At 46.0% G+C, this 71,144-nt stretch overlaps 1 protein-coding gene across 3 annotated transcripts; it reads left to right on the top strand.

Annotated features, from left to right (window-relative positions):
• The first annotated feature begins 9,514 nt into the window (after nucleotides 1-9,514).
• On the top strand, nucleotides 9,515-32,172 carry Znf217 (zinc finger protein 217). 3 transcript variants are annotated; one of them, XM_077799767.1, is made up of 6 exons: nucleotides 9,515-9,643; nucleotides 20,571-22,346; nucleotides 26,145-26,261; nucleotides 26,922-28,466; nucleotides 29,954-30,087; nucleotides 31,861-31,946. In XM_077799767.1, exons 2-5 carry the CDS (start codon nucleotides 20,948-20,950, stop codon nucleotides 30,061-30,063), a joined length of 3,171 nt encoding a protein of 1,056 aa, XP_077655893.1. In that variant the 5' UTR covers nucleotides 9,515-9,643; nucleotides 20,571-20,947; the 3' UTR covers nucleotides 30,064-30,087; nucleotides 31,861-31,946. The 3 variants fall into 3 exon arrangements, with proteins under 3 accessions (XP_077655893.1, XP_026246755.2, XP_077655894.1); XM_026390970.2 differs by lacking the exon at nucleotides 9,515-9,643 and adding an exon at nucleotides 9,929-9,962; XM_077799768.1 differs by lacking the exons at nucleotides 9,515-9,643; nucleotides 29,954-30,087 and having other exon boundaries at nucleotides 20,915-22,346; nucleotides 31,861-32,172.
• Nucleotides 32,173-71,144: the final 38,972 nt, after the last annotated feature.

Here is a 71,144-nt window from a genome sequence, read left to right on the forward strand (position 1 = left end):
AATGGGTGGGACAGCAACTACTTGATTTTTTGCCTATATGTGGTGTGTGATGGGTTTAGGGAGAGTGAAAGCCAGGGTGGGGCAGGCATCCAGGGGTAGGAGTGAGTACACAAAAATTTGGTTTATCAAAAATTTTATTTCCAAGCTCGGCATGGTGGCCCAGCAGCTCAGGAGGCTGAGAAAGGAGGATCACAAGTTTAAAGCCAGCCTCAGCTAAAGCAAGGTGCTAAGCAACTCAGTGAGACCCTGTCTCTAAATAAAATACAAAATAGGGCTGGGGATGTGGCTCAGTGGTTGAGTGCCCCTGAGTTCAATCCCTGGTACCCCCCCCCCCCAAAAAAAAAAAAAAAGAAAGAAAATTATTTCTAATGTTTTTTACCCTCTCCCAAAATTTAACACATTAGTTATATGTTTAAAATATTTGGGCTGGGGATATACCTCAGTTGGTAGAGTGCTTGCCTTGCATGTAAAGGCCCTGGGTTCAATCCCCAGCACCACAAAGGAAAAAGAAAAGTAAAATATTTATTAATTTTAATTGACAAGTAATAATGTGTATATTGATGGGGTACAGTGTGGCTTTAAAAGCTACACATTGTGGAATGATTGTATCAAGCTAATGAACATATCCATCACCTCATATACTTTTTATTTTGGTACTGAGGATTAATCCCAGGGTGCTCTGCCACTGAGCTACATTATTTTTTTTTTTTATTTTGAGACAGAGTCTCACTAAATTTCCAAGGCTGGCCTCAAACTTGCAATTCTTCTGCCTCAGCTTCCTGAGTCACTGGGATTACAGGTATGCACCACGCTGCCTGGCATTCCCCAACTTTTATTCAAGCATTTGTGTAGACTTTTCTTATGATCTCTGTGGTTTTTTTTTTTGATCTATTTATGTTTATACATTCATACATAGTACACACTTATATATTTCCTTTAAAAATGTATTATTGTGGGGCTGGGATTGTGGCTCAGCAGTAGAGCGCTTGCCTAACACATGCGAGGCCCTGGGTTGTTCAATCCTTGGCACCACATAAAAATAAATAAATAAATGAAGGTATTGTGTCCAACTACAACTAAAAAATAAATATTAAAAATATGTAGGGCTGGGGATGTGGCTCAGCGGTAGCGCGCTCGCCTGGCATGCGTGCGGCCCGGGTTCGATCCTCAGCACCACATACCAACAAGCATGTTGTGTCCGCCGAGAACTAAAAAATAAATATTAAAAATTCTCTCTCTCTCTCTCTCTCTCTCTCTCACGCTAAAAAAAAAAAAATATGTATTGTATGTTTCTAAGCAAAAATGGCATACCTTTTTGCAAATTGATTTTTTTTTTTAAAGCTCTTGTCGTGGTCCTCTATTCACATGAGAACATATGCCACAATTTCATTGCTTCTGACTAGTGTCCCTGTTTGAATATTTGGATGTGCATAGTTAACACTGCCATTTTTTTTTTTTTGAGCAACATGTGGGTTGTTTCTAATTTTTCACTAATATAAACAAGGCAGCAATTAACATCCTTGTGTATGCTTCTTTGTGCATATGAGTGATTATTTACCCAAGGGTAGATACTGTCATCTACTTGCTTGTTTTTTAATTTGATCAATGTCTGTTTCTCCTGTTCAAATATAAACTCCACGAGGGTAGGAATCGATTTGTTTTTGTGCTTCACTCCATAATTACCACCTAGCCAAGTCGCTTGGGAGAAAGGAGTGGTGGTCAATACATAGTTACTGAGTGAATCAGGCTGAGGGGTTGGCTGGGGCCATAATGTGGTTTTGCATCCTGGCATCCTGAGAGTAAACTAGGACTTGTTTTGGTAAAATGGGAGATTTTCACACAGGGCAGTAGCAGGATGGTTTAATAGTGGGTTTGGGGAAAAAATATTATAAGCTAGGAAGAAGGGAGGAGGAGAACATGTGATGAGATCATTACCCAGGTCAGGAACAGGATGCCTGGTCAGAAAGGAAGGTGCCTGGGAGAGACTGTGATGATAGGATCTTGTTGTTGGGATCTTGATGATGGGATCTGTAGAATTTACTAAGTAGCTTTGAGGGGCAAGGTGAAGAAGGCATGGGGGGCAGGAGTGATACTAGTCTAGAATATTTTAATTTTACATTATTGCCTTAGCTCTGAGAAAAGTACTCTGCTAACTGCTGTTGGAACCTAAGTTTGCATGACCTTTCTTACTACTTCAGAAGAGATTTACAGTCTACTGGGGAAGAGGGAGGTGGAAGGTGTACCCAGAACTCTAGGGTGTGGCTGAAAAGTGGGAGGAGACCCGCCTAGGGCAATCCAGTGCCCAATTGCTGGTCCTTGAGGGGGGAGGGGGAGGAGGGAAGATTTTTAATTTTAATTTTTAAATTTATATATTGTGTGTGTGTGTGTCTGTGTGTTGCTAGGGATTGAACCCAGCTTTGTGCATGCAAGGTAAGCACTCTACCAACTAAGGTATATCCCTAGCCCCAAGGACAATTTATTTATCTATCTATCTATCTGTCTATTTATTTATTTATTTATAGGGACCTGGGGTTGAACTCAGGGGCCCTCCACCACTGAGCCACATCCCCAGCCCTATTTTGTATTTTATTTAGATACAGGGTCTCACTGAGTTGTTCAGTGCCTTGCTTTTGCTGAGGCTGGTTTTGAACTTGCAATCCTCCTGTCTCAGCCTCCCAAGCCACTGGGATTATAGGCATGTGCCACCACACCCAGCTGGGTTTTTAAAATTTTAATTAGTTTATTTATTTTTGACGTGCCCGGGATTAAACCCAGGGCTTTGTGCATGTGAGGCAAGCACTCAACCAACTGAGCTGTATCCCCAGCCCTGGATTATTTATTTATTTATTTATTTTGGTACCAGGATTTGAACTCAGGGGCACTCCACCACTGAGCCACATCCTCAGCCCTATTTTGTATTTTATTTACAGACAGGGTCTCACTGAGTTGCTTAGTGCCTTGCTGTTGCTGAGGCTGGCTTTGAACTCTCTATCTTCCTGTCTCAGCCTTCCAAGCCACTGGAATTACAAGCATGTGCCACCACACCCAGCTAGATTTTTTGCTTTTTAAAAAAAATTTTTGTGGTATGAAGACACAAATGGTGTCACTCTACTTTGTGTACAACCAGAGATATGAAAAATTGAGCTTTATATGTGCAATATGAATTGTAGTGCATTCTGCTGTCATATATAACAAATTAGAATAAATTTTAAAAAATTTGTTTTGTGGTACTTTGGGTTAAACCCAGAACCTCCTATATACTAAAAAAGTGTTCTACCACTGAGCTACAGCCCAAGTTCAGGATGTTTTAACTTTGCCTCAGAGCCAGAGGGGGCTGACTGGCGAATATTCAGGAAATAGGATGCCAAGAAACTTGCATCAGTGTAGATTTTTAGAATTGAGGAAATTTAGGTTAGTGACAGAACTGGAGTTTGACCTGGGGTTTCAAATGACCCGCTGGTTTCAGTGTAGTCTGGAAGGTAGGAGACAAAGTGTACGCTGTGTGACCTTAGGCATGCTAATTAACCCTCCTGAACCTCAGTTCCTCTTTTCAAATAAAAGGTGATTATAACTAAAAGGAAGAGGATTGAGGGTTGATGAAATGGCACATAGTCCAGTGCTGGGCATGCCCATGGGGAACAGCTCTGATTCTGTGACCATTCACCTGGCCAGGGGGAGGAAGACGTCAGCTTGAAGTAAAAGGAATCCACCTTCTTGAAGCTTGTCTTGTCCTTGTTGAACCAGAACAGGCTCTTTCCTGTGGAGGAAGAAATATTTGAAGTTCAATGGTTCTCTTGCTCAGCCTCTGCCCCACCCCCCTCCACCCCCGTGCTGGGGATGCACCCAGGGCTTCAGCCTGCTGGGCGACTGCTCTACCACTGAGCCAAACCTAGACCTGAGTCTTTCAGTTTTACTTCCCTCTCCTTTATGCAGCTTCCCTGGGCTCCTGGAACATAATCCCAAGTCTTAATAGGGGCCACTAGATCTTGCCAGCCACATTATCTGGAATTTTGTTTCTATTGTACCAGACTTTTGGGGATTTTACAAAGGCTGTGACACAATCAGACTTGAATTTTGACAAGACAGTGTGACTGCCCAGAGATGTGATTATGTGCATCTCTGCTGGGAGGGTGACTCTGGAACCCAGGGACCTGGGCCAAGACCTGGAGTCAGCCATGGAAATAAGCTTTGGGAGTTGCGGGGAGAATTCTGGGTGAGAAATATTATAAATGCAGGGGCCCTCCATGTAGAGATGGCATTATGGGCACCCAGAGAAGATGAAGAAGAGAGGTGCCAGCATTGGGACCTGGGCCCTTCAGGGTTTGGAAGTCAAGGAGAGGAGGGATACCAGCACAGAGTGTCAGGAGTAGTCAGGAGGGCCTGGTGGCCGAGTGCAAGAGAGCACAGGGTCTGGACTCTAGCAGGCGCTGGAGATGTGGCACATGAGATGGAGAGTTGACCACCTCCTGTCCTGCCTCAACTGAAGTTCCGTCCCCAGTGCCTGGCCAGGTCTTTACAAAGTCCTTGTTCCTCTGTCCTTGCCCTGTCCTGCCCCAGGGGTCCCTGATGTGTGCAGTTCCTTCCCAAGCTTGGTGTTCTTCTTGGGGCCCTTTTTCCTTTTCTCTTCCCTGGGAATGGAACACTCCTCTCTATCTTAGTATGATTTGCCATCTGACTTCCTGGGGGGTCTCAGCTTTCCAGGGAGCCCCAATCAAATAAGCGGATGTCTGACTCTCTCCAGTCACCAGGCCCCTTGGGGTACAAATATAACCATGTGTGTTATCTGTCTCCCCTGAGGGACAAAGGCCTACTTGTTTTGCTTACTGTTCTGCCTCCCATACCTACAACAGTGCCACACTCCCCAAAACCTGGGCATTCAGGCTCTGCACAGCCTGTCTCAGGTCCTTCTCCAGAGCCCTGTTGAAGGACGGATATTTGTTATTTCTATAGTGGAAATATTTGTATTTTCATTATCTTTTTTGTCATGTTCCCCACCCGTTTTTAGAGATAAAGAAACTGAAACCTAAGAGATTAAATTATACTCTAGGATTCTGCTTCTCTCAAGAAGTGGAACCTGTGTATTAGAGCCCAGGTGATTGGACAGAAGATGGTCCTAATCAGGCCATCATGTCAGGAGCTTGGGGAACAGAAAGGGCAGCAGCTGATTTCCTGGAGAGAAGGAGAAGGGGAGCTGGGGAAAAGGCAGGACAAGGCTGGAGGCCCTGCTCAGAGGAGTGGCAGTGGCTCAAGTTTAGAACATTAAGTGAGAGGCTTGCTAAGACAAGAGCCTGGGGGTGCTAGGCCCAGCCAGATCCACAGGGCTGGTGAGGCATGCTGTGGAGTCTGTTCTTTTCCCCAAGGCAATAGGAAGCCATTAAGCAGGGTGGTGACATGATCTGATATCCACTGTAAAAGATCTCCAATGTTAGAGATGGAAAAGACATTAAGGCAAACCTAGGAAGGAATAAACTGGGAGAAATCTGCGCACACTCCTTATTGTGGGTGTGGGTTGAGGTGCCTTGGACTAGGCTGGTCTAGAGAAGAAGGTAAGGGGGCAAAGTTTACAGTAAGGGAAAGGCTGGAGATGTGTGTATGTGGGGAGGAAATTTCATCTGACTTCAGGGTTTTGGTTTGAGTGGGTGGATGGGAAATGGTTCTGATTATTGGGATGATGGGATTATTGGGTAACAGGATTTCAAATGTTCCTTATTTTCCTCTTCTCCGCCTTCCTTCATCCTGAAGCTCCGCCCCCAGAATCCCTGATGAGTATTAGAAGCTTTGGAGAGGTGTTTGTACACGTGTAATCATTAAGGAAGTTTACATGAACATTTTAAGTGAAGTCAACCTTGGAAAACAATGTCAGGAAGATGTAGGTTGTGTTTGCAGGGGGGGATAAAGGGACAGTTTGAATCCAACTGACTTCTTTACCTTCTCGTGATTGACTTATTCAATCAGGTCTCCATTATATCTAAATCTTTATTTAAATTGGCTTTCTGCTTGGCCCCTCCCTTTCTGGTTTCCTTGTAAAAACCAGCAATCACACATCTCTTCCAGTATTGCTCCCAGCCAGGTGGACTGGCCAGCTCCTAGGGTTTCCAGGTTCCAGGCACTGCCTTCCCCCACCTAAAGGTAATTTCTGCTATCTATTTTTTATCATATGTTATGGTGATATTTTATAGGAGGTTTAAAATTGTGAGGACTTGCGTGGGGTTGAGAAACTTAATAGAAAAAAAGTGTGGCATTCCCTCGGGTTGTTATTCCTACTTCATTTAGTGCATTCAGTCTTGTTAAAAGGGCTGTCCCTGTTTCCTTCTCAAATGTCCTTTGTAGTTTGCAAATGCTGGCAGGTCTGCCCAACTTCTTCATTCTCTTTTCCTGCCGCCTCCTCACTGCAGTTTTTCAGGTTTTCCTGCTCTGAACACTGAATTCTTTTACTTCGATTATCTATGTTGGCTCAATTTCAGCTCCAGGGATTTACTCACAGTTTCCAAAAAAAAAAAAAAAAAAGAAAAAAAAATTCTTTTTTTTTTTTAAATAAAGTTCCACAGTGAAATACTTATGAAAGATCATATTAATTTCTGTTCTTCTAATTAAGGCTAAATCTCAAAAGATGATTCCAATAACTATTAAAATCAGCAAATCAGAAGTTTTTTTTTTTTTTTTTTTTGGTTGTTGTTACGAGACCCGAGAATGCTGGGGCCAGCAGGATCTGGATAGAAAAATCAGATGTTAGCCAAACCTAGAGGCCTGATAGTGCTCGGATCAAATCAGAGATAATGTGACTTTATAGGCGCATATTGGGAAATAAGACTTAAGGAGGGCCTGCGTGGGTGATTGGGGAAAACGAGGTGAAGCTGATGGTTGTCGCATTAAGAGGTGCCGAGTGGGGCTTTGCTTCTTGGCCCTCCTGGGGGCAGCTTGTCCCGAGCAGTGGGCTCACAAGGGGGCACAGCTCTGCGGGTCCCCCTCTTTGTTTTCGCACCTGACTCGTTGGGAGCCGGTCTGGCCCCCAGTGAAGGCGAGGCTGGAGCACGCGTGGGCGGAGCCAGGGCTCCGAGACCAACGTTCCATTTTTAGTTTTCACTCCATACGATAAAGCGAGTTCTTAGCTCTTATTACGAAACTGAATGTTCCTGGTGTTCTCCTGTTACTTTTGGAGTTTCCATTTTTAATGAACTACACACGCTTTCCATATAAATCGGAGGCGTGTGAGCCTCTACATGCGGAGGGAGGAAGCCCTCACCGCGAATTCACATCCTCGCTCCGCGGCCTTTTGAAAACAGTATGTATTTGCAACCCAGCAGTCAGTCACTGGCAGAGTTTTGCAACGATTTCCCAGTTTTGTTGGCTGGTCTCCAGGAGTTAAGGCTCTTTGTAATTCTTTACTCAAACATCAGGATCACATACAGAACTCTTAGCAGATAGATCAGTTAACACAATATTCTCTTTCAGTTTTAAAAGCTACAACATAATAAGATTTTTTTTTTTTTTTTTTTGGTGGTAGGAGGAAGGGGAGGAGAAAGTAACTACCCTATGATGCCATAATGCTCGACAAAGTCGTGGCTTTGTGAGGGCATAGGGGAAAAAAAGCACCACCTTTTTTTTTTTCTTTTGCTCCAAAAATAATTCAGTAGCAACTAGGTTTGTGAGCCGGAGTCCCATTGTTCTTAGTGAAACGATTATTTGTCAAAATATTTGATTGTTTCCCTATGCCTACTGAAAAGTTGAGACTTTTCTTTTTGCTCCATTTTGACACTGGGTTTTTTAACTATCCGCGCTATTGTGTTTACAGCATTCAAGGTTTCAGAGTTCAAAGGTTACCCATTAACATGTAGAGTGAGGCTACACTACGGTTAGACTCAACCTGGTGCCACTTGTTCATAGTTTCTTTGTTTTGGAGCAGGGCTCACAAGTCATTTGTTTTGATAAAGTGAAGTTTCTTGCTCATGAAGAGTGTGTTTTTGAAGTATGTTTTGGAGTGTGAATATTCATAAGGTATTAACAAACATTTTAAGGAAAGGTATTCATCTTTTGTGAGAAAAGGAACTTAGTACTGAAAATGATCAATATCCATGTACTGCCGTGAAAAAAACAAAACAAAAAACAGTGCTGGCCTAAGGATCTACTTCTGGCACTGCTAATTAATTAAGTGTGAGTAAGTAATTGATTCACTTCCTTTCTAAAAAAGACTAACCAGACCATATGTGGGGCTAGTAGTTATATATAAAACGATAGCAAAACATTAGGCTGGTCTAGCTCTTCCTCTTTGCTAAGCTGGCTTCTCAAATTCCTTTTCCTATTTATTAAGGATTGCGTTGCTCACCAGTTCCGGATTTTTTTTTTTTTTTTTGTAGTGCTTTGGTTTTTTTTTTTTTTTTTCCTTCTGATATAGGAGATATATTTTAAGTGCTTTTCTTGATGTGTTTTTAAGGTTTTCCATTTTGGATACACTGAAGGCCAGTTTTTAAAAAAACAACTTGGCTATTTTGTTTGTAGCGACTTGCATAGATCCATTTCACATTTGCATTAATTTGCATTTTGGAGCAGAAAAATTAGTCGATGTGATTGTTTTATCCATGGTTCCTCCTTGGGGCTTGGTTGAGATAGGGGGATATCTCAGACCTTTGGAATCATAACCTTTTCCTGCCTTTTCTTTCTTTCATCCTTTCTTCTTGTAAGCAAGGAAGAAAACAGTTGGGAAATGATTTAAATAAGTTGGTGCAGAAAAGAGGAGGAATGGCTAGTTTGTGTTTGTTTTTGTCCCCACTTTTAGTCTAGTTTCATCCACAGGATTTCTATCAAACCTAATAGCTTCTTGGAATTTAGGCCAAATTTAGAAATCTGAAATAAGGGCAACGCAAGCCCAGCTTCTTAGGAAAAAAAAAAAGATCACAATTAGCTTTATGAAGATTCTAATTTAAAGAAAAATAATTAATCATCTTATCTCATTTTCCTTCCTCATACTTGAAGGGTATTTGAAAAAGTGCTTTCTGTACATAAGTATCTTCCAACGTACCCCAAACCATTGTATAGGGTTTTTGTAATTCTGGATGACCCAAGAGTTCGGCTACCAGCCCCTCCCCTCGCTTGGGCACACCTTGCAAGGGAGGGGGGGGAGGCTGCGAGGCGAGGGTAGGTTGTGCGCCTGCGCACTACCATCCCGGCCCCCTCCCCGAGTACCTGTCACTGGAACCGCCGGGGCGCGGGCCGGCCACGTTAGGCCGGATGGCGGGAGGAGGAGGCGGGGGCGGCAGCAAGGCGCGCGCGTGCTCCAGAGACTCTGGGCAAGAACAGCGTGTGCGCGTGCTCGTCCGCGCGCCCGCGCCCAGAGGCGGGGTCCGCGACGGTGGGCGGGGCAGGGGCGCGCTTGCGCAGATCACGTGGACCGCGGGGCGGGGAGGGGGCGTGGCCGGGCGGCCGGTGGAGGCCGGAGGCGGGGCGTCCCGAGCGGCGGGGCCGGGGGAGGGCGCAACAGCTGCTCCGAGCACTTTCTGACCCAACAGTCCCCCAGCGCCGGACGCGCCGCGCCCGGCGGCTCTAGGGACCCCCGCGCCTGCACTGTCCCCGCGCGGACGAGTAGGGGGCGCCCGCGCCTTTGCCCCCGTGCGCACCCCGCCCCGCTCACCTTAGCCCCGCGCCCGAGGTGAGCCCGGCCCCCAAATCCTCCGGCGGGGGCGGTGGCGGTGGGGGTGGGGAGCGCTCTTTTTCGGGGGAGGGTCTTCCCGGCGCCAGGCTGAGGCGTCCGAGGGGATGGCTTCGCCCCTCAGCCCCGGGCCCCCGTCTCTTTTGGGGGGCCGGGTGCGGGCGCGGGACCGGGAGGTGTCCGCACAAAAGGCCGAGCGAACTCGCGTTGCCTGCTCCTCCCCGCCCTCCGCCCGCTCCTCCCCATTCAAACCTCGCCGGCTCGCGGTGTCAGAGCAGCCGGCCGCCGTGAGCGAGGGAGGGCCGAGCCCCGGCCGCAGGTAAAGGGCGCCCCGGCCCCGGCCCGGCCCCGCTCTTAGGGGCGCCCCTCCCTGGGCGGGCGGCGCGCTCCCGCGCCCGGCCGCCGCGCTCCTCCGAGTGCCCTCCAGGGCCGGGCGGGGGTCCCGGTTTTCGCGGCCGGGGCGGGGGCCGCGGCTGCGAGGGCCGCAGTGGGGCTCTACGAAAAGTTGGTGCCCGCGGGCAGGTCTCCCGCTCGCCGCCCGGGCCACGGGGCGCGCGGAGGGGCGGGCGCGGGGTCCCCGCGGTGGCCGGGGGGCCCGGCAAGTTGGAAACAGCCAAAACAATGCGTCCTAACAAGCGTCCCCCGCAGACAATGGCCGGGCCGTCCACACCGGCCGGCGGGGGGCGCGTCCACGGGGGCCGCGGGGGGCGGGCCTCGCCGCGGACCCCAGCCCTCGCCCGCTCAGTCCCCCTCGGGGCGCCCCGAGTCTGTCCCGGGAGCCCCGGGTCGCCTGCCCATCCCCGAGCCCGCGGCGCACAGGGCTGCGTTTCCAGGATGTGTGTGATAAGGTGGTTTGGCTTTTTTCCTTTTAAAGATTTTTCCAAAAACTTCTGGTGCCCCATAAACTCTTAAAGAACGTCTTTGCAACTCTGGATTCCAGTGGGGGAACCTAGAGCCAGCGGGAGGCAGAGCCGGGAACTCTAAAGGGCTGGGGGGACTGAAGTGGTAGCCTGAGAGTGTTTCTTCTCTTTAAAGGGAAGTTTCTGCGGCGGGCGCTGGGTGGTGGGACGCGGGGTTTCCGATGCAGAGCTCTCTGCACTCTTTTGGCCCCAAACACGAGCGCACGCGACGGGGAGCGGGGCGCCGCTGGGCCGGGGCTACAGCCGGGCTGCCTGGGCGGTCCGCCCGAGGGCGCAGGCGGCGCCGGTCCCGGACCCACACTTTAGGATTGGGGCAGGGCCACCGAGGACGGGAAGCCGCATTCTTGGGCGGGTGGGGTGGGTGGGGGTGGGGAGAGCCGGCTTTCCTCAAGGTTCGGTTACAGGAGCCTGGGAAGCCACCGTGGCCCCTCCTGGGACCCCAGTGGCCTGTCCTCACTGGAGCCGCAGAAACCCTCCCCCTCGTTTCTCCCCAGGAAAAGGGTAGTCGTTTCCAGGGTTAGGGTTTCACTGTTTTGTTCTTGAGCCTCAATTTATCTTTCCGAATCAGCCTATGGGGCTTGAAGCCTTGGACATTCCTAAACACGGATTAAATAAGTGGCGGTTGCCGAGGTCCGGGGGCCTATTCAGGGTCGTGTTATTGACCACCGTGTGTACTAGCCACAGCGTAGCTGGTTTCCTAGTTTGGTAGATGGTTTGGAACCATTAAGCTGTATGTTTCAAGAAGCCTAGGTCTGATTTAGTTCAGGTTGATTCAATTATGTCTTCATCGCTTTTGAGTTGGTTGAATGACTTGACATGAGATTAAGCCCAACAAAAGAAGAGGCAGGGTAACAACAGCTGCCATCCAGGCCTGGCGACTTAGGTAGGGGTCTCGGGGGCCTTCCACCTTCTCTTTGTATGTCTCAGGAAGTACATTAGGGTTCTTATTTTACTGTACTTTCCTCCTGAAGTGGATGGACTTCTTTGATAAGACTTAAAATGCTAAATTTTGTAATACTTTGAGGCTGAGTAATAGATCTAGAGTTTCTAAAAAAGGCTTTATGTGTCTGTAGTGACAAGTGCAGCGTAATAACCTAATTGCTTTTCGTCTGAAAAATACAAGTCAAACCACTAGTTTGTGCTTGCTTAGTTAATGTGCTAAGAACTTTTAAGGTGTGTCCTTAGTGGTAGATGACTTTTTTCCTTCTGAGAAGTCATGTTTATTTTAGATACTGTTTTGTTCAGTGTTCTGGAGACTGTAGTAGTATTTTGGGTCTTTTTTTTTTTTTAAATCATGTTTTAGTTGAAGTCACCCCTTCCCCCTCCCCATTTCTGCCAGTTTTAATCGGTTATGTAAGTGGTAAATTCAAGTGGCAATGACTTACTTAAAAATTCAGTTGTCAGTAGTTATAAGATTTATAATTTATTTGGATTGTAGAATAGGGTTAATAATCTGGTGGTTTGGAATTTTACTTGATGTGGGGAGGAAGGCCAGTCCTTTCGAATTGTACGTTTATTTGCATACGGGAGGAGGAAGTGGAGGGAAAGATTATGACTTATTGGTGAAGGACACATACTTTTTTTTTAGTGTCTACAGCTTCTTTTAATCCTTTTATCTTCAGGACACCTTCCTACCACTTTGCAGTTTGACCTTTGCTGTAAATAACAAGTGAGATGGAAGTTGAGCAGTTGTCCTGGGTTCAAATTATTCCCTTTCACTTCTTACTTAAAAAAGGAAGTAAGACACCACTCAGAAAAAATCTGTAGAAACAAATTCCTCCCCTCACCCTTAAGAATCTATTTTGATAATAGCACAATCCCCCCCCCCAGGTGGTAGGGAGGAGGGGGAGTGAAAGTTCTGACTTTGGCTGCCTGTCTTTAAGGTGGGGAGATTTGCATTGTCTTTGTAATCCTCCATTTTTGGCAGTGAAACTTGAGGGAGGAAGGGAGCCCCTAATCCCCTTCCAGTGGACTTGTTTTAGAGGAAATCTGAAAATAAGACTTAATCATCAAGTCACTTTACAAACTGATGAAATAATTAAGGAATACGTGGTCTGGCCATGACTAAGTCTGCCTCCTTATTGTAGATAAATGCTAATCACTTTTTTTTTTTTTTTTAACAACACTTATTATGAAATGGTATGTTTTTGCCACAGCAGGGTTGCCATTTCCCAACCCTGGAGCACTCTTAATTCTGAGATGCTTGATTAGAGCCTTGGGGGTCCCAGAAGATGTGATGTTTTTCCACTTTATCAAATTGCATTCTTTTCTCACAGTTGCCACAAACATGATATTGGTTGATAAGAACTTTTTGAGTAGTTTTAATGACCCTTGACTGCCTAAAACATACTGCTTTAAAATAGGATCTACTTTTATTTGACACTCTTCTGAAAATAAATGGGGCTTTTTTTTTTTTTTAATTTCAAAAGCTTTGTTTCCATTTGCTAAAAAAAAAAAAAATCATCTTGTATGGTTGTGCCTCGTGTGCCAGTGTGGCCTGTGTTGCGGGTTTCGAGGTTGCTGGGTATGATTTGTTAAGTGGTTCTTTCCTCACTTCCCATTTCAGTTTAATCCCTCGGCAGTGTGTTTAATAAATGAATTGAAAAGGCAAAGCTGAAGTGCTTTGCTGGGGCTCTACCTTCGAGCCTTACAATTATAAGTAGGAATGAGAAACATGTAGGTGGAGGGTATGCTGATAAATTAAAATAAATGTAGTGACTTTAAGTTAAATCATTACAATTGGAATATATAGAATAGTTCTCAAATTACTGGAGTATTAAAGAATAAAAACCTGGAAGGTATGTACAGAACAGCTACCAAAATTGAAGAAATTCCAGTCATTCATTGAATATTTAAATTTTATTGGGAAGTGCTTAGTTACAGCTTGTAAATTAAGCTTGTGACAATAGAGGAGTCTTCATTCTCGAGCCCCTTATCTCCAGATTTTGGGGGGAGGGGAGCTAACTGGTTTAAATGCACATGGGAGAAAGAACATATTACACAAAGACAGCAGGAAATTTCTTAAATAGGGGTGGGAAGCCTGATTATTGAATGTTACTTAATGGCCCCATTTTGGGGGCAGGAATAAATACTTTTAGAAATGGGCCTTTTCAGAGTAAGGTGATCTGGATTATTGTTCTCCAGGCGGTGATATAGTTTGGACAAATTTGCAGTGGTATGTGGGGCAAAGGTTTTTGAGTTTAGACCAGGAGGGCAGATAGCAATCTGACTTTAAGGAAGTAGAAGAACCAGGGACCATTCTTTCCTAAAATCTTCAGCTCATGCCGAGCACACTCAGTTCTACACATCTCTTCTCCAAGTAAAGAGGGGGAAGCCCCTGTTAGCCAGCTGCCACCACAGATCACCCTTTTATATTTAACAGTGGAGTGCTCCTTTTTAAAGGACTTACATTTGAACATTTGTTGACCCGACTGTTCTAACATCCCCATTACTTCCTGCCCAGGGTATCAACATAACCGAGTTACTGGAAATTTGGGGCCAGTTTGGTAATTTTATGATAAAGTTGAGAAATAAAATTACTAAACCTGAAAAGACAGCTGAGTAAGTTGTCTGAGAGAATGAATTTAATTCCCTGGCTTTTGTTCTTAAGCCTGACCAGTTGTTTTTGACCCACACTATCCCAAAGTCAGGCTGGTTCCTAATGGGCTTGAGTAGTGTTCTTGTGTTGGTGTTCATTACTTTGTAGTCTGCCAACTTTTCAAATTGAAGATGTAGTTAAATGGATGGTAATTTTAGATTCCAGATGGGTTTTGTCCTTGAACCAATTAGGAGTATTTTTTTTTAACCTTTCTACTTGTACTAAATCAGGATAACTTAAAAATACCATTATACCAGAAATGTTTTTTTCCTCTTTTTTGGGGGGTGGTAATTTATAACATTTTTCTTCAGTTTCATGTATTTATCTTTTGAATAGTGATTAGGTTATTGAAAGGAGACTGGGTTTTTTTTTTTTTTTTTTTTTTTGCCTTAGATTGGAAGGCAAACAGGTAACTTACAAGAACCAGATATGATTTTAATAGTCAACAGAAGATGGGGGGATATTCAGACATTGCTAAAGAAGGCTCTCAGGACCCTGGCATTGCCTCTGCTTCTATTGATCCTGAAGTTAGTTCAGTTGGGTTTAATTTGGATGTGATGGTTGGCCTTGTGGGAAGAGTGGTCTTGTGTATGATGCAGTGTGACAGGTATCATACTTTGTGACATACAGTTACTTATGTGTGTAGGTATGTATGTGTGTTTTCTTTGTAGAGTTTTAACAGGCAAAGATAGGACAGTTTATTTTTTAAATTGCTGATATTTCCCCCACCCCCTCCCCTGGGGTGTGGTTAGACCTGCCAGATCTTTTCAACATATTTAGGGTCATACTAGTTAAGTACAAGTAATAGAAGAAATTCACTGATATCTTTGCTTAATTCAAAATTAAAAAAAAATTAATTTCCCTTATGGCTTTTTCAGATCAAGGTGGAGTTTTTGAAAGCCAGTTTATAGATCACAGTATCTACTACTATTGATAATTTGAAACTAAAACTAATACATGGTGCTTTAAGTTATTAAGATCCTTTTAGCAGACTTTACCTGATTTGGGCTGAATCAAGCCATTTCTAGTTATGATCAAATATATATATATATATATATATATATATATATATATATATATATATAGACACACACACATATTTGGCATTTTTTCTTATCCTGTTTAGGCCTGAGTATTTGTATGTAATTTTGAAACAATGAGATAGTGTCCCAGGTTCTGCCTTTGATCATTCTTTTGCCTATGATGGTTTGGGTTGTAATGCTGAATTTAAACTTTGGATATTTTAATCTCTCTTAACTCAAGCCTTTTTCCACAAAAAAAAAAAAAAATGTGGGCTGACTGTTTAGCTTGTGGATGTGACCTTGGTGATTTCCTTGATACTGTTGAAGGATTTAAATTTCCAGGTGTTGGTTGCTATTGTAGACAACACTATGTAGTTTTCTTCATTTGTAGGATTAAGAAAAATAATATGTGTAAAACATAAAGGAAAAACTTAAAGAAAAGCTTCCAAGTTCCTAACCAGAGTTTGGAGTTACATTTATAGTTTTGAGGACGGAGATGATGGGTCAGAGAGTAGACTTTAAGTTGACTGATTCAATAACCATTTATTTGGACACTTTTCTAACTTGGGGAAAAAGTAGATTTGTATGAATACTGCAAATTACTTGACTATAGGTAGAATTTTTATGTGTTTTTGACAATTTTTGAGGATTTGCAATACCTCACTGCTATGTCCTGTGGTGGCTAACTAACTGCCCCTTGTCCAGGATGTGGGCTAAGCTGTTTAGAGGAGCAGTGAGGGGCTTGTCTCAAGGCATCTCCAGCCACAGACATTGCCAGGAAGACGGCAGATGCCCCTGATTGAACACACATTGTGGTGCTTTTGATTGAGAAATGTGTAATGTTTGCTAATTTTAAGATCTACAGGTAGTTAGACACAAATAACTATCTAATTAGTTACTTGAACAGATTTATTTCAGGCAGCTATAGTTAGGTGGTTCTGAGTTTCAAAGATTATGTTGTGGTACATTAAAAAAAAAGTTCCTACTTAAGTGATCACAGTGTGAGTTGAACCTTCCTTTTCCTTCAGACACTACCTCTGTACTGAATAGCCACTTGCCTTAGGTGCCTTAGGGAACAGATTATTTGCACAAGATGCAAAGGTGCACCCCTGTAGTTAGAGCAACCCAGGAGGCTGAGGCAGGAGGATCCCAAATTCAAGGCCAGTCTCAGCAATTTAGTGAGACCTATCAAAAAATGAGAATGGCTGGGGATGCAGCTCAGTGGTGAAGCATCCCAGTAAATCACCAGTAAATCACCCCCTCCACCTTTTTTTCTTTCTTTCTTTCTTTCTTTTTTTTTTGCAAAAGTCTCTTCTTTTTAATAAGTTCGGTGTGTTGAGAATGTGTACTTCGCTGCCCACTAGAAGTATGTGGGTGGTGGTGTTGAATCAGGGTTAGAATGTCCTCTTTCTCCCTCCATTTGTTCTGAAAGACAGTTTGTCAGCAGCACTGCGCACTGTTGTTACACACTAATTACAATGATTAATTTTCTGTTGGGTAAGTTTTGATGTTATTTAACTCTTTGTTATCACAACCACTTTAAAGATTTTGGTTTTAAGTAATGGACACCTGGTTTGGATTATTTGGTGCTTTAGTGTTGAAGAATTCTGTGGTATCTCCGAGCCAGGGCCTTTGCTTGCAGAGGTTTCCGTGGCATGCCCAGTGGATTTGTTTTGGTGGGTTGCGTGAGAAGAGGGTATAAATTCAAGCGAGGCATTTTTGGGTTTTTTTTGGTGGGGTTGGAACAGAACCCAGGGTTTCATGCAGGCTAAACAAGGGCTCTAGCACTGAAGTACACCTCTGCCCCCAAACTGCTGCAGTTTTCTTTGTGCTGGTCAACCTTATGTGTGATCAAAAATGATTCCTGCTTTCAGTTATTCCAGTCTTGAGACTGCAGAGGTGTAATTAGACAGCAGTCTTAGGTAGCCATGTGGAAGTTTGGATAACCATTCACATTATTATTAATTTCATTTTTTGGTACTGGGGATTGAACCCAGGGTGCTTGAGCACTCCTCCAGTCCTTTTTATTTTTCATTTTGAAACAGGGCCTCATTAAGTTGCTGAGGCTGGCTCGAACTTGGGATCCTCCTTCCTCTGTCTCCCAAGTCACTAGGGTTACAAGCTTGAGCCACCAGGCCTGGCCACTCATGCTAATTTTAATAGATAGATGGTTGTGGTTGATGGATGTGGCCAGAGGTGTGCACCTCGCTTCTTTGCTGTCTGGTTGTGCAGGTGTGTTTTGAGGGACCAACTCTGTGTTGGCACCAGGGCATCGGGAACAAGCCAGCAGGGCTTTGCTATCTTAGGGTCTTACTTTAAGAAGCAGGCCAACAGGATGTTTTTAATTATTTTTGTCTTTTTTAATCTTAAAATTGTGTATGTATTTATATATATATATATATATTTGTCCAAACAGGATGATTTTATAGTACTGGAGATTGAATCCAGTGACACTCCACTACTGAACTGCATTCGAAGCCTTTTAATTTTCATTTCTTTTTTTTGGGTTGGGGGGAAGGCACTGGGAATGGAACCCAAGGGTGCTTTACCACTGAACTACATCCCCAGCTCTTCTTATTATTTATTTAATTTTATGTGGTGCTGAGGGTTGAACCCAATGCCTCACATGTGCCAGGCAGGTGGTCTACCATTGAGCTACAGCCCCAGATCCAGCCCTTCTTGTTTTTTATGTGAGATGGGGTCTTGCTAAGTTGCCCAGGCTGACCTCACATTTGGAATCCTCCTGTCTCAGCCTTCTCAGTAGTTGTGATTAAAGACATGTCACCAGATCCAACTCCTGACAGGATGGTTTTAGATACGGCGGAAAGGTTTGGAGGGTGTAGTCTTTACTGAGGAGCAGGGGCTGTGCTGGAAAAAGGCGGGAGCAAGCCTCGATGGTGACTTCCTTCAAGGTCCTCTGGTGCCAGGAGAGCTGCGCACAGTTTGTGGCCATCAGAACCTGCCCTGGAAGCTTCGTCTGGGACCCGCCCACGTCTCCATCTCTCCTCCTAGTGAGACTGGAGCTCTTTCCTTCCACCCTTTCCAGCTCTGCCTCCTTTTCAGGCCTTCACTCTCCTGAAGTGTCATGAAGGTCCTGTCCTACAGAGCTGTGCTGACCTCCGTAGGCCCCAGACATTTGAAAATTTCACAGATAAAAATGGTGCCGAACCTCCTTTCCAAGATGTTATTTACAGTAATTGAGTTGTGCTGGTACCCTGGATGGAAAAAGGGATATACCCACATCAAATTTCTCATCTAGTAGTTGATTGTAAGGATGGGATCTTTTTTGGAAAGGGTATTATAGATAGGCGGAATTCTCCTAAATTTTTAAATTTAAAGGGATTGGCAAAAGAACCCAAACTTAAAAAAAATTATTTTTGGGATACTGAGGGTCAAATCCAGGGCCTGGTGCTTGCTCTGTAGGTGCCACTGAGCTGCACCCCAAGCCCAGCCAAAGTTCCTTTAAAGAATAGTTGATGGGGCTGGGGATGTGGCTCAAGCGGTAGAGCGCTCGCCTGGCACGCATGCGATCCTCAGCACCACATACAAACAAAGATGTTGTGTCCGCCGAGAACTAAAAAATAATAAATATTAAAAAATTCTCTCTCTCACTCTCTCTCTCTCTCCTCTCTCACTCTCTCTTTAAAAAAGAATAGTTGATGTCTGACACGGGATGACTTTGATTTTGCCAAGTAAGGACACTAGTAGTAATAAAACACTCCACTACTTGCTTGGCACTTTCATTTTTTGAAAAGGGGTATTTTAGCCCTTAAGAGGAGGAAAGACCTCAAATAAGTGACAATGTATTCAAATTGAAATCACTCCTGTGGCTTTCTGTAGAACTTGATGCATTGTGTATTTCTCCTCTAGTTTTTGGCTGGTCATCTCTTTCTTAGAATCTGCAGCTCAGTTCTTCAGTTAAAATACTACTTGGACCTTGGCCTTCAATGAATTCTGTGGAGTAAGTTGTCAGCCCCACAGTGGAACATCACAACCTCTGGAGTCACAGAGCCATGGGGTATTCTTCTGTGAGCCACTCTCTCCCCGAACCATAGACCTTGGGAGCTCTAAGAGCCGTCCTGCCTTAAGCCAGGCCAGAACTCAGGAGCCTGCCGTGTTCTCTTAGGTCACACAGGAAGGTAACCAGCCTCCATTGTGATTGCAACAAAGAACAGAAAGAAATTAAGATAAAACACTGGTATTCTTTCTCCACCCTCATCTCTGGTCTGGAGTCCTCTGTAGGAAAGAAGCTGTAATTGATTCAAAACCAAAGATAAGGGGTTGAGTGTGAAGAGGAGGAAGAGACCTGGGCAGCTGAGGGAGGTGGTGTGTTTTTGTTTTGTATTGACTGTGGTGGGAGCAGTTTGTGTGTCTTTGTTTTCTTGGTAGGAATAATCAGCTGAAGTTTTAAAGTAAAAGGGACTATTTAGAAACAAGTCCTCTGGGTGCCCTAAGAGTGGAGAGTACTGGCTTTAGAGACTAATTCTCTTCCAAGAGTGAAAATTAGCCTCCACATCAGAGTCTGCACAGCTTTAAAAAAAGTAATCCTTTTCCACCTGGCCAACCTGTAATGAGCAAGAGGGGTTAGAAACCGGGAGGGTCTATTTTCTGATGGCAGAGTCAGCGTGTTGGAGTGGGCTTTAGAGAGATGTGCAGGTGCAGCAGGCAGGCGGCTTTGTGCCTTGCTTGTTGTTTGGATTGGGAAGCCTGCCTGGTGCTCCTTGAGGGCACAGAGTGGTGAGAGCAACCTGAGATGCCGACAGCGGGATGGGGGCTAGAATATCCAGTGAACCCCAGTTCATCAAAGAACTGTTGCCAAGAAGAGCGAGCGTTCTGAGGTGTTCTGTCTCTGCAGTGAGGACCAGAGGAATTGTTTCTGTTTCGTATGCTTATGTTTTTGATCTGTGTCACCTTGGAGCCTTCCTTTAAGCGTATCGTGTTCTTGCTGGTAATTTGGTTGTGTAAGGCAGTTTTGGGGATTGGCTTTTAAGATTTTTACCTGAAGTGGTTCAATTTTGTCATCTGATTTTTCATGACCTCGTAATAGTTTTCAGATTTGTGGAAGTTGTGTCTAGGGTACCTGTGTGCGTCTTAGTAGTGACATTTAAGATAGATTCAGCTGAATTTAACAATTTCGGCCCTAAAACATGACCTTTTAGATCGAGATGAGTGAAGCACCGTGCCTTTCAGAGCTCTTGGCCGTGTGACATATACAAGTGTGCTGGCTGGGGAAGCACTGGGGGCAGCTTAACTAGCATGTTGAACAGGATGCGGGAGTGAGTTTAAGGGAGGCAGTTGCATTAGGTCCCATCTCTGCCTTGTGGAGGAACTGTGTCGTCCGCCTGTCCTTCAAGTGCAGCTAATGGCCTCTGTTTACTTCTCTTTAGGTTTTGGAAATCCCTTGTCTCCATATTGCTGGCATCAACTTCTTGCTCAGTGGCAGGGCTCACTCAATGGAGACCAGGAGGACTAACGCTTGGTGCTGATTTGTGTCTGGATCACGGCATCAGGCAATCTGTGCCTTGTTTGTGCAAAGAGCCAGTGACACTCTGTCACTGCACTTCCTACAAACTTCTGAAGATAAGAAGGTGGAGGAGTATACAATTTGCTTTGAACTTTACAGTACATATTTGCTCTAGTTTTGAAGCCCAGAGCTGCTGGAGGTGTGAGGGACAAGTCTTGAAAGTGGCCTTATTCCAACTCCAGAAATTCCCCAGCTGAACTTTGAGTCTTCTGTGTACACAGTCCTAGCACATCAGGGAACATGCCAACTCAATCCCTACTAGTGTACATGGATGGACCAGAAGTCATCAGCAGTGCTCTTGGCACCCAGGGGGAGGTGGGTGATGCCTTGTCAATTAAAGGGACCACCGCTGTACCTTTCAGAGCTTCACAAGAAAAAAATATCATCCAGATAGAAGGATTTATGCCCTTGGATTGCATGTTTTGCAGTCAGACCTTCACACACGCAGAAGACCTTAACAAACACGTCTTAATGCAGCACCGGCCTACCCTCTGTGAGCCAGCAGTTTTGCGTGTGGAAGCTGAGTATCTCAGTCCTTTGGATAAAAGTCAGGTGCGAACAGAACCACCAAAGGACACGAGCTGCAAAGAAAATGAAGAATTCAGCTGTGAAGTATGTGGACAGACATTTAGAGTTGCTTTTGATGTTGAGATCCACATGAAGAAACACAAGGACTCTTTCACTTACGGGTGCAACATGTGTGGGAGAAGATTCAAGGAGCCGTGGTTCCTTAAAAATCACATGCGGACGCACAATGGCAAGTCGGGTGCCAGGAACAAACTGCAGCAAGGCCTGGAGAGTCCTGTCACCATCAATGAAGTTGTCCAGGTACACGTGGCCGGGAGCATCTCATCTCCTTACAAGATCTGTATGGTTTGTGGCTTCCTATTTCCAAATAAAGAAAATCTAATTGAGCACAGTAAGGTACACACCAAAGATACTGCTTCCGGTACCAGCAGTACACAGACCGACTCTCAGCAAGAGGGAATGCAGGAGGGAATGACGTCTCCGCGGGAGGAGTTTCTGCAGTTCTTGAACTTAATGCCCAGATCTCACCCTGAGTCTGGGAGCAGGCCCATGAGGTGCATACCTCAGCTGGATCCCTTCACCACCTACCAGGCGTGGCAGCTGGCCACCAAAGGGAAGGTTGCCATCGCCCAGGAAGAAGTGAAGGAGTCCGGGCAGGAGGGAAGCACCGACAATGACGACTCGTGTTCTGAAAAAGAAGAACTTGGAGAAATTTGGAGTGGGAGTAAATCGGAAGGTTCTGGAAAGTCTAAAACAAGTAAGAACAGTTGCACAGGGCTCTCACAAGACAAAGAGAAGCCCAGACACACCAATGGTGAGGTGCCCTCCGCGGACACGGACCCAAAGGTGTGTGGCAACAAAGAGAAGCCCACACACTGCTCTGAGTGTGGCCGGGCCTTCAGGACCTACCACCAGCTGGTCCTGCACTCGCGCGTGCACAAGCGGGACAGGAGGGCGGACGCTGAGTCGCCCACCATTGCCGTGGATGGAAGGCAGCCTGGGACGTGCTCCCCAGACCTCACCACTGCTCTGGATGATGGTGGGGCCGTGGACCGAGAAGGTGGCTCTGAAGATGGGTCTGAGGACGGGCTCCCTGAAGGGCTGCATTTGGGTAAGCTGCTCCGTGTGTCCTGGAGAACACTGGCTGGGAGGGCTCCGAGCGGGGTTCCTCTTCCAGGCCTTGTTGGTGCCCTCCCTCTCATTTTTGTAATAACAGAGTCGAGTGAAAGGCCTGCTAGGGTTTCTCCTTGCTCTGTAAATTCTGTCCACAGGGGACACCCGTTTTCTTCTACCTTGTGCCTCAGGCTCAACGGTGGCTCTTGGTGGGGGTGATCTTGCCCCCAGTCAGTTGACATCTGGCAGTGTCTGGAGATTTTTCTGATTGTCTAAGCTGATTGTCACAGTGTGTGCTGGCACCCTGTGGGTGGAGCCTAGGGATGTTGCTGGACATCCTGCAGCACACAGGATGGCCCTACACTAGAGTGACTTGGCCTGGAACGTCATCACCCAGTTTGGGAGCCCTAGCCATCACTGGGGTTTTCTGACATTCCTACTTTGTTGGTAAACCAACTGTATCTGTCACCTCCCAGTTCTGTTGTCGCTACTCCAGTGCATGTCTAGTGGTCACAATGCCCTGGGACGCCTGTCAGCCAGAGCCAGGAGGCGACTGCTGGGAGAGGCATTGGTACTTCTGATGACCCTCTCCTGTGCATAGGGAGGCTAGGGTCTGTGAATAGGTCCCTCAGGAACTCAGGTGGCTTGTCTGCAAAGTCAGGGACAGGGAGTGTGAACACCTGAAAGGGAGGTGTGTGTGCAATGTGAAGGTGTGTGGAGTGTGTGTGTATATACTATGCATGTTATATCTATCTATAGATAGAAACATAAGTGTTTTTAAAATTAGGCATTGGGGATGGAATCCAGGGTACTCTACCACTGAGCTACATTCCCAGCCCTTTTTATTTTGAGACAGGGTCTTGCTGAGTTGCCATGGCTGGCCTCAAACTTGTGATCCTGTCTCAGCCTCCCAAGTGGCTGGATTTATAGGCGGGTGGCGCTGTGCCTGGCTCACACCAAAGAGAATTTTAAGAAATCTCACTGTTGAGTAAACTCAGCGTGTCAGTGGCATTTATAGAAGCAGAAACCAGCGCCAAGGCCTAGCTTATATCTTGTTTCCTATCCTAGTGGGTGGCATCTATGGCGCAAGAAGTCCACCCATGTCCGGTCTTGCATCCCATCCTCATGTCACCTGGAGTTTCAGATCTTCTTAAATTTTGGGAGGACAGGTTACTGAAGATTGAACCCTGGGGGTGCTCTGCCATTGAGCTACATCCCTAGACCTTTGTATTTTTTATTTTGAGACAGAGTCTGGCTAATTGGCTGAGGCTGGCCTTGAATTTTCAAACCTCCTGACTCAGCCTCCTGAGTCACTGGGAATACAGGCGTGTGTCACCTGGCCTGGCTTAATATTTGTTTGAGTAAAGGATTCTGCTGCTTAAAACATTTGTAAAACATCCGATGTGTAGGATGTGTAATCGACAAGTGAATAAGGAGAAACGACATCATTTCAAACCAGTGGTCTTGGTTAGAACAGATGCCTTCTTCTCCTTTCCATGAAATTGTATTCTCAAAGGCACAGTGCGGTAGACTCTTCCCCATTTTAATTTTTTTTTTTTTAGTTGTCAATGGACCTTTTTCTAATTAACTTATTTATATGCGGTACTGAGGATTAGACCCAAGGCCTCACACATGCCAGGCAAGCACTCTACCACTGAGCCACAACTCCAATTCCCCTGCCACCCATTTTTAATCCAGTGCCCACTTCTCTCTCTGGTTAAGTGATAAATCAACCCAATTGATTTATTGAGTTTCCTATTGGCTATATAATCTACAGAGGCTCCTGGGACACAGGGAGCCCAGCACACACCATATTATAATCTTCAGTTCTAGACATCTAGAGAAAATCGGACGGTCCCTTCATGACATCATAGAAAAGGTTTTGACCATAGGCTTCTCATCAGCTGAGTGATCTCTCCTGGTGTCAGTGCTGGGAGATGCCCTGTGCCCTGGGAGAAAAAAGGGAAGGGCCAGTCACTAGTAGGTAGAGTGGAAAAACTGGACTAGGTCCTCCAGGTGGAGACAGGACCCAGCCACAGGTGGCAGCGCCATAGCTTGGCTTGAGTGTGTTGTGCCACTGCGTGGTTTATGGCCTATTGTTGTTGCTTAACTTTTCTTTTTTCCCATTACCCTGTTTGCAGAGTTGGTTCCTCTACCCTTGTCTTCAGCTCCCATGGGTTATTGCAATAGCCCTCTGTTTAAAAAGTTTACTCTGCTTTAAACAGCAGCACTGTGAAGGCAGAAGAAGCCAGGCAAAAGTGGGAACTTCACATCCTTTGTTCTAAAATAAAGACCTTTATGATGCAACATACCATAAGTCCTATTGCAGAGCTGGAAGTAGGAAATATACAGGTTCAAACCCAGCTAGAAACTCAGCTAGTTGGATGTGGTTGTAAGAAAAAGCTGGTGTTCCATATTTAGGGAATAGATTTTCCTAAATTGATGTGATTATGTGGCTTTCTAGTCCAGGCTGATCTTACTGTACTATCAACCTGACTTTCTTTAGGTTTAGTTTTAAGAAAGCAAAGTCAGTGATTAATTTTTAAAAGTCTTCCTGGTGCCTCTTTTCAGGCCAGGGGTTGTCTCTGTCTTGTAGGTGGAGACACTGTCTTAGATGGGACTCCAGGTGTAGGGTAGTGGAGGTTGTATTGTCCTGCCTTCTTACATGAAGACTCACCAGGGTCTGTGAGTCTGAATTAGTTGGCTATAAGCAATCTTGAATGCAAAATGGAGGAGGACACTGAATTAGAAATAGCAGTTTCAGATGGCAAATGGCCAGTTTAGTTACTGCTGTTTTTTACTTTTTAAAAAAATTTTTTTTATTTGGGCTGAGTTTGGAACCCAGTGCCTCATGCATGTTAGGGAAACTCAGCCACTGAGCTCTGCCTCCAGCCCTAATTATGCCAAATTTTAAGACATGACCGAAATTTGAGTCATTAATATTGTAATGTGTGTAATATGATCTGCCACAGGGAGTATTTATTTAGAATTAAAATATTCAGGTGGAGGATGTTTTAACTCTTGCACATCCAGCTGTCTGGAGGGAGGGCATCCTGTACTTAGAATCCCTGAGGATTCATGTGCATAGGATACACTGATTGTAAAGACTGAAGTTCAAAAGATAGCACCTTGTCATTTGGGATCAGATTTTGACTTGTTTAGATACAGTCTGCCCATGTGAATTCTTGTGGTCAATATACCCGGCTTTCTAAAACTTCTGCTAAATTTTGACAGACTTTCTCAGGAGTTTGCCCAATACCAAGCTTTCTTTGCTGGTGAAGATTAGGTTGTGCTTGCTGCCATCTAGTGGTAATTTGTTTAATCTTAAACACTTTTCTTTCTGTGGTTGGGAGAATTGATGATTTACATTGACTCATCCTCCTAAGTTCTAAAGAAGGTGGTCACCCCTGCCAGGGGGTACAGGCACCGGGAGTGCCAGCCAGGTCCTATGCCTTCCCTGTGGAGGGAGTGGAATGCCACCTGTGCAGCCGAGTGCATTAGGCTTAACTTTGTGATTAAGGCAGAGAACCGAATCTTGTACTCTGCTGTCCCCCAATCAAAGCAGTGCACTCTGCTATCCCCCAAAACAAAGCAGACGCCACAAAGCTTCAGAACCTCAAATAACTCCACAGCAGCATTTGGTGTGTTTTTAGCCTTTTCGTTTCTATTCCTGAACTAATAGAAAAATTCTTTCATGCCTTTCAAAAATGTTTATATCAAATATATTCAAGTCAACATGCCTGATCCATGTGCTTCAGCTGTCTTCTTACATGAATATTTTTGTTTCTGCTTTAAGATAAAAATGATGATGGAGGAAAAGTAAAGCATCTTGCATCCTCGAGAGAGTGTAGTTATTGTGGAAAGTTTTTCCGTTCAAATTATTACCTCAATATTCATCTCAGAACGCATACAGGTAAAGGACTTTGTTTTCTAACGCATGTATTAGTTAAAAGAATTGTGGTGCACTTCTGTTTTTGTGTTAGAACCTTGGAATAGTTTTGGGAATAAATGTGCAGCGTGCCGATGCAGCTGTCATTTTTATTCTTTTACTATCATGGTAACTTGAACAGTTGTCCCTCTTTTGAAGTTGGTTTATTTAGTTTACTACTACTGAATCCTGTCTTATTTAAAACTCATTTTAAATGCCCCAATTTTCTATTTTAAAGACGTTTTTAAGATTTAGAACAAAATGAGCAACCGTTCCGTAGTCTGAGGTTTGGGAAGCCTTGATAACAGTGGCTTGAGGAGGCAGTGTGGACTTGAATCTCACCCACTTGCCTGCTGAGCAGTCTTCCTGTGCCCCTCTTCTTGGCTGGAAGAGGGTGCTGATCATAATCATATCCGTAGGGCTATGGTGAAGATAAGAGCAAGCTTTCAACTAGGTGGTAAAGATATGCGTTTACTTTTTAGTTTCCACCGTAGTGTAAGGGTGGTAAAACAGGTCCTGAGAAATCCCAGCTAAGATTAGTAGGTTCATCAGGGAAAGAACTCACCACTGGTTTGAATAGATTCTTCCAGTCTCTAAAGTTAAATTTGGACATTTCTCATAACTTATGGTGGCTTCTCTTTTTAGGTGAAAAACCATACAAATGTGAATTCTGTGACTATGCTGCAGCCCAGAAGACATCTCTGAGGTATCACTTGGAGAGACACCACAAGGATAAGCAGGTGGAGGTTGCCGTGGAAGCCAAGAGTGAGGGTAAAAGTCAGGAGACCCAAGATATACAATTAGCCGCTGACGGTTCACAGACCAAAAATTTGAAGAGATTGTTTGATGGTGCCAAAGATGCTAAAGGTAGCCCACCTGCAAAGCAACTTAAGGAGACGCCTGTCTTTCAGAACGTTCTGGGCAGCATTGTCCTCTCACCAGCACAAAAAGATACTCAGGATTTCAATAAAAATGCAGCTGATGACGGCGCTGATCGAGTGAGCAGAAATCCTGCCCCTGCTCACATGGACTTGTTAAAAAAGAGACCAGCGCTTGAACCTCAGGCAGATCACCTCGTCTGTAAGTCGGAGGTGGCCATGGTGCCCCCCACGGAAGGCTTCGCAGCCCCGGCGGTGGCGGTGGGCCACAGGGACAAGAAGGCGGAGAGCACAGCGGAGGGCAAGTACCAGACAAGTGTGGACTGTCAGGAGAAACCTTTAAATTTGTCCCTTGGGGCTCTTCACAGTTGCCCGGCAATTTCTCTGAGTAAGAGTCTGATCCCCAGCATCACCTGCCCGTTTTGTACCTTCAAGACGTTTTACCCGGAGGTGCTGATGATGCACCAGCGGCTGGAGCACAAGTACAACCCCGACATCCACAAGAACTGCAGGAGCAGGTCCCTGCTGCGGAGCCGGCGCACCGGCTGCCCGCCCGCGCTGCTAGGGAAGGACGTGCCGCCGCTGGCCAGTCTGCACAAGCCCAAGCCGCGGCCGGCCGTGCAGGCGCAAGCGCAGCCCAAGGCGCTGCCCCCCGAGAAGGCCCGCAAGGCCCCGACGACCGCCGGGCTGGACCCCGGCGCCCCAGCGCCAAGCAACCTCAAGTCTCAGAGGCCGCAGCAGGGCGGTGGGGGCCAGGGCCAGGGCGCCGCTCGACCGCCGCAGCCCGAGATGTTCTCCAAGCCCAGCGTTTCCCCGGCTGCGGAGAAGATGAGGAGACCCGAGAGCAAGTCGAAACCCCTCGCAGCGGCCGCCCCTCCGCAGCCCGCCCTCGGCAGCAGCAACGGCCTGGCCGCGGTCGACCACCCCCCGAAGACGGAAGGCCCGTGGGCTCCGCAGGGCAGGGACTACTTCTGCAGCCGCAGCGCCAGCAGCTCGGTGGCGGACTTCGGGGAGCCCCTCCCCAAGAGACTCAAGTCCAGTGCGGCGGCCGCGTTGGACGCGGAGCAGCCGGCGTCCAATTGCAGAAGGGGTTATGACGTGCCCAAGTACCACGTGGTCCGGAGCATCACCTCGCTGTTGGCGCAGGAGTGCGTGTGCCCGCCGCCCGTGCTGCCGCCCAAGCCCAGGTTCCTGAGTGCCGGGGAGGCGGACGCGCCGGGGGTGCTGACCGTGCAGAAGCCCTACGGCGCCGCGGGACCGCTGTACGCCTGCGCGCCCGCCGGGCACCCGGCTGCCGGCCCCGCGCTGGAAGGTAATGCGGCCGCGCCCCTCGGGTTCACCCAGGCCTGGGTGGGGGGCTAGCTAGCCTTTGTCCCGCGCAGGGGCCAGAAAGGCCTTAGGGGTGTAGACAGACCTTAGGCTTGGCAGAGGTTTATGATCCTCCAGAGCGGAGCTCTCCAGGATTGACTCTCACTCCCGAGATATTAATAGCACTTTAAGTTTTCTCCTTGTGGAATAGATCCTGAAAACAACGACCGAGAGCCACTGGTCCAGTCCCTTCCTTCCTTCCTTCCTTCCGCGTGCCGTTTAAGCCCATCCCTTCATCAGATAGCCCCTTTTCTCCTGTGCACCCAGCCTGCAGAGGGATTTGGAGGAGTACTTCCTACCTTCCCAGGATAATCCATGAAGGCCTGCCACCTTCCTTTACACATAGCTGGCAGGGGGCCTCAGTAAGCACCATAGGAGGCCCTTTGTCCTGTCAGGAGAGAAAGCCAGGGAACTTCTGGCCCTCTTTCTCAGGTTCTGATGTTAGAAGTTTAGAACTGTAGTGCCTGTCCTGTGTTGTTATTTTTTGTGGTGCTGGGGATTGAACCGAGGGCCTGTGCATCCCACTTGCCTGTGCAAGCACTCTACCAACTGAGCTCTATCCCCAGCCCCTGTATTTGTTATCAAGTGGATTATAAAGAATTATTTTCCCTTATGTGTACATAGTAAACTTATATTATTTTGGAGTTTGCCCATGGAAGTGTCTTCTTCTGGCATCCTTTTATAGAGTGTGTGGCACATACCCAGCATGTGGAAAGGTAGGTAGAGCATCCCAGGTGTCCTGCCTGGTGTGCTTGATTGAGCTGGGTATGGTCCTGCTGGCTTCAAGCCATGCTGGTTTGTATTGTCCCAGAGAGACAAGGTCCCTTTCAAACCTTTTAGTTCCTGTTAGTTTCAGATTAAGGATTCTACGTGGTGACAACAGTCTATCAAGGATAACTTGATATGCCGATTGTTCTGATAGGGATAGCAAATTAAAAAACAATTGCTTTCACACACTCCAGTGGTTTTTATTGAAGTTGTGATGAAATAGTAATTTTTGCTGCCTTTTGATTAAAAGTGTCCACTTCCTCCACTCCCACAGTGTTTAGAATGGATGTATATTAAAATGTCCTGATGACAAAAGTCAAGTCCTCTTCTGAATAGGCTTTTTATTTCTTTCTCTTCTATAGTCTTGGCTCATGATGCATAGAGATTTAAAATACATTATGGTGCCATTGTCCTTTGGTTAGTAAAAATCCTTACTAATGATAACCTGGCAGGTAGATTTTTAGTAATTTGAAGTTTTGGGCTAATGTTCTCAAACAATTAACTGTAACTGGGCAAACAAGTACATGGTTTCTTGTGTTGTGGCATAAAGGAATCAGATTATCAGTGGTAGGAATTTTGAAAATCAACTAACAGCCCGTATGAATCTTACCCAGTTGTTTGACCTTGACCCTAAATGCCCCTTTACACTCTCTGTCCAACCAGGAAAAAGGCCTGTGTCATACCAACACTTATCCAGCAGCATGCTGCAAAAGAGGAACTATGAGAATTTCATTGGGAATGCACATTATCGACCAAATGACAAAAAAACTTGATTTCCTATTTTTTTGGGAAGAAAGGTGAGTCTATGTCTTACATTAAATGTAATGTGTTGATTTTACTTAATATATTTCAAAATAAATTTGCTTTTAATTTTGATTTTTTTTTTTTTTTTAGGTGTTTTAAAATTCAGGTGACAGTGCTCAGGGTTTTGGATATTAGTGGGGACAATAGTAAAACAATCATCAATCATGTCCCCTGAGTTTCCTAGGCATTTACTTTGGGATGGCATTGAATGAAGTGTTTCATGATCAGTAGTCATTTAATCCTTGTTACAGCAGGGGGCAGCAAACTGGCTCTTCATCAAGACTTTTGTAAAGAAAGCTTTATTGGAATACAGCTGTGTATTTGTTTACTGACTTTTCATGGCTGCTTTTCTGCTCCAGCAGAAAAGTTAGGTAGCTGTGACAGACTGCACAGCCTGCAGGCAGAAAATAAAGTGTGTGTGCTGCAGGGTTAGGAGGTGCTGTGTACACCTTGGTGACAAGGTGACTGAGTCTAGGATTACATAACTTGCCCAAGGTCCCCTTCGCCCATGTGTGTCTGGAAGTCTGGTTTTTGTCTAGGTGCGCATGAATCCAAGCTTGTGCCCAATGTTTTAGTTGAGGAGCTTATTCAAAGCCTTCTTAGGGGCTGGGATTGTGGCTTACCAGTAGATCGCTAGTCTAGCACTTGTGAGGCCCTGGGTTCGATCCTCAGCACCACATAAAAATAAACAAAATAAGGGTATTGTGTCCAACTACTTGTAAAAAAAAAAAAAAGTCTTCTCAAAAACTTATCTGTTGGGAAAAGGCATTAGGATAGAAACAAACAAGTTTATTTTGATGTTGGGTCTGTATGCCAAAGTATGCCAAGTGTAGAGTAGCTCTGTAAGAGTCCAGTATCATGGTTATCTCACGTTAACTTGTTCATTTGGGATTTAGACAGGGCAGGGTATCTGTGTAAGGATGATTTCCCTAGGGTTGCTTCAATACTCCCAGGTGAATAACAAGACTGGGGTCCCTGGACAGAGTTTGTTCCCACTCAGGTACTTGTTCCATAAAGTCCTCACCATTACTCCTGGAGCAGTCTCTCACCTGGTGCCTCCTAGACACCAGGATACAAACAGGAGAAGTGCTTAGGATCCAGGGCAGAGCTTCTCCAGCGACACAGAAACGAGCTTCTCCCAGGGCCACACCAGCCTTATGTAGTTGTGTTCTTAAGTGAGGGGGCATGGGCAGAAGGTGTGGGAAGTGATGTCATCGCAGGAGACCAGGCTGAGTCCAGGTGACATGAGCAGGCAGATCAGGGGACTGATTAAAGAGCTTGTGTTCTGGGAACTAGCTTAGCTCACTGGGGGGACACCTTTGCTCAACCCCTGGCCCATGGCCTGGAGTATCAGTGGTACCTTGATAGACACTTGCTGAGAGGCTTATAAAATGTTTCATGCCCCCTTTTTCACAGAGGGGAGATTATTCTAAGTTACATTTTGTTTGTTAAATATTCCTAGACCCATCTCTATACTTTTCTTTCTTACTGTGAAAGCTTCTAGTTTCTTATGGGAGGTATTGACCTTTGCCAGAATTGATGTATTTGGTACTAAGTGTTAATTCTTGGTTGAATTATCTCTTAAGTAGTGCAGCTTTATCTACATAGTCTCCTGATACTTGTTGCAGAATTTGAACTTTAAATGGAACACATTGCATTTCTAGATTCCATTTGTTTATTTGTTTAATATACTTAAAAAATCTTTTTTAACTGTTTTTTTTTTTTTTTTTAATCTTAATCAGCTGTAACTTTTTTCCCCCCTGTAGGTCTTGCTGGAAATGTTTGTACTCTCCGTGAAATAAATTTTAGTTCATCTTTGAGAAGGCGAGTGGTGAAAGCTACTGAAATAAGCTGTGATTGTACTGTACATAGAACATGTAAAGAACATGTGAGGAACACTACAGTTTGTAAAGTTGTTCTGTTAACTTTTGTACCAAATAGCAATAAAAAAACTAGTTGGAACAGTTGAGCTGTACCCAATGGGGACTGGAAATCTCTATTTTGTCCCTGAATAATATTTTTTTTAGAATTGACCAAATAAGTGGAGTTTTTGCATACTTGAGCGCTGCTGAAAAGGAATCATTTGGGGTTGGGAGGGTGGGGTAGAGGAAAATATATAATGCTTGCACCTCAGGTAAACTCTGTAAATATCTATGTTGTAAACTGCTTGTTTAAATACTGTGTGTTCCTTTTCTCTAGTTGAGCTCAACACATGGAGCAGTTTCTGCTGTTTGTGCTCATTTAAAATGTATGTTTTAAAAAAAAATTCTCAATGACTTGTATTATGTTGAATCCTCCGCAGTCTATTGTCTTAACACAGTTGTTAATGGACTTATTGACCCTCTCTGAAGACGTGCTGCAGGGTCTTGAGGTCAGCGGTTCCGAACTTGGCACCCTCTTACTGCAGATGTTGCCAGCGTGTGCTCTGGGGGGTTGGAGGCTCGGTCTCCTTCCCAGCTGCAGCCCTCACTGGGGCTTTACAGCCTCGAATCCGCAGAGAAGTCCTTCCTCCAGTCCATCCAGATCTGGAGTTAACATACCAGACTCCATGAGGAGCCATTTTGGTTTGTTTTCTATCATTAATCATTTTGTGGGGGAAATTCAGTTTTTTGGGGGGTGTTTGCCTAAATTAGTTTGTAAAAAAAAAAAAAAAAAAAAAAAAAAAGCTAACTTACAAATACTAGGAAGCAATTTTAAAGGGAATGAAAGGTTTTTGAGAAAATTCTAGGCTTGTATTCGGAAGTCTTGATGTGTCTAGTATTTGGTTAAGCAGGGACATGGAGAAGTTAATTGATGACACTGTTCTGACCGAGGACCTGTGGGCCCCACCTCCTGGGAGTCTGCCTGAACCTCAGTAGCCTTCCCACTTTGGGTTTTGCAGCCTGGTACCACGTTTTTCTTGGTGCACATGCAGTTTGGGTTTTAGAAAGGACGGACAGCAGCTGGCTCAATAGATGTTTTAACTTTATGTTCCTTTAATGTGCTGTCCATGGCTGAGTTTATTAGCAGCTCATGGGCTTAGTAACCACAAAATGTTTTATTAAGAAACTGTTTCAAAAATAAATTTGCACTGCTAATTTTTCTTGCCCTGCTCCTCTCTGTAGGACAAGGGTAAAGTGCTCAAGTCATCCTGATTTTTTTTCTTTTTCTTTTTTTCTCATTATGCAACGCGGGGCATCATTGGTAGAAGTCTTAACTCCCGTGTTGTTCAGGGGAGACCCAGTCTGAGACCAGTCTGCTGGCATTGCAGCAAAGTGCTTCGTTATCAGGAAAGTGGACACTATTACCTGTTTTCCTGTTCACAAGCTGAGCCATATGTACATAATCTAGATTTTGTTTTCATAGTTTTGCACTTTTTATAGCCTATTTTTGAAGATTAACACATTTGCAAGATGATTGATTCCGTCTTTGCCTAATCCAGTAAGTGTTACAGAAAGCTTGCTGTGACTGTAAATGTAAATCTTAAAAGGGGGGATGTGATAATAGCGGGCTGAAATTTAAACCTGTATTTAAAAAAAAAAAAATCACCAAATCTATTTGCAAACAAGTCAGTTTGTGTTATGCTGAAATTTTGGGGGCTTTCAAATCTCTGTTTTCCAACTACATTTCTGAATGCATAAAAATATCAATTTTTTTCACAGCCCTTTGTACTTCAAGATATGTTTTTTGTCCATCAGTATTAACTATTGGGATACTACTGGTTTTGTATGTGTTTTTCCTTTGAGACAACAGTACATATAATAGAGGTACAATTTGTTGGATTTTTTGTTTATGTATTTATTTCATTCCATTTGATTTATTTTAATTGTTGATACTTAAGTTGTCAAACAGTAGACATTACTTGTTTTATTTATGATATATTTCAGCTTAAAGTTATGTTATTATATGTGGATGTAAATATAGATTTGGTGTTTTGCAGTTTTGGTTTTTGGTCTTTATTTGTTCTTGGATCCCAATTTGTTTTACTTAAAAGTCTCACAAAATGTAGCTTTAAACATACACAATTTTAGATTAGTGTATTAAATCTCTGTTCTTGCTCCATGTTTTGCTACTCTCCAACCCCACCCTGTAGTATTTTAAACCAAATCTCAGACATGATTTGATTTAATCCCTAAAATAATCCAGTAGCTCTCTCTCACAGATGAGGACTTCACATTATTTCACTTAACTATGTGAGCAACCATTTCTCATAACTAGCTTCTGCAAGTCCGCGCATGTCCTGGATACCTCAAATGTCTTTGTGCACTTGGTCTGATGTGATCTGAGCCAGACAGGATCTATCTACTCCTTGCAGTGACCTCATTGGTGTCTTTCTTTTTTATTCTTTTTCTTTTTTTGTCTGTGCTACATCCCCAATCCTGTGTTTTTTATATTGAGACAGGATCTTGCCAAATTGCCATGACCATTCTTGCCCAAACCATAATACCTCAGCCTCCGGAGTAACTGGGTTTACAGTTGTGCACCATCACACCTGGTGGAAATACAAACATATATATTTTAAAGGAAAAAAAAAACTCCACAAAACTTAAGTGAATTATTTCCAATTTAAATTTTAGTTTTTGCTCTGATTTTGTATTTGATTACTTGAAAAACCTGGGTTACCAATGGCATTAGCCTATGTATAACAAAGACAATGTCTGTTTTGTCACTGACGTGGTTACTAAATGAAGCTCTACATTTTTTTGGTAAATCTGTTTGTTTATATCACTGGTTTTCCAGTTGTCCCTCCGCCCACCTCCACCAGCAGTGTCCTCACTGAGAAATTGTTGGACATGGATAGTATCAGAGTTACCTAAAGATCTGCTGACTCAGGAACCCAGCAGTCAGTTCTCTGGGGATCTCCCCTCTGCTGGACAGTCCTGTTCAAGGACAGGCAGTGTGGTGTTGACCTGAATTGCCTGCATGATATACCAGCAGACCCTGGGCTCCTGGCTTCCTGTTGTTGGATACTGCTATGGCTCTTTTTTTTTTTTTCCTAAATGTAATTTTGTTATGCAAAACACTTCCATAGCTTTAAAGTAAACCAGGCATGTTTTGAGATTTTTGTCTTCTTACTATGCTATCCAATAGTAATTATTACTTTCTTTTTTTATACTGGGGATTAAACCAGTATAAATTTATTTATTTTTTTGATTTGAGATAGTCTTGATAAATCCCTGAGGCTGGCCTCTAACTTGCGATTGTCCAGCCTCAGCCTCCTGAATTGCTGGATTATAGGTGTTCAAGGCGCTGTGCCCTGCTTAAAGTAACCATTCTTTAAAATGAGTTTTTGGTTTAGCCTTCCACTGTTTCTTTTTAAGAATATAGGCATGTATGTAGCCAGTACTTATATTCTCATTATATAAAAAAACATGAGTAGATACAGCACAACTTGATTTGTGGGCCATTTCATTATTTTTTTTTTCTGAAGAAAAGAAAGAGCACACTTCCGAAGAATCAAAGGAAATGTCATCTGGAGAGCTTGAGTTGGTCTCTAGTCATGGGGGGTGGGAGGGAGGCGAGGCCCCCAGAATGCCCCGTGTTCCTTCCCAGGGGATGTGGCCAGTGTCTATTGGAGGGCAGGTGGGGGTCCTTGGCTGTCACCATGAGGTTGAGGTTCCTTTTGGTTTTCTTGCCTGCTGCGCCACGTTCCCCACTGAGGTGCAGCCCAGCCCCCCTCAGCTCTTGATGCAGAGCGGCTCCTGTGATTGAACTGCCTGGTAAAAGGTGGGTATTTTGCCCCTAGGGCTGAAGCAGTAGTGAGAATCTGATTTCATTGGGAACCAGGTTAGTCTCTAGTCATGAGGAAAGTGATGAGCACAAGGTGCCTCTGGTCACATGGGAGAGGGGCTTCTGGAAGGCCACCAGGAATAGGTACTTGCATTACTCAGGGCTTCTTCTAGCCAAGCGACCAAGAGCTGTGGATGGTTTCATTAAAACCGGTGTCGGGCTGGGGCTGTGGCTCAACCGGTAGAGCTCTCGCCTAGCACGTGCGGGGCCCTGGGTTCAATACTCAGCACCACATAAAAATAAATAAAGGTATTGTGTCCAACTACAACTAAAAAATATTTAAAAACAAAAATAAGGTGTCACCACCAGGTGGCGCAGGCATGACCTGAAGTCATTTCCTTGTCCTATCAGCTTTGATGTTCAACTTTGGTCTTTGGGGCAAGTTTTCAAATGTGGATCATTGTGCCATTTCAAACACTAAAGGAAATATAAGACTATTACTATGCTTTTATTAAAATATTTAAGACTCTTCTCATTCAAAATTCCATAAGCTCGCCTGTTTCCTAGTGTCGTCCTTGCCCTTGTCCTTGGCTGCTGTGATGCTGGAGCACGGTGATACGGGTGCTTTTTGGTTTTTATTTCCACTGATGCCAGAAACCCAGTTTAATTTTAAAAAAAGGAAAACTGTTCCCATTGTCTTTTCACCTTTGCCCTTAGAAGCTAGGTTCTGAGATGGCTAGTGGCACTGTGAGAATTCCCCTGCGCTAGGCAGGTCTGAGGTGACTTAATTGCCTTGGGAAGGAGGGCCCGGTCCGGAGGGAGGGGACTTGGCCCTCGAGGGAGGAGGGGGGGCACTAATCCTCTCAGGCTCCAGGACTTGGGGCTGAGCCTGCAGTCTCCCCTTCCCTCCTGTCACACCTTTCTCCTGTTCTCCTCCCCAGAGTCCCTCTCATTTCATTCAAAGATAGCCCCATCAAGAATCCTGGAGACGGACCAGGCTGAGCCTGGCTCAGGGACTTTAAAGTGACGAATGCTGATGAATGCAAACTTATCAACAGCCCTGAATGGAAATGACTGCTGCGGGGTCAGCAGTGACTATATGAGTGCCTTGCCACACAGGATTCCTTGGGAGCGCCACACAAAGAGTGACTCTGGTCTCACATTATTTTATTATTTTTTAGAGACAATTTTTAGTTTTCGGCGGACACAACATCTTTGTATGTGGTGCTGAGGATCGAACCCAGGCCACACGCATGCCAGGCGAGCATGCTACCGCTTGAGCCACATCCCCAGCCCCATATTATTAAACATTACTGAAGATTGAACCCTGTGGTACTCAGCCATTTTTATTTTTTATTTTGAGATGTGGTCTCACCAAATTTTCTAGGCTGGCTTTAAACTTGTGATCCTCCTGCTCTAGCCTCTTTTTTTTTGTACCAGGGATTGAACTCAGGGGCACTCAACCACATCCCCAGCCCTATTTTGTATTTTATTTAGAGACAGGTTCTTATTGAGTTGCTTAGCACCTCACTTTTGCTGAGACTGACTTTGAACTCATGATCCTTCTGCATCAGCCTCCTGAGCCGTTGGGATCACAGGTGTGCACCGCCATGCTTGACATTAGTCTTTAGGATAGCACTTTCTATGTCATTACAACCAACCAGAGACAGACACTTTAGGGCTCTGGGTGTAGTCTCCCTCTCCCTGTTGCCTGAGTATTGTTAAACCAAAAGCAAATGGTGTTTGTGGAGTCTGCTGCCGCATTCTGGCTGGGCACAAGATCACGAGCCACTCACAGCTTTGTAGGTTCAAACAGCAATTCTTTATTCCCGAACTCACACCGGCCTCTACACATGTTCTGGGGAAATCTGAGTTCTGCCGCAAAATTCACGTACTCCACCAGGCTTGAATCCCAAATACTTTCTGAATTCCCTGAGAACTCAACAACTCAACGGGAACTCAGGCAGCGGGATACGCCCTATTCCCAGCAGGAATAACCTTAAACCTGGAACTGCCCTAAACCCAGATTGTTTTAAACAGGGAACGCCTTAAACCCAAATTGTCCTAAACTGGGAACGCCCTAAACCCAAGGAGCGGGATACTTCCTAAAACCTGCAGGATACACCCTAAACCTGGATCCACCCTGGTCCTTGAGCAGGGTCACCTTTCTCAAACATACATTCAATGTCACAGCGAATGTCCAAGGCAAGTCCATTTCCACTAGTCCTTCCTCTAAGCAACATGGGGTACGCTGGCAAGGAAATTTCGATGCATCATACCTACTTGGCAATGGCCCTCAGCATCTCCCCCCTTCTGATTAATTAACAAGCAATGTGGCTTAAGGACTGTGCCTGGTAGGTTGTCCAATTCAACATATGGTTCTTACCCGTCATGGGAAAAACTGACCTCTAGGCATCAGCCTCCTGTCTTAGGTTGATACCACTGCAATTGGATCATACCCGTCACTGACTACCGGTCCAGCATACAGCCATACTTGTGGATAGGCCTATGCACCAGTGGGGGGGTGAGGTTCTTGCCTCACCTCTGTTGGCCCCCAAATTTAGCCTTGGTGCCAGTGGGGGGGGTGAAGTTCTTTGCCTCACCTCTGTTGGCCCCCAAAGTTTAGACCATCACTAGTAGAAGGGAGGAGGATACAGAAATGCCACGACACCAAGCCAATTGATGGCTCCTTTGGAAAAATTGCATCACTGGTGACACCATCAGCAGTCTGCCAAAGACAGATCTCTAAGGCCTTCTCATTGATTTGCTCAGTACGGGCTTGTCATGTGAAAAGACCAAATCTTTGGCCTTATGGGGCAGCAACTAAGTGTATTATACGGTGCATCAGAAGTTTTAAGAACTATATAGAGCTAGGTGAGGTGGTGCACACCTGTAATCCCAGCGACTTGGGAGGCTGAGGCAGGAGGATTTCAAGTTCAAAGCCAGCCTCAGTGAAAGCAAGGCATCAAGCAACTCAGTGAGACCCTGTCTCTAAAATGCAAAAATAGGGCTGGGGATGTGGCTTGGTGGTTGAGTGCCCCTGAGTTCAATCCCCAGTACCAAGAAAAAACAAAACCCAAACAAACTATATAGAAACAAAACTTTAAGGAGCACCCAGCTTGGGGGTGTCATTCGACAACCTCAAATGTGGTTGTCCTCACTGAAGTTGGAAAGTCTTGGGGGTGAGGGGAGTGAGCCATGCAATGAACTGGAGGGAAATGTTGGGGGCAAGCATTTGAAACCAGGAACAAAGCCCTGTGTCAGTCACTTGAGAACATGGAGGGCCCTGGAGGCTGTGAAGAGGAGAGGCAGCTTGGTGCTGTCCGAAGATTGTTAGTTTTGCTCTGAGAGTGATGGGAGCTTTGGGGCTTGAGCAGAGGGTTTGGGTGGTTCAACAGTCATAAGGCCGAGCACGGGTCTGACTCCAGGGTCACTGGATCTTTGATACTGTCTCCAGGTGAGGCAGGATGCGGCTGACTGGGCTGATCGAAGCACCTCGTGCTTCATGGAATTTTATTTCCATGTTGGAAGACTTGGTCCTCTTGAGAAGGGCTTCCTGGGATGCGGACTGTCTAGTTGGGGACTTGCGTAAGGAGGCTGGTGGGTCTGCACCTGCTGAGCTTTCTGACTATGACCTGGGCGAGTTTGAAGGCTGTGCAGGTCCTCTGTGGACCACGATTAGGTGGGAACACTTTGGGTACAGTTTTGTGCCAAGGAAGGATTTGAAGAAGCCAAAGAGGTGTTGGTTAGCCGGTTAAGGTGTTTGGGCATTATCTTGTGACCTATAAGAAGACACTGGAGGGGCTATGGCTGTGGCTCAGTGGTAGCGCACTTGCTTGGCAAGTGTGAGGCACTGGGTTCGATTCTCAGCACTGCATATAAATAAATAAAAGATATATCAACAACTATAAAAAAATACAACAACAACAACAACAACAAAAAGACACTGGAGTGCCAAGTTTCAAAATGGCAAGATTCAGGGTTTTACCAACCAGCTAGACTTTTGGTTAAACTTTTATTAGCCATCCCTTGTCATTATCAGTTTTTGAAGGTGAGCAGGCAAGTGTAATTGAAAAATTGAAAAATGGAAACTTCTAATGAGTCTTATTGCTTTTTGCTGATCATTCATATAAAATAATCATAAATCACAACTAGCTCCACAACCTCCTTTCATCTACAATGCAAACCACACCAAAGGTTTTCTGACATAGCATCAGCCTGTTCGAACCCCAACTGACACGGACGGGTCTTCTGCAGATATGAAGCATGCAAATTGAAACTGTGAATTAGAGATGGCTTAGCGTTTCTTTGGATGTACTGAGTTTGCAATAGTGTGAATACCATAAAATTAGAAATTCTCCAAGAATTTTTTAGTTAGGATGGGCGGAAGCTTATGTTTACATCATTGCCACATGGTGGCGCCTGTTAGCAGGTCAACAGAAATTTGAGGTCCTCCTTTGTGGAGATTAAATTTTATGTGTTTTCGAACTGCATTGGGGCTCTAGGTTTTTTTTCCCCCTCGAAGATATGCAGATTCTCTGCAATTCCTGCTGGATATGTCTTTTTAATTATTTTTTATTTTTATGGTAGTGGGGGTTGTACCTAGGGGCACTTAACCACTGAACCACATCCCCAGCCCTTTTTTGTATTTTTAAATTTAAAGACAGGGTCTCACTAAATTGCTTAGGGTCTTGCTAAGTTGCAGAGGCTGGCTTTGACTCAAGATCCTCCTGCCTCAGCCTCCGGAGCTGCTGGAATTACAGGCGAGTGTGCCTTTGAAACCAAAGATGATTTAACAAGAGCAAACATTTGAAAATTCAAATAAAAGATTGAAATCACAGAGCCACATCCCTGGCCCTATTTATTTTTTTATCTTGAGACAGAGTCTCAATAAATTGCTTAGAGCCTCACTGAGCTGCTGAGGCTGGTCTCTGTCTTGTGATCCTTCCGCCTCAGCTTCTTGGGTCACTGGGATTATAGGTGTGCATCACCGTGCCTGCCACCCTGTCATACTGTTGAAACTGCTTTTAAAAAATATTTAGAAAATCATATCTGCAAATGGTCAAAACCATCAAGCAGTATTAAAAATGGAACCCAGCATCTCACACACTCTCCCCTCCCCAGCCCTTGCCTAGTACACTGACCTCTCTGTTCTGCTGAGCTTCCTCTGGAACCACGTGTTGCTTAGCTCTCACCTCTCCAATTCTGTTTCACGATCCCCTGTGTTTAGTTGGACCACTGCTGTGTTTTTCAGTGGGAACACGGAGGGCGTTTTGGGTAGCACAACTTTTTGCTGTACGGGACTGTCTAACCATTGCCAGGTGAACACCTGCCTCCCCAAAGTCGGGGAGAAAATGTTCCCATTTCCTTTGGGTGGTCCCCGTGGGTCCAACTTGTGTCAGGGTTCAGCTATCCTGCGCACTCAGAGCCTCTGGGGAGCATCGTCTCCTCTCCTTCCTCACCATGCTTGGCGCCTCCCTACCTTCCCACTTGGTCTGAGGAGGACAGTGGTGTTCCCCACCCATCCTTCACCTCTATTCTGCTTTCTTGCTTCTGTCATTTGTCCATTTTAGTGTCTGATAACATTTGATTTGGGTTTTGAAAATTTAATGTTGTCCATACTTATGTGGGTTGCAATTGCCAACTTTTTATGACTGGGGTCAAAATAGCTGATAAGAGGGGCTGAGGATGTAGCTCAGTTGGTACATCCTTGCATGCATGAGGCCCTGGGTTCAATCCCCAGCAATGCATGCATTCAGTCCATGGTCTCCCAACTCCCTTCTTTTGGGCCCAAGGTGAGGCAGAACACCATGGTGGCAAGGGTCTGGTGGAGAAGAGCTTCTCAGCTTTTGGCAGCCGGGAAGGGGAGAGAGAGAAAAAGAGAGAGAGAGAGGGAGGAAGGGGTTGGGGAGAAGATGAATCTTCCAGAGCACACCTCCAGTGACCTATTTCCTCCAACCAGGTCCCACTTTCCAGTAGTCCATTCAGCCATTGTGGATTAATCCAGTAAGTGGATTCATTGTGGATTAATCCACTGACAAATTCAGGACCCTCACGATCCAGTCATGGCCTCTGAACCTTGCTGTTTTAGGGACCGTGATTTGAACACATGATTTTTTGGGGGGAACCTTCCAAATCCAAACAAAGGTTGTTCATTGAACAGTTCAATGTCTTTCCCCATCCGCCTCCTGTACGGTTTTAAATTTTTAACATTTGGGTATATTGTCTGTCCTGGCCCACAAGACTAGGCTCAGGGCATGGCCAGCACAACTTGTTGCTCTTGATATCCCAGGTCCCAGCACCTGGCCTGGCACAGGAGGTGTGGAAAGGAAGCGGGGCTGGGGTTGGGTGCGGTTGGGGAGGGTGAGGTCCACAGTATGTTCTCAGGGTCCTGGTACTTTTGCCTTCTGAGCCCTCCTCTGTCATCCCCATGGCTGTCCATGAGGACATTCATGCCACCTTGCTGGCATAAATCTGCGTATAATCCAGGTTGGGTTCATTCCTATATATTCATTATTATCATATCTTTTTCTTCTGTTTCAAGTAGAAATTAAAAAACAGGGCTGGGGTTGTGGCTCCGTGGTAGAGTGCTTGCCTGGGTTCGATCCTCAGCACCACATAAAATAAATAAAGGTACTGTGTTTATCTATAACAACAACAAAATAAAACAACTAAACAAAAACAGATGTTCTCTGTGTCTAAAGAACAGATAGAGACTTGAGCGAATTGATGCAGGAAATATTTGGAGGAATTTGTTCTTAGAGACCTTGCATCACCAGGTCACCGCTTTCCACCACCGTGATCCCCTCCAGCAGAAATTGCAAACTTCCCCAAATGAGGGCGTGGAGACGCCAGCACCCCCAGCCACCTCTGCGGACCCCTGCTTGCTGCCTCCCGCAGTGAGCACCTCACTGTCACCTCTGACTCCTCCCTTCCTCTCTGGGTCCCAGCCTGTTGTCCTCCTTGGTGGCAAGGCTGTTCCCAGAGCCAATGCTTCTTCTCAGGCGGCCTCTGTAGGTCCCCACTCGGAGCTGTAATCGCTGGTGTTCCAGGCACAGCCCCCCCAAAAAACAGCTGAGCGTTGGAGGAATCACGGTAAGAAATGAAATTATGTAAATGAACCTTTAATTAAAAGTGTCCATTTTTAGGAAGACAAAAACAAGACTGGCATGCCACTGGTGAAATGAACCAAAAAAAAAAATCCACTAAAATCTGCATATTAAATAAAATAGAAGGCGCTGTTCAAGAGCATCAGAAAGAACACGAAACCCAATGGCCCTGGTGGACAGAGGGTGCTGGGACTTGGTTAGAGGAAGTAGTACTTTGTTAGGGAACGTTTGGTTTGTGTTGATTTCAATTTGGAGGAACCTTCTGGCAGTTTCACAGAAAACTCATCCGCTTTGATAAGCTAATATTCACACAATTATATTTCATAATCTGTGATCAAGATTCTACTTTTCCTGTTTGAGCTGTTAAAATATTCCTGTTTAAAAAAAGCTGTTAAAAACACAATCGGTAAATTTGATAAAAATGATCATTTGTTAACTTGATTATTCAGTGAATTAGCTTTAGGCAAATTGAAACTTGGCAAACTGGGCTGTTGGGCAGGCTGCTGCCATGGACCGTGATGGAGAGCACCCAGGGACAGTTGGCCCCCGGAAGGTTAAAGGACCCATTTCATAGCCCACTAAGAGGTTATAAGAAAACTTTTCACTCTGGAATGATTTTATATTCAAAGGAGAGCTGTAAAGACAGCAGAGTTCCTGCACATTGCTGACACTCGTGACTCCCGTGCACCAACTTACTGAAGCGTGGTGACACTGCCACATGCAGAAATTAACATGGGCACATTGCTTTATTCAGGAGACACCAGTTTCCTGCTTTGCTCTTTTTTTCTGTTCCAGGACCCCAGGCAGGATCCCCTGGCACTGTGTCCTCTGGCCTCCCTGTCTCTGGTCTGACTGTTCTCATGATGGGCCCTGTTGAGAACTACTAGTGAGTCCTTGGCACATATCCCCTGGCCTGGGTTTGTCTGATGCTTGGTTGGACCAGGGCATGAAGGGCGGAGCACAGTGCCTCTTCATGGTGTTGGGCCAACAGCCTGTGACAGCTGACCCTGCCTCAACCAGGGGACCAGGCTACCTTTGTGTGGCATACAGGAGAGCATATTCATTTTACAGAATGGTGGGGTTTGCTTTTGTGTTTGAATGTTGTCACATGTTGGATCGTCACCAGCCCATGAAATAACTAGAAGTTACGATTCCATTTTATCATTTCAATAAATAGAAAGCATCATCGAAGCCAGGCCTTGTTGAAACCAAAGGGTCTTGGATCAAGGGAGGCAGGTCAGAGGTGGCTCCAAACTCAAGGAAACTGGGGCTCTGCCTGTCTAAGCAGCTTTGCCTGCAGAGAGTCTTCCCGCAGGTGACAGAGCCAAGATTCCAACAGATCTCCCTCCCAAGTCTCTGGGTGTTGTTTCTGGGGCTTTTGCACCACGGATTCTAGATAGCAAAGCACACCAAGAACTTTGCTGGGAGATATTAAACCATGACTCCGAGCCTGTAACTACAATAACTGTGATAAGAATGTGCCCTCACATCACAGCTCGCTCATTACAGGGGAACTATAGGTGCTCCCTCTCTTCAGATGACGATATGGGGCCTGGAGTGTTAGGGCGGTGTCTAAAACCTCAGGTGGCTGCGCTGGGACCTGCTCCATGCCTGCTGGCCTCCAGATCTGGACTCCCTTAATCACTGTGTCACACACACTTACTTCAGTTCAACAAAGCTATTTATTTATATGGAGGTGCATTTAGAAAGCATGCAATTTATAGTATTAAGGTGTACTTCCAGAAGCTTCTAGTATGCTTGTGATGTTGTGCAGCTGCCACGTCAGATATTTCCACAGCCTCAAGAGGAAGCCTCTGCCCGGGTCCCCGTCACTCCCACCTCCCCTCCTCCAGCCCCCCACAATCCCTGATGGCTTTCTGGCTCTAGAGGTTAGTCTCTTCTGGACATTTTGTGTAAGTGGAATCACATCCTAGGGGGTCTCCTGTGACTGGCTTCTTCCCTCTGATGTTTACGAGGCTCATCATGTTGGAGCAGGTCCCTTTAATGCTGAAGGATGTTTCACCACTGGACCGCCACATTTTGTGTGTCCACTCATCAGTGGGTGTTTGGGCTTTTTGGCTATTGTGAATGATACTGCTTTGAATTTTGGTGGTGAACTTTGTTTTTCGTTATTTAGGGCTCATGTTCAGGAGTGGATCTGTCGGCCACTGGATCACACACTCTCTTTTACTTTTTCCCTCCTTTTACTTTAAAACACGAAGCTCCCGTGTTGGACGAATTCTTATCCCTGAAATTTTAGTCCAAATAGTATTACGCAAACTTCCTTACTGCCGAGTTCCCAATGCTGGGAACACTGGCTAAATCTGAATAAATATATTTTGAATAAATGAATGGAAAATATTTATTGAGGCAACTCTCTCTCTCTCTCTCTCTCTCTCTCTCTCTCTCTCTCTTTTTTTTTTTTTTGAGATGGAGGGAGGTCTCATCATGTTACCCAGGCTGGCTTTAAGCCCCTGGGCTCCAGAGATTTTCCTGCCTCTGCTTCTCCATAACTAGGACTACTGGTCCACACTACTACATCCAGCTCCAGGCAACGGACAAGATACCAATGGTGTCAGTCATGAAGCTGTGTCGTCTTTATTGTCACCTTTGCAGACATTAGAAAAATTGTTATATAGGTAATATGTATTCCTGATATATAATTGAGTCTCTGCAGGAACTGAGTTACAGGGAACATTCGCTGAACACTTATTTATACAAAGTAGTGCAGGCCCTATTTAAATTTTTCTATCTTAGTCTAGTAACTAGTGTGTGGGGCCTGCTATTCCATTGTATTGATTAGGAAACTGAGGCCGGGGGTCGGGAGCTACCTCTGCAGTGGAGTCTAGGTTCATATCCCCATCACAGAGCCGTTCAGTAGCTTCTCCCTCTCTCTCTTTGGTTCTGGGGGTTGAACCCAGGGCACTTAACCACTGAGCCACATTCCCAACCCTTTTATTATTTTGAGACAGGATCTCGCTAAATTGCCCAGGCTGGCCTCAATCTTGCTATCCTCCTGCCTTAATCTCCCCAGACCCTGGGATTATAGGCGTGTGTCACCGCACCCGGTTTGGGTAGCTTCTCTCTCTGGAGAACTCTGGGGCGCTCAGGCCCCAGCCACAAGCAGAGGCTGCCTTCAGTGCTATCACAGAGAGCCAGCTCCGGGAGCCCCTTACACGGTGCGCCAGAGCGCAGGGCCGCTGCTCCCTGGCGCCGCAACGCGGCCTGTGTCCACACGGGGGCAGGATCGGCCAAGCCTAGCTGGGCCTCCCTTGCAGACAAAGGCTCGCGGGCAGCTTGGGCGGCCGGGATGGAGGAAATGCACCGGCGGCTGCAGAACTCTGCGTAAACGGACGGGGCATCGGCTCAGCTCAGCCCGTCCCTACTCGACCGCGGAGGCCCGCGCGCTAGCTGCCCCGAGATCCGGCCCTCGAGGGCTTACACCGTCCGCGCCCGCAGAGCCCCAGGGAGGGCTCCGCTGGGCCCGGGAGGAGCTCCCCAGCTCCTTTCCCTGGCGGGGTCCGCAGTTGCACGACACAAGGATCAGAAGAGGGGAAAGCAAGCAGCCAGGAAGACCTTTCACTCTGGAGGAGGGCGGTGGTTCCCAGTGTTTGCAATTCATTAACCAACGGCATCTAAAAACCCAGGGGCAACCTTCGATGTTGTCAGATACAACAAGCCTCCACCATCACCTGAAAGGCGGCGGCGCGGGGCGGGCGGGACAGCAGTGAAACCACCAGGTCACCCAGGGCCTCACCTGCGCAGGGCAGGTGGCTCCACCCGCGAGCCACGCCCCGGCGCTAAAGGACTGAGCTTCAAGTGGGAAAACCTGGGAACGGTCCTTCGATTTGGACCGCGAGCGCGGGCAGGCGTTATTCCAAAGCTGCTGACTCTTCCGGCTTAACTTTGAGGAAGAGACGACAACCAAGAGTCACTCACCTGGCTCTTCCTCCCCCTTGTCCCCTGCCACCGACCAGAGTGGCTCTTCGCCCAGCACGTGCGATGGCCCGCGTTTCCCACGCCTCTCCCCCCGGCTGGCACGGCTGCCCTAGCAGGGAGGAATCGTCTAGAGCCTCATTTCACAGGTGACAATACCCAACCTGCCCACGGCCCGCCAGGAGGGCGTTACCAGCTACCTGTGGGGCGCTCCCCTGCCTCCGCTCCAGCTCTGCTGCCAGGGGCTTCAGATCAATTAAAAGGCACCTTCGCCCCGGTTGGCCAGAGAGGAGAAAGGTACCCCTCACCTCCCTGTTTTGAGGCCGTTGAGGTCTGAGCACTATTCTTTGTAGGCATTAAGACATTTTTGATTTTTTTTGGAAATAGACTTTATAATCAAGTTTGGGTCCTACTTTGTTCACTTGGTGGTATGTATGAGCGGAAGCTGTGTCCCCCATGTTGGTATTCTTTGTTGCCCTAGTTTCTGAAGATGATCTCATCTTCCGCTGCTCAACACAACCTTCACTTGACTCTACCGCTAGGTGCCCCTGGGAGTCCCCTGTTTATAGGGATCACTCTGCTGGGGGTCTTCGTGCTTTTAGCCTCATCCACGTTTCAGATTTCCATGTGGTTGGATTTTTCAGAAATGGAATTATTGAGTCCAAGGTTATAATATATTAAAATTTCCCAGAAAGTGCTGCTGTGAGCACAGGCGGAGATAGTGATGCTTGTTTTGTTGATTCCACCATTAGGAACCCTTTTTTGTTTGTGGGGGGGGGTACCGGGGATTGAACTCAGGGCCACTTGACCCCTGAGCCACATCCCCAGCCCTATTTTGTATATGATTTAGAGACAGGGTCTCATTGAGTTGCTTAGCGCCTGGCTTTTGCTAAGGCTTGCTTTAAACTCACCACCCTCCTGACTCAGCCTCCCAAGCCGCTGGGATTATTGGCGTGTGCCACCAGGCCTGGCTTCAAACCCTTTGTTTTTATTTTATTTTATTTTTGGTATTTGGGATTAAACCGAGGGACACTTTGCCACGGAACCACATCCCCAGATCTTTTTATTTTTTATTTTGAGAGAGGGTCTTGCTAAGTTGCTCAGAATCTCGTTGCAATGCTGAGGCAGAACTCAAACTTGTGATCCTCCTTGCCTCAGCCTCCCTCAGCTGCTGGGATTACAGGTTGTGCCATGGAGCCAGGCTATGACCCCTATGGTGTCCTTGTTCAAATCCAGTGGTAGAGTCACTGGGGCATGGTGTCCACTAAAAAGCTGCTCATATTCTCTGGGCTCTACAGCAGTGGTTCCCAAGGGGGAGCAATCCCTCTCCAACATCTGGCAACATATGGAGACACTGGGATTGTCAGAATTCCAGGGAAGAGCATGCACTTGGTGTGTAGTGAGTAGAGATCAGAGGCGCTGCTAAATATCCTACGGGCACAGGAGGCCCCTGAACAAGGAAGCCTGGAGTGTCGAGAGTGCTGAGGTGGAGAACCCTCTTCTAGAGTCTAGAGGTGCGTTTCCAAAACCCCATTTCTTGACACATTAATGTTTCAGGATAAGTTATCAAGAACAATTAGGAAAGAATTCCTAGCTCTGTGAAGAATGGATCCGTCAACCCCTATGAGATGCTAAGAATGGCTCTGGGCAAAGAGCAAACACCAACATCTAATATCGGTTACTGTTTTTATTAATTCTAAAAACGTTAGTTACTATTTTTATTAATAATATGTTTAGGTCCCTGACTGGTGGGTGCAACTCTTGGGGATTTCCCTGTGCATATCAATTCAGCAAAAACTTGAAGAATTCTCTAGTATAGAAACTCAGTACATTTAGAATTGATTCGCATTTACTTGACGGAGAGTCCCCCTTTTGTCTTGATTTTTGAGACATCTGTTGCCATCTCCAGGAAGGATTTTGACTCAGCAATGCTGGAAAATGTTGTACTAAAGCAGATTTGGTAAATTAGAACCAAATCTTACCTGCTGCCTGTGAACTAAGAACAGCCTTTATATGTTTAATTGAAAAAATAAAAATAAAAGAAGAACAGTATTTCATGACTTGTGAAAAATAATGTGAATTTCAAATTTCAGTGTTCTTGAGTGACATATTTTGAGAACCCAGGCAGTCTCTTTTGCTTACATGTTGTCTGTAGCCGTAGGTAAGATGGGGTAATGATTGTACCAATCTTATGCCTTTGGAGATATTTCATTTAAGTTTTCCCGTTAAGAGAAGCCAGGTACATAGTAAATGCTCAGTAAAAATTTTGTCATTCATCAAGGTGGAAAAGTATTAGAGGCTGACTGTTGCTTTTACAGGTGGTCTTATGGTTTTCTATCAGTATCCCTCTCCTCTGGATTAGTTATATCCTTTCTGGGAGTTTCTGGAAAAGTACATAGCTTTCCCCAGATCAGATCCTATCTTCCCTTATGGCAAGGTGGCTGATGGGCTGGCTCTGGAGGTTTCCAGCTGGTGGAGGCCAGTTTGCTTTAAGAACTGGGAGCTTTTCTTATATGCTATCTTACTTTGGCTGTCCTGGGGCTTGGTCATAAGTCGAACACTTTGAAATTTTAACTCAAATGCCTCGTTAGCTCCACACTAGGTAATATTGCTGCCAAAGAGTTGACTGCAATTGAGTCACAGTCACACCTACGTCCCTGAAGAAGATGGGTGAATGCCCTTCACAGGTAATGCTGCCGTCATGAAAATTTCTCACCTAAGGAGCACCTTCCATGCCAATGATTTTACATCTCCAGACACACATTGCACCTAGTTTGGTACCAGGGCTGGGAAACTCATTTCACATGGCGTCCAGTGGTAGATGCAGCTGGCTGTGTGGACCAGCTGATCTCTGCTTGCGGAGGTGCAGCGTGCAGCCACTCCAGGTAAATCTGGGACTTTATTTACAAAAGCACTGGAAGGTACATTGGATCAGAGGGCGGCAGGGTTCAGATCCTGGACCCACACTAAGGGGGCCTGCCTTCCTTGAGCCGTCTGGCCTCTCCCGGGACCCTGTTTCTGCAGCTCATCCTTTGATCAGTACTTGCTCCTGAACGGATGGCTGCTAGTCTGCTGGGCAGGTAAGTTGGACAGAAACAGAGAATGCTTCTTTTCTTCTTCTGGTTTCTGCAGAAAGTCCCAAGGAAAATTTCCATTGGCTGCTCTTCAATGAAATGCTAATCACTGAGCCAATCACAGTACCCAGGAGATGCTGGGCTCTGATTGGTCAGGTCTGGCGGAGGATTCAGCCACACCTGAATCATATCTATTGAGCACTGGTTCCTGGAAGGAAGAGAGGAACGGGGGGAGCAAATGTGTGGCTGCTAAACACACCAGGTTTCCTCGGGCTTTTCCTATCATTGCCTTTTTTACAAAGGACCTAGTGATCTACCAACTGTCTGATCTCTTCTTTCCAGTAGAAGAGAAGTTCGACACTTGCATCTGTGCAGCCCTGTTAGAGGTGAATGTCATACTCATTGCTCTTCCCAGGGAACTTGCACTTGAAGGAGAGCCAGGCCGGACGCATTGGGGCAGGCCCACCACTTGGGAGGCTAAAGTAAAGTGCGCCTGGGTTCAATCCAAATAAATGAATAAAAACTAAAAATAAACACATAAAAGAGAAATATTGAGGCTTGGAAGGTGGTAATGTTTCTTCAACATAAAAAAAAAAAGAATCATTGTTGATGAAGTGGTGTCAGACGACAGAGGGGATGGGAAAATTGGAGGTTGGAGAAGTGTTGATGGGCAGAAGTGGGAACCTACCAGGGATGCCTCAAATCACACAAAAAAAGATGTAGCAACCCCACATTTACTTTTCAGTGGATCATTAACTTTGCGTTTGATTACACAGCGAGCAGGAGGGGTGCCAGCTGTGTCTTCTGTCACCAGATGCGGAAGGGGAGAGTGTCTCCATGGTTTGGGGATTGACAGTATTTCCAAGCCAAAAAAAAAAAAAAAAAAAAAAAATGGAGACACAAGATCAGACAAAAGAAATACGTGTAGCCTCTGTCTTGGAGGCTCTGTGGGAAATTTAAACGGGGCACTGAATATTTGCATCTCTAGAACATTCTTGGGTTGACAGAGGTGATGGATCAGAGTGTCTGCCATTGGGACCCTATGAAATCTGGGGAAACAGGCTACCAAAATGGCTCTCTCCGGTGGAAGTGGATTGTGGAAGGCATTTTCCTGGCCTCAGCTTGGTCACTCACATCAGAGTCGCCCTTCAGTCTTGGCTTCATGCCAGGTCTTCTAGAAAGGTCCCCCCCACCCCACCCCCCAATCTCTCATCTGGATTATTTGTTACTGCTGTATCTGTAGTTTTGAAGTGGGCAGGGTTCTGCTGGGTAGATTTTGTTCAGGGTTCCTCAGGCAGCTGTAGCTAGATGTGACTCCAGGCCCTTTCTCATTCATAGCTCTGATGGCTGATACCAGTTGTCACTGGAACAAGCAACTACACACATGGACTCTCCATGCGCCTGGAGTGTGGGGTGTACAGGTTGGGCGGGGAGAGAGAAATTCTCCATTGGCTCATAAGACCTGGCCTTGGAGATCATGAAATGTCATTTTTTTTTTTTTGGTTCCGGGGCTTGAACTCGGGGGCACTCAACCACTGAGCCACATCCCCAGCCCTATTTTGTATTTTATTTAGAGACAGGATCTCTCTGAGTTGTTAGTACCTTACTGTTGCTGAGGCTGGCTTTGAATTCGAGATCCTCCTGCATCAGCCTCCTGAGCCGCTGGAATTACAGGTGTGTGCCACCATGCCTGGCATGAGATGGCACTTCTGCTACATTCTATTTTTTAGAAATGAACTATTAAGTGTGGTCCATATTCAAGGGGAGCTGGATTAGAAGGAAATTGCATTCCACTCTTGATAAGGGGAGCATCAAAACTTTGCAGATGTGTTTAAAACCCCCTGCAATGCCCCTTGGGTATTGCTTCCCTGACCTCAGACTTAACCACATTGTTTTATCATCTGCCTGTTGGCCGTCTTCCACAGGGGGCTTAATTCTGGGATTAAATTATAAACTGTTACCCTCTAAATTCTAACTCTAATTTATTTATTTATTTATTTAATTTTTATATGGTGCTGAGGTTGAACCCAGGGCCCTGCATATGCTAGGTGAGCACTCTACCACTGAGCCACAATCCCAGCCCCAATTTATTTATTTTTAAGATCATTCTTTTTATTTTATTTTAGATACAACAACAGTAGAGTGTATTTTGAGTACTATACATACATGGGATATAACTTCCCATCCTTGTGGTTGAGCATGATGAGGAGTTACATGCTTGTGTATTCATATATGAACACAGGAAAGTCATGTCCAATTCATCCTACTGTCTTTCCTATTCCCCTCCTCCTCCCTTCCCTTTGTTTCCCTTTGTCTAATCCAATGGACTTCTTTTCTTTCCCTTGCCACTTTCCCTTGTTGTAAGTTAGCATCCACATAGCAGAGAGAACATTTGGCCTTTGTTTTTAGGGGATTGGCTATTTCACTTAGCATGATACTCTCCAGTTCCATTTATTTACTGCCAAATGCCATGATTTCATTTCTCTTCATGGCTGAGTAATATTCCATTGTTATTACATTTTCTTTATCCATTATTCTGTTGATGGGCATCTAGTTTGGTTCCATAGCTTAGCTATTGTAAATTGAGCTTCTATGAACATTGATGTGGCTGCATCACTGTGGTATGCTGATTTTAAGCCTTTGAGTATAAACTGAGGAGTGGATATAAATGGGTCAAATGGTGGTTTCATTTCAAGTTTTCTGAGGAATCTCCATACTGCTTCCCATAGTGGCTGCACCAATTTGCAGTCCCATCAGCCATGTATGAGTGTACCTTTTCCCTACATCCTTGACAACATTTATTGTTTCTTGTATTCTTGATAATTGCCATTCTGACTGGAGTGAGATGAAATCTTAGAGTAGTATTGATTTGCATTTCTCTAATTGCTAGAGATGTTGAACATTTAAAAAAAATGTGTTTTTTTTAATTGTAATTGGACACAATACCTTTATTTTATTTTTTATTTTAATTTTTTAAATGTGGTGCTGAGGATCGAACCCAGTGCCTGGCAGGTGCTAGGTGAGCACCTCGCTGCTGAGCCACAACCCCAGCCCCACCTGAACACTTTTTCATATGTTTGTGGATGGATTCTATTTCTTCTTCTGAGAAGTGTCTGTTCCATTCCTTAGCCCGTTTATTGACTGGGTTCTTTGTTTTTTTCGGTGTTAAGTTTTTTGAGTTCTTTATGTATCCTGGAGATCAGTGCTCGATCTGAGGTGCGTGTGGTGAAGATCTTCTCCTGTTCTGTAGGTTCTCTGGGGCAATTGTTATTGTCCCGAGTTCTTAGCTGAGGAACAGCACACAGCGAGGTTAGGTAAGTTATTCAAACTTGCTCAGCGAGGAAGTACCTAAGTGGTGATTGGACCTAGGTCACCTGATCTTCGATGCAGCCCTGGGAGATTCCTGCTGACAGCCCCTGACTTTGCGGCTGAGCTCTTCCAGTTTCTGGGAAATGGGAATCCCTTCCCCCTCCCCCCCAGGCTAAGGGGCCCTCTGCTGTGGGGTGGCCTTGGCTTTTCCTGGTGGGGCCACATGCTCTCATCCCTCCTCACTTGCATGCCTAAGGCCCTGGGACTGTGCTGCAGTCTCTGGGAGGGGCAGGGGGCCTGTGAAGGACTCGAGGTGGCAGATTCCAAGGGCCCAGAATTCTGGAAGATGACAGGCTGACATTATGGGATGTAATGGTTGAATTGTGCACTGCCCGCCCCCCCCCAAAAAAAAAAAAAAAAAAAAAAAACCCAAACCAAACAAGAGGTGTGTCCTCCTGGAATTCCCCAGTAGGACCTTTGGAAGGTCACACAATTACAACGAAGGGAAGGATCTCAGATGAGGTCGTGCTGGAGTCGGGTGGGCCCAGGGGGTGGAAAAGGGGGAGACCTACAGAGACACAGGGAAGAGGGACAGAGGTGGCAGTGACAAGCTGCACACCAGGAGCCACCAGAAGCTGGAAGGGGCCAGGGAGGACCCTCCCCAGAGCCCCAGAGGAAGCATGGCCCTGTGTATACCCTGCGTTTGGGCTTCTGGCCTTCAAAACTGTGAGAGAAGAAGTTTCTGTGGGCTCAAGCCGCTCAGTGTGTGGTGCCTGGGTAGAGCAGCCCTGGGAAAAAGAATACAGATGACGTCGCGGATGAGTTAGGAAGACACCCGAAGCCGCTCTCTCTTCCCTCTCCCCGTCTGTGCAGAACCTCTGTGGGCTGGACAGTGGAGGCCTCGGCTCTGTCTGGATTCTGAGCAGCTTTAACACAGGTGCACACAGTGACATACACTCTGTGACAGGCATGTCCCCCCACTGCCATCGCTGGCCTGGCTTCCTCTCCTCCCTTGGCGTGAGGGTGCCCAGCAGGCCAGCAGCCCTGGCCTCCAGCTGACAGGGGGTGACTTGAGAGGCTGGTGTTTGCCGGGGTGCAGGGCCGGGGTCATGGTTTCCTGTTGGAGAAGGGTTTCAGGGTTTGATAAATGACTGTTTAATGCTGCAGCGGAGCCGGCTAATCATTGGGAAGCAACAATCATCATAATTAGAGAGGCTGAGGGCTCAGCCCCTCGGTCTTGCTGGCCTCTGGGGCTGGCTCTTCTCCTGCTAACCCTTTCTGGGCCTGGGCCCAGGAGGAAGCTCAGGTACCATCCAGAACGAGGCAGTTTCTATGGAGAGCTGCGGGGCCTCCCTCGGGAGGAGCTGCAGACCTGGGTGTGGGCCGGAGTCACCCAGCCAAGAAGGACCAGGGAGAGTGGCGGACACAGTCCTTCGGGTCCCAGGACACTGTTAGGCCCTAGGCCATGGGTGTTCAAAAGGGCGGCCACGGCACAGTGCAGAGCACCATGGTCTCTCGGGATATTTTGATTTTTCAGGAGAGACTAAAGGTCCGTGTATTTGTGTGTGATAAAATACAGGGAACGTACAATTTTCAGCTTCAACCATTTTAAGTGTACAGTTCTGTGGTATTAAGTGCATTATTCTTATTTTTTTGAGACTGGGGATTGAAGCCAGGATCACTCTACCAAGGAGCCACATCCCCAGACCTTTTCCTTTTTTTTTTTTTTAAATCCAGAGTCAGGGTCTTGCTAAATTGCCCAGACTGGCCTTGAACTTGGGATCCTCTGCCTCTGTTTTCTGAGTAGCTGGGAGCAGAGGTGTGCGCCCTTGTGCCAGCCTGGGCTTCCTAGACAACTCCTCAGCTGCCTTCTGTTGGACAGACCAACCACTAAGGCTGGCCCAGATTTAAGGGGAGAAGCCAGATCCCAACTGTCGCTGGAGGAGCAGCACAGAGCTCACGGCCACGGTGAACCTCCGGAGCCTTCCCTCCCTCGCAGGTGTCTCCATTTCTGGGTCACGGGGCATGTGCAATACGATTTGAATTTTTATTGCCGAATTCACATCCAAGATAGATGCACAAATTTACATGCCCCACACCAGGGCGTGGGGATGTGAGGGTCTCCCTCTCTGGTTGAACGTGGGTATTCTTACTTCTCCAACTTCTTTCCAGTCTGATAATTAAACACTCACCATTTTCTATTGCATTTTTACCCAACTGGCAGATAAAACATGGCCTTTGGGGTCAGGTAGAACCGAGATCCTCGTCTATCGCTTACCTCTAAGGAAGATGTTGAACTTCTGGACCTCACTGGGCACGGTGGCCACCTCTCCCAAGGGACTTAGTCACGGGCCCCTCTTGCTACGAAGCTTCCAAGAGATCTTACAGGGGGAGCTTTTAGCAATGTCGGGGTCGTCTTCCTTCTCAGCCATCGGCAACAGTTTGTACTATTATTCTTCCCAAAGCGTTTCTGGTTTGGCAGTTGGAGAGGGGCGAGGGCTATTGGATGTGCTGGCTCCACCGACCAGAGCTGCTCATTGGTTGGTGCCTCGGGTGGCTGAAGTCAGGTCTTATTCTTCAGTGGGACGATCCCAGGAGGAACCACAGCCATGACAGCCAAGTTCATTGTATCTGCCACGAGACTTGTGCTCCCATGTAATCCTCCTCACCCCAGAGGACGGCACTAGGACTCCACACGCTGGTTAAATGGAAAATCTGAGGCACAGAGGGCGAGTAACTGTCCCCAGATCACAGCCCAAGTAGGGACATGAGACCGAGCTGGGGTCTAAAGCAGGACAAGTGTTGGGATGGGAACAAAGGGGATTTCCGTGAGCATCTCTGGGACTTGGGGAGCTCACTCCTAAGTGGACACGTCGCTCGCTCACGTGCAGGGAGTCAACCGCAAGATGGTCGTGAAGCCAGCCTAAAAGAACCAGAAAGTTCCTCCTTAGGAGACCGCCATGTGCCTTGGTTGGCTGGGGAAGGGAAGGGCACACCTGGCTGCAAGTGACTCTGGCCATGCTGACCAGTGTGGATGGGTCTCAAGCCCCAACTCGGATGCTGTGGCGGGGCTCGGGGGGCAGAGCGCTGGTCCCACTCCACCCTGCAAAGACACAGCTGTGACTAAGCTGGGACAGGGCAGTAAGTTGCAGAACAAGTCATGCAGAGCGGCCCTCGGCATGAAGGTAGAAAACGTGCCAACAGATCACAGTCCTAAGGAGTGAAATATGAAATGTAAAGACGTAGACAGGTGTGGTGGCCCATGTCTGTTATCCCAGTGACTCAGGAGGCTGAGGCAGGAGGATCGCGTGTTCAAACCCAGCCTCAGTAAATTAGTGAGGCCCTGAGCAACTCAGTGAGACCCTGTCACTAATAAAATATAAAAAAATGCTGGGGATATGGCTTGGTGGTTAAGTGCCCCTGGGTTCAATCCCTGGTACCAAAAAAAAAGAAAAAAAAAAAAGTATGTGAAGCTGTCATTTCAGGATAGTGGCTTCCTGCAATGAAAGAAAGAGGGCAATGTGATTGAAGAAACATCTATTTTTTTTAAAACATTGGATGTGATTACTTAATCATTAAAGAAAAACAGCTGTTTAAAACATGGCCCATGCTGGGGCTCAGTGGCACATGCCTGTAATCCTAACTAGGGAGGCTGAGGCAGGAGGATCACAAATTTGAGGTCAGCCTGGGCAAGAGTCTGTCTCAAAATAGAAAAGAAAAAGGGCTGGGGGTGTAGCTCAGTAAGAGCACCCTGGGCTCAATCCTCAATACTGCAAAACCTCACTCCCCCCACAACAAACAAACAATCAAACATGGTCTCTTCGGAGTTCACAAGATACTGCTGCTATAATTTTATTGTTCAAGTTCTTTTTAATGCTATAAGTTTTATCTTTTTTTTTTTTAAAGAAAGGGGGAGAGTGAGAGAGAGAGAGAGAGAGAGAGAGAGAGAGAGAGAGAGAGAGAGAGAATTTTTTAATATTTATTTTCCAGTTCTCGGCGGACATAACATCTTTTGTTTTTGTATGTGGTGCTAAGGATCGAACCGGGCCGCACACATGCCAGGCGAGCGCGCTACCGCTTGAGCCACATCCCCAGCCCTGACTTTTATCTTTAATAATGTGTTTTCATTATTTTTTGTTTATCACAATCATGCATGCTCATGGCTTAAAGACTCAAATCATTCTATAAGATTTGTTAACTGTACATTTTTTTTTAAAATTGGGCATGAGGAACATAGGTGTTTGTTTTATTATTCTCAAGTATCTTTGTGTGTGTGTGTGTGTGTGTGTGTGTGTGTGTGTGTTGCTGGGGATTGAACCCAGGGCCTTTGTGCATGCAAAGCAAGCATTCTACCAACTGAGCTATATCCCCAGCCCACAAATATCTTCTTATAAATCTGAATATTTCATTAAAATACCCAGGCACAAGCTGGATGTGAGGGTGCATCCCTGTAATTCTAACTACTCGGGGAAACTGAGACAGGAGAATCTCAAATTCAAGGCCAGCCTCAGCAACTTAGTGAGTTCTATCTCAAAATAAAAAACATAAAGGGCTAGGATATAATTCTAGTGGTAAAGTGCCCCTGGGTTCGAACCCTGTTCAAGAAAAAAAATTCATAAAATCATTATGAAAAGTGAATGGCCTCCTTTGGAACAGCTCTGGGTCTACAATTTGGTGACTTTGAAGTTTGCTAAAGCTTGAAGCCATGCTCCTGGAGTCCCACTAGCATCCTGTGTTCCTGGAGTCCTCATCACCTTTGCTTGTCTTCCTGCTCTGAACCCACCAGACCCAAGCCTCACAGGTTGGAGGTCCTGGAGAGCAGGGCTCCACCTCGAGGCTCACAACTTGGGTGAACTGCTTGATCCCTCCTGGGTGTGGTGAAAATACTCTGGAAGGTACTTTCAGCCTTGTGAGTGTAGTGTGGCCCGAGCACTCCCAGCCCCTTTGATATCCAGATAAAGATGCCTGGAGGTCTTCATGCTCTAAGTTTGTGTAGCTCCAAAACTCGCTGAGATTTTTGCCAATTCCTAGGGTGGCGGTGTTTGGGGGATTTGGGGCTGGTCTCTCTCCAGTGCTCTGGCTTCTGACCCCCTCTTTCTTCTCCCTGCCTCCCTGAAACTGCCTCTCCCTCATTTTAAGGCCCATCTCAGAACAGCTACTTAAAGGGCACTGAGGACTTAATTAGGCATTTCTTAGGACAGAGACGGGTTTTACAAACCTACCTGCAAACATATTTTAAGGGTTCGGCGGTGGCATCGCTGTACTTAAAATATCTGTAGGGGCCTTTGTTGGTTTAGCTTGTCTAATTTCTCTTTTCTTTATCTTGGTTCCACAATTTGTATTTTCTTTAGGGAACCAGCATCCCCTACTTTCAGGATTTTTGGGTGGACCAAAGCTTCACGGGAACTAGAAGCACTATTATCATCCCCATTTTATAAAGAAGAGCTAGACTGCAGGAGGTTTGCATACGTCGACCAAGGTCAAGTTTACACAGCTACTGAGTGCATCATCTGGAATTTGAAACCAGGTCTAATATCAAAACTTATGCTCACGGCCACAACAGCATAAGATGGTAATAATGAGGAGGGTAACCCTGTGCCATCAGCTCCCAGGCCATGTCTCCATCCAGGTCCCTCCACGGAGCTCCACTTGGAGGTCTAAGAGGCAACTGTGATACTTTTATGGAACATTCACAAATTCCTCATGACAACTTCCCTGAGGGACTGGAGCTTAATTTTCCTCTTCTTGGGCAGGAACCTACTAGTGATTTGCTCTAACTGACAGCTTATGATGAAACGGCAGAGTATGATTTCTGAGACCAGGTTATTCAAGGCATTGTGACTTCTGCCCCGCTCCAGTGAATGGCTCACTTTGGGGGAAGCCAGGTGACATGAATCAAAGACACTCAGTGGCCCCTGTGGTGAAGAACTGGAACCTCCCATGGTCATGGGAGACAGCCATCTTGGAAGTGGGTCGTCCAGCCCCAGGGAGCCTGCAGCAAACCCAGCCTCAGCCAATAGCTTGACTTCCACCTTGTGAGAGACCCTCAGCCAGCCCCACTGCTGAACTGTTCTCTATTTCCTGACTCTCAGGAACTGGGAGATAACCAATATTTGTTGTTTTTAAGCTGCTGAGTTTTAGGGAAATTTATTATGCAGCATTAATTAATACAGCATCTCCAATGTGACATGCCAAAAGCTGAACTCCTAATCTTCATTCTGCAAACACAATTTCCCCCCTGTCTTCCCTATTCAGAAAATAGCAATGTCATTCTTTTTTTTAAACTCAGGCGGAGACCTTGAAGTCCTCCTCAGAGCCTGTCTTACTTTTTACAACACAAATCCTATGCCAGGGCAATTCCCGGACTCCATTCTAAAGCATACCTCACATCCAGTCACGTCTTCGGTGTCTTCTGACGAGGTTGGTTGCAACAGCCCCAAACCTGGTCTCCCTTTGTCCTCAGTAGGCCCAGGAGTCAATTCCAAATACGGGAGCCAGAGGATCCTTCAAAAATGCAAACCAGATGATGCAAACTCAGTATGGTTGTTCTCCCTCCAGATCTCTGAGGGCTCCTTCCCTTCTTTTCGCTTCTTGAGTTTGACTGTCAGAAAGCAAAGATCCTTCAGATCTCTTTGTCCAGTCACCTTCCTGGTGAGGTCCTGTCTGACCCTGAACATTTTCCATTCTTTGCATCTAACTTATTTATTTTCTTACAACAACAGCTCCTAGAACAGTTGGCCCCAGCACCTAGAAGGATTCTTAGCACACAGGGGATGCTCTCTCTATATTTGTTGAATAAACTGATTTTTATTTTCCTAAGGGCAGTGATGGTTTGGTGCATAAAAGCAACTACCTGGGAAGCCAGTTAAGAATTGGAATGCCCAGGGCACCAGCCTGATCGGGGACACCCAGGTAGAGTGACGGAAACCAGGTGGTGGGGGAGAGGCACCCCTGTGAGTCTTTATTGCATTTGTCTTCTAATCTTTCAGCAAAATTTGTTATTTCTGCTTTAACAGAGGCAAGGAAAATAGTAAAATATATTGAAATTGGTTTGTATTAAAAAAAAAAAACCTCCTTTGTCGTTAGGGCAGTAAATTATAGACATAGGATTCAATATAGGCCATAAATTGAATATTTTAGTGTGAGCAGAGTTGTATCAAGTGTTCCTCTGGGGATTAGAGTTTATTTCCTAAGCTTTTGTTCACTGCATCATGAGTCTTTTCAATAAAACGATCTCCTGGCCTGACAGCCGGATGAGACTCTCAGGGAAGCAAGAGGGTTTTACCAGGTGTGGTGGACTCAGAGAACAGCTCTCTGAAGGTAGTTTATGACCGAATATTTACTACGGTCCCCTAGCAGGCCTGGTTAATTTCAAAATACCTAAGAAAGGAAATAAATGTGGGCAAACTGGGATACACACACACACACACACACACACACGCACACGCACACACGCACACACACACGCACACACTCTGTTTTTACTCTGCTTTATGTCAATACAAACCAAGAAATGGCATTGAAATAGGAAGTTTGATTTTGTTGTGACCTTGATATTAAAAGTTCTTGGGAAGATGAGAGGGATCAGCCCAGTGGGCATTTCACCTAGAGGTTCAAATCTGTCCATGTGTCCATCCTCTGGAGCAAGAGGGAATTTGCTTTCCGACAGTCGTACTCAAGGCTTAAAATTCATTAATTTTCTATGTGAGGCAAAATTTTCTAGCCCTTTGACAGTTATGTTCTGATGAATGCAAGAAACAAAATTGACTTTCTCACTTCTGCAAAGGTGCAGGGGGTCCGTGAACTCCTGGCTGACGCTCTGCACTTGGGAGGCAGAGAGCAGGGCAGCTCTGGGGTTCTGGGCAGTAGGTGCAAGTGGAGGAGTGAGGGAGACCTGGCCACCCCTTGACACCGTCTGGGGGCTTGTGGATGACCACTGAACCCCACTCCCTGGTTTTAACACTGTCACCACCGTGACAAATTTCAACCCAAGTTCTAGTTCCATCCATTCTCCTGCAAGTAACATAATTTCATTTTTTCCCCTTTATGGCTGAATAAAACTTATTTGTGTATATATATATATATCACATTTGCTTTATCCACTCAGATGTTGATGGACACCTAGGCTGGCTCCATAGTTTGGCTATTGTGAATTGTGCTGCTATAAACATGGGTGTGTGTGTCACCGAGTCAGATGACTTTAATTCTTTAGGATCAGCACTGAGGAGTGGTGTAGCTGGATCATATGTGGTTCCATGCCTAGTCTTTTGAGGTGCCTCCATACTGATTTGCATAGTGGTTGTGCTAATTTACAGTCCTACCAACAGTGTGAAAGTGTTCTTTTTCTTCACATCCTCTCTGGCATTTATTATTGTTTGTATTCTTGATGGCTGTCATTCTTTCTGACTGGTAGAAGATGAGATTGCAGTGTAGTTTTGATTTGCATTTCCCTAATTGCTAATGATGTTGAACATTTTTTTTCATGTATTTATTGGCCATTTGTATCTCTTCTTTTGAGAAGTTTCTGTTTAATTCATTTGCCCATTTATTAATTGGGTTATTTGTTTTTTATGTTAAGTTTTCTTTTTCTTTTCTTTTTTTCTCTTTTTCTTTTTTGTACTAGGAATTGAATCATGGGCACTTAACCACTGAGCTACATTTCCAGCATTTTTTGGGGGGACTGGGGGTAGTGTATTGGGTTTGAACTCAGGGGCACTCAATCACTGAGTCACATCCCCAGCTCTTTTTTTTTTTTTGTATTTTATTTAGAGACAGGGTCTCACTGAGTTGCTTAGGATCTTGCAAAGTTGCTGAGGCTGGCTTTGAACCCAGGATCCTCCTGCCTCAACCTCCTGAGCTGCTGGGATTACAGGCATGAGCCATTGCTCCAGGCTGTAGCATGTTTTAATTTTTATTCTGAGACAGAGTCTTGCTAAGTTGCTTAGGGCCTTGCTAAGTTGCTGAGATTGGCTTTGAATTTGCGATCTTCCTGCCTCAGCCTTGCTAGTTGCTGGGATTCTGGGCATGTCCCACTATGCCTGGCAGAGTTCTTTTTATATTCTAGATATTAATCCTCGGTTAGATGAGTAGCTAGCAAAGATTTTCTCCCATTCTGTAGGTTCTTTCTTCACATTCCTAATTGTTTCCTTCACTGTGCAGAAGGTTTTTAATTAGATGACATTCCATTTATTCACTCTTGGCATTATTTCCTGAGCTTTAGAGTTTTTTTTTTAATTAATTAATTATTTCTTATTTGGTGCTGGGGATTGAACCCAGGGCATTATGACTATATCCCCAGCCTAGAGAAAGTTATTGCCTGTGCCTATAGGCTGGAGTGTTGACCCTATGTTTTCTTCTAGGAGTTACATAGATTATCTAGTTTAATTCCAAGGTCTTAGATCCATTGAATTGCTTTTTGTTCAGAGTGAGAGATAAGGTCTAGTCTCATGGTTCTACATATGGATAACCGGTTTTCCCAGCACCATTTGTTAAAAAGGCTGCCTTTTCTCCAGTGTATGTTTTTGGCATCTTTGTCAAGGATCACAGGACTGTAGAAGTGTGAGTTTGTCTCTGTGTCTCCTATTCTGCACCGTTGATCTATCCGTGTATGTGGGGGTGTGGGGTGGGGGGGTTTGGGGGGAGGGGGTGTGGGTGGTGGGGGTTTGGGGTGGGGGAAGCGGGTGGGGAGTGCGGGGAGCATGAGGCTCTGACCAGTCACTACATTTCGTGGTGACTTGGGTCTTGTCCCAAGTAGCAAGGCGGGTCTTCAGGTGTAGGTCACCCATGGAGATTGAGCTACACTCATCTGTTCCTTTGAAATCCTACCCCTTGCCTCATTGGAATGGCTTCTTCCCAGTAAAAGGGTTCAGCACGTGCTCCTCTCTCTCTCTTTCCACGGACCCCTAAGATCAGAGAAGCCATCACAGGATCCAAAGAAAAAGGTATTTCTCTGTCTCTGTGTGATTATTTCGTGCCAGCCCAGTTCACCAGGATGACCTTGAGTGTTTGTCATGGGACACGACATGTGTGTAAGGCAGAACCAGTTTAATTTGAAGTCAGGTATTGTCAACACGAGTTTTTGAGGGGACAGACACTCAAACTGTAGCAGTCCCATCCAATAGAACCAAGCTTTGTAATAGAGCTCAGGTGGCTATTGAGCCCTTAAGTGTGGCTGGTCCAGAGGAGATGTGCTGTGAAGGTCATGTATGTGCGTCAGAACTTGAAGACAGACTAAAAACCAGTAGAAATGATTTTTTATGAAAATTTCTGTATTGATTCAGTGTTGAAACAATATGTAGGGTACACTGGGTTCATAAACTATATCATCAAATTTCATTCAATTTGTTTTTTTTTTCTTTAAATATGACCACTAGAAAATTGAATCTGGCACAGTTGTGGTTTGTATTCCGTTTCTTTTGGAGGGACACGCTCGAGGGATATCTCTGCTCAGTCGGATTTATGGAGAGTTCCTCCTTCTCTCCAGGGTTAAAAGAATCTCCAGGGCTCTAGAAAGCTGTGGGAATGGGCTTCTGGTCTTGATCACATGGTGATCAGCATTGAGATGCTCACCGCCAAAGTGTCTTTAGTCCATTCAAGCAGGTGGTTCTTCCCTCTGCTGAAGTCACCAAGTCCTGGCACATTGGGTCCAGCTGTTGGACACTGGTGTCTCCAGCTGGCACCTCTGCTAGCTGGCTGCCCCTTCTGGAAGTGCTGGACATCACTGCTGCCCTGCCTCCCTGGGACCCTGGAGTAGGGCGATTTCTTGGAAAATTGCGAATGGAACCACCATCTGACCCAGCTCTCCCTCTCCTCAGTCTATACCCTGTTAGAGTCTGTAAACAAGTCAGGATGGCGCCTGGCATTTTGCCAGAGGGAGTGGTTTGTGAAGTAAGGCCAGCGAGCCATTAAGTGTGGAGATTCCTTATGGGTTGACTGCTGTATCTAGTTTATGTTAATTAAGATAAGCTGTGTGGAATGTATATATACCCCTCCTGTCCTACAATAAATGGCTCCCACTCCTGCTGTATCAATCTACACAAGTTGCTCGTCACCCCCCGGTTATTTTGCTGCAGCCAGACTGCGGCAATACCCAAAGGACTTAAAACAGCATACTACAGGGACACAGCCACATCAATGTTTATAACAGCACAATTCACAATAGCTAAACTGTGGAGCCAACCTAGATGCCCTTCAGTGGATGAATGGATAAAGAAAATGTGTCATATACACACAAAGGAATATTATTCAGCAATAAAAGAGAATAAACCATGGCATTTGCAGGTAAATGGATGGAGTTAGAGAAGATAATGCTAAGTGAAGTTATCCAATCCCAAATAACCAAATCCGAATGTTTTCTCTGATATATCCTTATAAGGAGGCTGATTCATAGTGGGGTAGGGAGGGGGTGCATGGGAGCTCTAGATAGGGCAGAGGGATTGGAGGGGAAGGGAGGGGGCATGGGGTTAGAAATGATGATGGAATGTGATGATCATTATTATTCATAAAGACACAAATTGGTGTGAATATACTTTGTATACAACCAGAGATATGAAAAATTGTGCTCTATATGTGTAATAAGAGTTGGAATGCATTGTGCTGTCATATATAAATAAAAAATAAAAATAAAAAAAAAGAACACAGTTGAGTGTTGCAAGGGAAAGGAGAGGGGCTGGTGTGCACCAGGGAACCTCAGCTCCAGGGACCATGCATGTGTGTGAGTGTGTGTGTGTGCGCAAAGGAGTGGATCAAAGGTTTATATAACTGAGACCTGAAAGATGGATAGGAGCTGGGAGCAAAGGAGTGAGGAGCGAGTAGTGTCTTTTCTGAGCTCTTAGACTGAGTTGTTGTCATTCACTCATTCACTGATTTACTCATTCATCCAACAGGTGCTTCCTGATCACCTGCGTGTGGCAGATCCTGTCCTTGACTACATGGAGACGATCTCTACGTGAGCCATGGCTCTCGACATCAGCCCAGTTGTCGTCCTGGGCTGGATAATTCCCTGCAGTGGGAGCTGTTTGTGCACCTTGGGATGCTCAGCAGCATCCTTGGCCTCTACCCTTCAGATGCCAGGAGCAATGCCCGATTTTTCTGACTATCAAAGATGTCTTTGGATTCTGTCCATATCTCTCTGGGGCAGAATTTTCCAGTTGCAAATCACCCATGTAAACAAGTACCTGTGTAATGTCCTATTGGCTGGTGATGGGTGCTGTTTTGTAAGGAGAGAGAAAGGGGAGGTGTCCCTGGTAAGGTGGCACTTAGGTAGAGGGATGAAGAGTGGGTGAAACTGTGCCCCAGGCAGAGAGAACAGTTCACACAAAGGTCCTGTGGTGGGGTGGTGACATGAGCACGAAGGAGCATGGGCAGGGGACCCTGAGTGGTCAGAGAGGACAAGAAGTGAGTGATGGCTGGCTCAAGTAGCCTTGGGAAGGGCTTGGATTTTAGGCTGAGTGACATGAAGTCTACTTGAGGGCTTTTTTTTTGGGGTGGGGGTGGGGGTTGAAGTTATATGATCCTTTGTTTAGGATCAAATGGAGAGAAGCAGGTGGCAATAGTTAGTGACAGAGAAATCTGGAGGGATTTACACAGGCTGTCCAGTGGCCCCTCTGTGCCTGGCACTCTCCACTTTGCTCAGGCTTACTGTCGAACACACGAGAGTGATTACATGGAAATGATGTAGTTTTCTTCTCCAGGGGAGCGACCAGAACCTTACACTAAGTCTACGCAGTCAAAGTCCATTAAACCTTCCTCTTTCAGTTAACTGACTGGTGAATATTCAAGGTCTTAAAACTTTTTTTTTTCTCTTTCCTTATTTTATTATTTTTCTCTCCTTTTCTCATTCTCCAATTGCCCAGACTTATAAAAAAAAAAAAAGAAAGGAAAATGCATAAATGAGCACAAACATTTTGTAAATGCTTTCCTGGGTCAGTTATAAGGCTTTTGATATTAGATCTATTAGAAATTTGAAAAGATATATTCAATCCCAATGCAGCTGCCACTATACTGCTAAACAAGATGTCTTAGTTTCAATTTTTTTTTTGCTTTTCTGTAGACATAGGCTTATAGAAAACAAGATCAGTCAATACTGTAGATGGTAATGCACTTAAACATTTATTTTTATTCATGCAACTATATTTAAAAAATATATATATATATATATATATATTTGAAATTTGAAGTCATTTTTATTTCATCTGCAAAGAAAGTTATGTGTCACAGTTTAAACACCAGCTTCCTTGGCTGAAGGGTGTGGGTAAAACCGATTTTTATTGGTGTATTTTAATTACACACAACAGTGGGATTTGTCATTACCATATTTGCACTCGCACATTACATCTTGATCCATCAAATGGGAGGACTTAAGCAGAGTGATTGGTAGTCTGGGAACATTCAAATGTTGTTCCTGAAGGTCTCCATTGAGGGGTGAGCAAGAGGTCAGAAGCAGGGGTAGACTGACATTGAACTTTCACATGGATGTGTACATTCAAATACATAAAAGGTCTTCAACATTTTGGACTATGTTTAATTAATTTTTTTATTTTGGGGTTCTGGGGATTGAATTCGGGGCACTCAATCACTGAGCCACATCTTAGCCTTATTTTTTTTTTTTAATTCAGAGGCAGGGTCTCACTGAGTTGCTTAGTGCCTCACTTTGGCTGAGGCTGGCTTTGAACTCGTGATCCTCCTGCCTCAGCCTCCCAAGCCACTGGGATTACAGGTGGGTGCACTGTGCCCGACTTGGACTGTGTTTTATTGAATAGCCAGTGAATTAGCTCAATAGGATGTGTATACTATTTGCACGGCACCAGATGAAGAGGCACAGTGGTGCTGACTTTTGGTCCCTCACAGGGGTACTTTCTCAACACTATTTCCCTGGTCCTGTCCCTCAGATGTTCTGAATGTTGAACCATGATGGGGTCCAGCACCCTGCATATAACAGCTACCAGCAGATTTGGAGGCATAGGAGGTGCAGACCCAAGCTTCTTCAAGTTCCTAGTGCATAGACAGCTACCACCAAGGGAGCGTGTTAAAATGCAGATTCTCTTTAGTAGCCAGATTCTGCAATTCTCACACCCCCTGGGTGACTCCACAGCTACCGGTTGGAGGCCCAGACCTGGAATAGCCAAGGTTCAGTGCTGGTTCTGAAGGTGCGGGTATCAGATCAGCAGCGGCTGGGGGAGCTTGTCAAGACACTTTCTCAGGCCTCGTTTGAAACCTCTTGCAGCCTGAGACTGGGCTGGCCCTCTGTGTCCTATCAAGTCCTGATGAGGATCCTGGGGCCTGCCTGTGTCTGAAACCCAAGACGGAGCCCTGGTCGGCTGGCCCTGAAGGCCCCTCCCCACCTTCTCCATTGAACAGGGGCCCAAAGCCATCCCCCTGCCCAGAGGTGAGTCTCACCCCCTGGAGCCCCCTCCTCTCCTCTTTCCCCTGTTCCCCAGCGTGGCAGGCACTCTCGGTTCATGGAAATGACTGGAGGTTTCTATTGAGAGGGCTGACAGGCGACCCGTCAAGCTTGATTGGCAGCCCCCTAATCAGCAGGAAGAGAATGGTGCGCCTCTAGAATGATGTTTGCTCTGTAAATATTTGACATTATCTACCCTGAAAACCTGAAAGAGAACTTCATTTTTCTTTCTTTTTCTGGGAATACAGCGAGTCACAGAACACCCATAAGTATAATTAGTCTGACAGGGGAGTTTCCCACTGGGGCTGGGGACTTACCATGTGGGAACGATCGCAGGGCCTTTGTCTCTGCTGAGCACGGTGCATGAGGAAAGCTCACCTGGGCCCTGGGAACCCCAGCTCCCTCAGCAGACTGGGCACAGGGGTCCCTGGGCACATGGCATGTGCTCACTGGGTAGCTGCGGGGTGGGCCTGGGGCTCTGCATTTCTAATGAGCCCTGGGGGCTGCTGCTGCAGTTGCTGCTGGGCTGAGGGTAGAGACCTGTAGGCCCTTCCAGCTGCTAATGCTCATCTCATGTCCACAGATGCCTCAGAAGTCATTTAGGGCATGGCTTTTGGCATTAGACAGATTTAGGTTTGAATTCTTGCTCTATAAATTATTTGCTGTGTGACTATGGGCAAGTCAGAGCACCTCTCTGAGCCTGTATTATGGGCTTAATGAGAGCACCCATGTTTTTAGGGTAGTGTTAATTCAACCTTTTAAAATATATATATGTATTAGTTGTAGATGGACACAATATCTTTATTTATTTTTATGTGGTTCTGAGGATTGAACCCAGCGCTGCACATGGGTGAGGCAGGCACTCTACACTGAGCTACAGCCCCAGCCACTACTCCACCTCTTTTTTAAAGGATTTTTAAAAAAATACTTTTAGCTCCAACTCTTCCCCCTTCCCCATGAAATTTGAATACCATTGATATAGGGCGTATCTTCCATGTGCCAGTTGCTCTTTGGAGAGCCACAGAGCATTGTGGGAGCTAAGATTTCTCTACCCCCAAGAACGCATTTTTGCTTGCTTGGGAGAGAGAGCGTTCTCCCTGTGGAGAAGGAGTGTTCTAGGGCAGCTGTAAAGATTTAAGAGATGATTTCTCGGATGCAGAGAAAGCCCTCAGTGTTTCATGTGTATTATATGAAATATGTTAAAGAGAATATCCTAAGGCGAGTTCTCTCCTCCTCTCTGGCAGTCAGCACCTGCACCTGTGTGAGCCCGGGAGGAGGAGGCCAGCGGCCTTCAAGCTGGGCGGCCAGTGCTGCCATGGTGCGCTCCAGGATGGGAAGGGAGGCGGCAGGCTCACCTTGCCCCGCATCCTGGGTGCTCCTTTAGACACCGTGGGTCTCTGTCTTCATCAGTCCCTTGGGTCCCAGGCACATTTTCTCCACAATGCAGTGAGGACTATATTGAAGGACACCTGGAGAGGGACCATCCCTGGGCTTGTGGGATTTGAAGGATCCTCTCGGAGCTTCTGCCATGTCTGTGGGGCTGGTGCTGCTGCCCCCTGCCCCCAGGTGCGTGTGGGAGAGAAGCAGACGGGGACCGCCAGGCGATGGCCTTTGCAGAAGGCAAGTCCAGGGTCTGCCCCCAGGGGGCAGACGGCTCCTCCAAGACCGAGGGTCCTCGAAGTTTGGCCAGGGGGCGCAGCTAAGGGTGAAGGACCCAGAAGATGCACAGAGGCAGGAGAGTGCCTGGCAGTCGCTGCAAGGGACGAGTCCCCTCCTGCTGGAGTGCAGGGTGTGCAGGCCCCGCAGGCACCCGGTCGGTAGGACAGGGTCTCAGGCCTGCCAAGGCCTTTGGACCTCGTCCTGGGGCCATGGGAGCGCTCCGGCAATCCATCAAGGGCCGAGGCAGGCGGGACGCTGGGCGCAGGACACTTGGCCTTCCATCTTGGAACACACTGTTTCCCAGAGTCTTTGCATCTCCCTCAGGACGGGAGGAGCTTGGTCCTGGAGCCTGGGCAGCAGCCCAGGAGGGGACTGGATGATGCTGGGAGCGGGGGTGAGGCGCCCTCCCATAGGTCAGAGATCTGGGCTGTCACATGCGCCTCCGTGGTGCAGTGCACGTCCCTTGGCTCAAGCCTCTGGACACTCTCAGCTAATCCTGCAACTTTGGCCCTTCCTCTCCATAGGCATTGAGGGTGCTGTTGTTTTTAAAGGGCCATCGCCCAGCCTCAGGCTTGCGTGGGACTTGCACGAGGGTGGGCTTCCCACCCGCACACTTAGATCTGGAGTCCTGGGCAGCCGGAGGCTCTTCAGCTGGATGGTGGGAGATGAGTGGGGACTGTAGTTACGGTGGGGCTGGGTGCTCCTTAGCAGAAGGTCCCCCTCTCCTGGCAGTCAGTGGCAGGTGGAGCTAGGCTCATTCACATGTTAATTCTTTCAAGAAGAGCAGCGAGTGATGGTGACCTGTGCACAAGGGTAACAGACTCCCTGGGATGGGGGGAGTGGTGAACCCAGCCGGATGTGGCTGCTGCCCTCGTGGAGTCTGCAAGCTGGTCATAGAGTAACAGGCTTCTCACACTTTTTTTTTTTTTAAATAAAAGATCAGATAGTTAATATTATTGGTCTTGGGGGCCAATAGACAAGATGGCATTAATGCCACATCTCTGTGACCTGAGAATGCCATGTGGCAGTGAGGAGCAATGAGGGCTCTGCAGGTGTGTCAGCAGTCACTGCTGAACTCCGCTGTTGGGGAGGGAAGTCAGCCCTAATTAGATGAGAAGTAAACAGACAGGCAGGGCAGTGTTTCAATAAAGCTTTATTTAAAAACAAAACCAGTGAGGGTCTGGATTTGGTCTGTGAGCTGCAATCTCCTGGCCCCTGGAAGAGAAGTGGCTGGGACCACAGGGATTGGAGCCATTCTGACTGGATGAATCCCTGCCCTGCCCCTTACTGGCTGTTTGAGCTTGAACAACTTGCCCTCTCTGTTCCTCGATTGTCTTATCTATAAGATGGAGCTAAAAATTATACGTACCTCAGAGGGTTGTTTCTGAATAGTAAAGGATAAACACACAAACACACACACATATACACACACACACAAACCCACACACAGAGATAGCAGAGATATTAAAGGACATATATAGTATGTATCTATATATCTATATATGCTTTAATCTATCTATATATCTTAAAATAACATTTGGCATGTGGTGATACCATTATAAATGTTAGATACTAATTTTAGTAAACAGTGAGGTTGGCAGTAATCAATTATGATGGATGGTGCCAACAGGCGTGCATTATGATTGCCAGCGAGTACCCAGCCCCGACTCCTAGAGGGACTTCAGCTGGGAAGGAAGCTTGTGCGGGCTAGGTTTTGTTTTTTGTACCGGGGATTGAAGCCAGGGGTGCTTAACCACTGAGCCACATCTGCAGCCGTTTTTATTTTTTATTTAGAGACAGGGTCTTGCTAAGTTGCTTAGGACCTTGATAAGTTGCTGAGGCTGACCTTTTAA

Source organism: Urocitellus parryii, chromosome 6 (assembly GCF_045843805.1).
Source record: "Urocitellus parryii isolate mUroPar1 chromosome 6, mUroPar1.hap1, whole genome shotgun sequence".
Taxonomy (NCBI): Eukaryota; Metazoa; Chordata; class Mammalia; order Rodentia; family Sciuridae; genus Urocitellus; species Urocitellus parryii.

Bases quoted from the DNA above. Each gene is read 5' to 3' on its own strand.
- Znf217 (XM_077799768.1), top strand. From the start codon at position 20,948: ATGCCAACTCAATCCCTACTAGTGTACATGGATGGACCAGAAGTCATC. The intron at 22,347-26,144 runs GTAAGCTGCTCC...TTCTGCTTTAAG, and splicing joins CCCTGAAGGGCTGCATTTGG to ATAAAAATGATGATGGAGGA. The intron at 26,262-26,921 runs GTAAAGGACTTT...TTCTCTTTTTAG, and splicing joins TCATCTCAGAACGCATACAG to GTGAAAAACCATACAAATGT.